General features: G+C 45.0%; 1 protein-coding gene across 12 annotated transcripts; it reads left to right on the forward strand.

Annotated features, from left to right (window-relative positions):
* The first annotated feature begins 7066 nt into the window (after window positions 1-7066).
* BMF (Bcl2 modifying factor) lies at window positions 7067-31127 on the forward strand. Of its 12 annotated transcripts, none has more exons than XM_060175147.1 (8): window positions 7097-7213; window positions 7510-7633; window positions 9690-9986; window positions 11899-12059; window positions 16001-16060; window positions 23612-23695; window positions 27756-27825; window positions 28631-31127. In XM_060175147.1, the coding sequence occupies exons 3-8, from the start codon at window positions 9695-9697 to the stop codon at window positions 28846-28848; spliced, it is 885 nt and encodes a 294-aa protein (XP_060031130.1). In that variant the 5' UTR covers window positions 7097-7213; window positions 7510-7633; window positions 9690-9694; the 3' UTR covers window positions 28849-31127. The 12 variants fall into 12 exon arrangements, with proteins under 12 accessions (XP_060031119.1, XP_060031124.1, XP_060031127.1 ...); XM_060175139.1 differs by lacking the exon at window positions 7097-7213 and adding an exon at window positions 7916-8087 and having other exon boundaries at window positions 7266-7633; window positions 9667-9986; XM_060175138.1 differs by lacking the exon at window positions 7097-7213 and adding an exon at window positions 7916-8087 and having other exon boundaries at window positions 7266-7633.
* Window positions 31128-71258: the final 40131 nt, after the last annotated feature.

Here is a 71258-nt window from a genome sequence, read left to right on the forward strand (position 1 = left end):
TCTTCCTTGGTGCTTATAGTGTCTTCATGGTCCCTAGAGAAAATCCTTGTTTAACCAACTACCTTGCTCTATGGACCCTAGATCACCTTGTGATGGTAAAATTATTGTGGTCCAGGCAGCTCAGCAGCCACAGAAGTCCCCTCCTCATCCCAGAAGACAGATTCTGCTCTGCTTTGCCAATTCCAGGGCTATCACTGAGGTTTGGTGCCTGCACTATGAATACACTGCTCCTGGAGGCCATTTTTTCCCTTTTGTTGCCCTGGTTGTTTATTGTTGTTACTATTGTTGTGGTTGTTATTGCTGTCATTGTTGGATAGGACAAAGAGAAATTGAGAGAGGAGGGAAAGACAGAGAGAGGGAGAGAAAGATAGACACTTACTGACCTGCTTCACGACTGTGAAGCAACCTCCTTGCAGGTTGGGAGCCGGGGTTGGAACCAGTATCCTTATGCTGGTCCTTGCACTTTGCGCCATGTGCGCTTAATCCACTTTTTTTTTCATCAGGATTATTGGTGAGGCTTAGTGCCTTGCATGACTCCACCATTCCAGGGGCTAGTTGATAGAGGATGAGAGAGACAGAGAGAGAAGTGGGGAAGAAAGATTATGATGGGAGATACCTGCAGTACTGATCTACTGCTTGTGAAGCTCCCCTCTGCAGGTGGGAACTGAGGGTTTGAACCTGGGTCATTGTATGTGTGTTAATATGTGCACTCTACCAGGTGCATCACCACCTGGCTCCTAGTTCCACTCTTGATTCCCAGGAACCTCACTGGTTAGCCTGAGACAAAACCCGGTGAGAAGGATGAAAAGAGGGAGGATAAAGAAGTCCATGGAGGGTGGGGGTAGACAGCATAATAGTCATGCAAAGTGACTCTCATGCCTGAGGCTCCAAAGTTCCAAGTTCAATCTCCTGCACCACCATAAGCCAGAGCTGAACCGTGCTCTGGGAAAAAATAAAGTCATGAAAGTCCTATAGTAGAGGGTTCCCTAGTCCCCTGCACAGAGGTTGGCCTTGGTGTCCTTATCTACCTGGAGATGACAAGAGTATAAGGTCACCCTGACCAGCTCTGACCCTTCTTTTTGGCTAAGCTTCCAAGTAAAATTACTTACCTCTTCTTGGCTTTGATACCTCTTTCTGGACATTTGTCAACTCTTAATGGGACTGAGCTGCCAGCTGACCATTTCTTTTTTATTTTTATATATTTATTTATTTATTCCCTTTTGTTGCCCCCTTGTTGTTTTGTTATAGTTATTATTGTTGTTATTGATGTCATCGTTGTTGGTTAGGACAGACAGAAATGGAGAGAGGAGGGAAAGACAGAGAGGGGGAGAGAAAGACAGACACCTGAAGCGACTTCCCTGCAGGTGGGGAGCCGGGGGCTCGAACAGGGATCCTTATGCCGGTCCTTGCCCTTTACACCAAGTGCGCTTAACCACTGCACTACCACTTGACTCCCAGTGCTAATTTTTAAGTTGATAATTTTGCATGACCTTTTGAGCAGTCTTATAAATATCTAAGTGGTCCTTGGCAGAAAAAAAAGCTTTCCCATCCCTGCTGTAGACAGGTGAGAAACAGAAAGAGGTAGTCTAGGGCTACCTGATCCTCACGCATGATAATGCATATGCTTAGTATACCAGATGATCCACCTGCTAACCCCCAGGCTGGGCTGTTTTCTCTAGTTTTTTCTACTAGAAAATGTCCCCATCTTTGTGACCTTGAGGGGGAGGGGGCTAGTGGATAGGACTAGTGGATAGGGTGTTGCACTCTGAATCATGAAGTCCTGAATTCAATTCCTGGCATTGCATGTGACTGGATGATGCTCTAGTTCTCCTTCTCTCTCATTAATAAATAATTTTTTTTAAAAAATCTCCTATCTATCAAAATCCATCTCCTAGAAATTTTCCCTGGTTCCCTGCTCTTAATTTTTCTGCATCTCCCTGCATTCATCACTCCCAAATAAGACGTAACACACTTTATTATTTATTTACCAGTGTACTGTTTATCTTTGGCTAATGGTGGTATGGCAGAATGAACCTGGGACCTGGGAGCCTCAGGCATGAGAATCTGTTTGCATAACTGTATTTATTTATTTTTAATTTAATTTATTTATTTATTTCCTTTTGTTGTCCTTGTTTTTTATTGTTGTAGTTACAGTCATTATTGCTGTCGTCATTGTTGGATAGGACAGAGAGAAATGGAGAGAGGAGGAGAAGACAGAGAGGGGGAGAGAAAGATAAACACCTGGGAGTGGGGTGGTAGTGCAGTGGTTAAGCGCAAGTGGAGCAAAGCACAAGGACCAGCGTAAGGACCCCGGTTCGAGCCCCAGCTCCCCACCTGTAGGAGTCGTTTCACAGGCAGTAAAGCAGGTCTGCAGGTGTCTATGTTTCTCTCCCCCTCTCTGTCTTCCCCTCTTCTCTCCATTTCTCTCTGTCCTATCCAACAACGACATCATCAATAACAACAACAATAACTACAACAATAAAACCAACAAGGGCAACAAAAGGGAATAAATAAATAAATATTTTAAAAAGAAAGATAAACACCTGCAGACCTGCTTCACCGCTTATGAAGTGACTCCCCTACAGATGGGGAGCCTGGGGCTGGAACCAGGATCCTTGCCAGTCCTTACACTTCACGCCATGTGTGCTTAACCCACTGTGCTACTGCCGGACTCTCCTGTTTGCATAACTGTTATGCTATCTCCCCCACCCACTTTCCCTTATTATAAATAGAAGATTCATTCATTAAAGGTAGAGTGAGTGAAAAGAGACCAGAGAGAAAACCACATGCAATGCCAGGGATCAAACTTAGCACTATTTAAGTCCAGAGCTTTAGCCACCATACCACACATCCTGGGTTGTGTTGCTCTCTCTAATTTTCAGGTCTAGCTCTCCAAGCAGATAGTAAAGCCACTGAGGGCAGGCACCAAGTTTGGGACACCTAGTCCTGTCCCTGGCACAACTGAGGTGCCCAATAAGTATTCTTTTTAAAACACCTTCAAAAAATTTTAAATTTATTTTGGAGAGAGAAATTGAGAGGAAAGGTGCCGGGCTGAGCTTCACTGATGGGAGACAGACAACCAGGGACTCATGGTTGAGCTGTATGCAGTATCTCTTTATTCATGCAGGACGCAACACAATCTATACCAAGCTAGACTAAACTAACAACTAACTAAAACGAACAATGTTGTCTTTATATATACTTCCCAAGTAGGGTGTGAACAGGATGTGACGCAGAGAGGGTGGAGAGAAAAGTGACTGGTGAAAATCAGGGTGTGACAAGGAGAGGATCAGGGTGTGACAAGGAGAGGGGGTGGAGCAGGTGAGAATTCCACCACTAAACCACCAATGCCCTGGAGGGAAGGTGGTGCTTTATGTAAATGTAAAAGTGATTTATGTAAATAGAATACAGTGGTTATGTAAATAGAATGCAGTGTTAAGCAGGGGGGATTTAAACCAAATGAAACAGAAGGGGTTTTTAAAAGCAGAATTAGAAGATACCAATAATTCCCCCTTTCTTTTTAACTAATGGCCATAGTATCGGAATTGCGGGGCACTTTGTGAGGCAGGGAGACTGATAAGAGGCACACCTTTTTGGGGTTCTACTGTCCCTCCTTGCTCAATCTCTCCGTGAAGAGAGAGACTATCAGGATTGACACACCCCTCAAGCTCAAGCCCTTCCAAGCTCAACCACATCCTCACAATTCCCCAACATCTCTCTCTTACTTTATGGCCATATATAACAATGTCTGTAAAAGGCTTCATCTCTGTCAGGGGAATAGTAGTGTAGGGGTGAACAGAAACCAATATCATACAGGCATTTTCAAAAGAACTGGCATAAGACATGGAAAACAAAATAGGTGAGCAGCAATAACCAGTATGATGCCAAGGGGAACGTTTCTTGCCTCAAAGGGCAAGGCCTAGCAGGCGAAAGGGCATTTCTTGCCTCTGGGAACGCTTCATGTCTCTGTGGGCATCTCTTGCCTCAAAGGGCGTTTCCTGCCTCTGTGGGCATCTCTTGCCTCTTGGGGCGCTTCATGCCTCTGTGGGCGTAACCTAATAAGAAGGGGGAGTTTTCTGACTCTGGGGACAGAGCCTGCAGGCAAGGGTACATGATTATAAAGTCTCAAGGCAATTGGCTGAAGTTAGTCTTTGAGAAACACAGCAGCGTGTACCAGTAAGTCTGATGGAAGTGTCAGTCCAAAGTAGATGGCCATGGAAGAAAATGCCAAGGGATGAAACGCTGCATGTCTGTCTTGATGGGGAATGTCGGCCACCAGAATTCTGCTTTTCTGTAGAGAGTGATCTTTGGAGTCTGTGAATCTGTTTCTTCAGGTCACATAATTGGTTTCTGGGGGTGTGTTGTAGTCATTCCATCTTGTGGGCGATGTCAGAGAACAGGGGTCCAAATGCATTTCCAGAAATTTTCATTTGAGTAGATGCTTTTTCATGTGAAGACTTGACAGCTGAAATTCACTTACTTGTCAAACAAAACTTGTAGCAGATTAGAAGTTTACTATAATTGATAACTCCATTATAATTGGAAGTCCTTTCTAGTATGATTTTAAGGTTGTTTAAACAGTTTAAACTCAATAAAATGTGGAAAGGTAAACAGAAGAACCACAGTAGAAGCCTTAGGCATGAGAATAATTAACATAATCATTGCACTATCTGCCCCACCCATAACTCATACAGTTTTCAGGATTAAACGTTTCAGATTCATGTCAAGACGTAAAAGAGAAATCAAAGGAGGGAAAAAACAATTTTTTGGATTGTTTCTGGATGTCTCTAGAAATCATGGCTGCGTCCAGCATTTTTTTTTTAAGTCAATGTCAAACAAAGATTCAGAAACAGATCTCACCATGTAGCATCAAGAGTCCCCGGAGGGTGTCCTAGTCCAAAAAGCTCCTCGAAATTCCATTTAGGGTGCTTCTGACTGTTCCTGCTGGATTGTTTCAGGCACCCACTTTTAAAAGTGTCTTCCCATTGAAGATAGAATCCAATCAGGAGAGTAGAACTAACCACGTGTCTCCATTCTTGGGGACTGCCAGGGTACTGGAGAACGCTCCTCAAATTAGAGTAGTCCTTCTCCATGGGAAACATGCAAGAAGAAGTCTGGAAAGTCCCAGTGGAAATCCCCATGCATATCCCAAGGTCTATGATCACGGTCATAAAGAACCAAATTGTGGCCTGGAGCAAAATGTAGTCCTTTTCCTCGGGAAATATGAGAGAGGGAATCCAGAAAGTCCAAGGAGAAATCTCCGTGCATCTCCCAAGCTCTATGATCCCGGTCATAAGAAACCAAAGTTCCCGGTCAGGGAACCGAAGTGTGGCCCAGAGTAAAATGTTCCAGAGACAGAGAAACTGTCTCATAATGAAACATTAGAGGCTTTGGCAAACCTCTTCATAAGTAGAAAGGCAACCCATGGTGGATGGGTAGCCAAGTTTACTTATCTGGGCGATGGGTGGGTTAGGTCCCACGTTGATGCCAGTCCATGTTTCAGAGCTTATTTCAGTCCCTGTTCAGGCGCCATATGTCGGGCTGAGCTTCATTGACGGGAGACAGACGACCAGGGACTCATGGTTGAGCTGTACGCAGTATCTCTTTATTCATGCAGGACGCAGCACAATCTATACCAAGCTAGACTAAACTAACAACTAACTAAAACGAACAATGTTGTCTTTATATATACTTCCCAAGTAGGGTGTGAACAGGATGTGACGCAGAGAGGGTGGAGAGAAAAGTGACTGGTGAAAATCAGGATGTGACAAGGAGAGGATCAGGGTGTGACAAGGAGAGGGGGTGGAGCAGGTGAGAATTCTACCACTAAACCACCAATGCCCTGGAGGGAAGGTGGTGCTTTATGTAAATGTAAAAGTGATTTATGTAAATAGAATACAGTGGTTATATAAATAGAATACAGTGGTTATGTAAATAGAATGCAGTGTTAAGCAGGGGGGATTTAAACCAAATGAAACAGAAGGGGTTTTTAAAAGCAGAATTAGAAGATACCAATAGAAAGGGGGAGGTAGAGAGAGATACCTGTATTTTTTTTTTCCTTCCTTCCTCCCTTCCTTCCTTTGTTTTGTGGTACTATTTCACTATTCATGAAGCTTTTCCCCTGCAGGTGGGGGTTTTGGGGCTTGAACCAGGGTCCTTGTGCATAATAATATGTGAGCTTTACTAGGTGCACCACCACCTGACCCCTCAATAAATGTCTTTAATTGTTTATGAGGTACCCAACAAGTGCCTATGAATCCACTTTCTGAGAATTTGCCATCTGCAGGATGCGATGCTCTGCGGATGTCACCACCTCTGGGTGGTGACACAGGATGCTGTCAATGTGCACAACCTTTATATCTGGCAGCACTGAAGCAGATGTTTATTCTGAGAGTCTCCAGGTCTGGTCAAGAAGAGGATATGGAGCCCGAGAGGTGGGTCTTAAACAGCATGAAGTCCTGAGTTCAATTCCTGGCATAGCATGTGCCAAAGTGATGTTTTAATTTTCTCTCTCATATTAATAGTTAAATAAATATTGGAGGAGGCAGTGGAGGACAGGGGACTTCTGTGCCTGAGGTTCTGAGGTCCCAGATTTTATTCACCTAACATAAGCCAGAGCTGAGCAGTGCTTTGATTTAAAAAAGTAACCAGTCAATAAATAATAAAATAAGGTCATCTATATCTTCATATAAAAAAGAGGAGGATGAGAGGCACGGGGAGGAAGAGGAGGAGGTGTGTGGGAGGAGAGACGACGTTTGGGCATCTTGGATGTCATCACTTAATCACAGCATCAGAGACAGGTGCTCTAAAGTTCCTCAGTTTTCTTCCCACGCGCCCAGGATGCTCCTCTCCTTTCTGAAGGCGCTGTTGGCTACTCCAGAGAAAGAAAAGGGGGAAGTTACTCGGGCGCCCCCTGTCGTTTCTAAGGGAGAGGACTTCGGGCTTCCCTAACCTACTTTGGGAACGCCCCCCGCGCATCCCACTGCGTTTCTGGACGGGGTTGGAATTGCGCTCGGCCCCTGGCCGCGCCTCCCGGGGAAAGCTAGCACATTGGTGACCATCCCTGGAAGCGGCCCAACCCCGGGTTGGCCCCCATTGGCAGCTTGGCGTGACGCGAGGGGCGGGGCCTCGTCAGCTGTTTGCAGGATGCCCCGGCGGGTGTATTTTGGAAACAATACCGCGCGGGCGGCGCTGCGCTCAGGTCCCACTGCTGGTGAGCGCCCGCGGGTGGCGGGCCGGGCAAGGGACGCGCCTTCTGGGGTAGCGGGGGCCCGCAGGGCGAGGGCATTGGGGGAATCTCGAAAACAGGGCGCGAGGGGGGCAGCAGCACCCCTGTCTAGGTGGCTCTCTATGGGTGCCGTCCGGGGTGGAGGCACTGGAGCCCCGGTCGGTCGGGTTCAGAGGGGCAAGGCGCCTGTGGTGCACGTCTGAGTCTGACCCGGGGGTGCGGCAGCAAGATCGGGGTGCGCTTCTCTCCCCGCGGAGATTGAAGGCTCTCTTCCTTCCCAGCTGGGCTGTCCCCTGCGGTCCGGCGGAGCTGGGCGCCAGCCCACTGAGCGCGGCACTCTGGACCCCCGCGCGGAGCCCTGGCGCCCGGACGCGGAGGCCGAGACTCCCTCCTGGCCTCACCCAGGTCTGCGCGGGCGAGGGTGTGAATGCGTCCGCAGGTGTCAGCCCCTTCTGGGGGAGGAGCCTAAATTCAGCATCCTGATGAGCCCCCCAGGAGTTGGGGGGGGGGAATCCAGCGGGCTCTGCTCTCCTAGCTGGGGAAAATAAGCCTAGCAGCGCTCAGAACTTGCTGTCCCCCCCCCCCAAATTGGGGACATCATCTCTTAAATCGGGGGAAGCGGGGGAGGAGGGAAGGGGTCTCTTCTCTGGATCTCAGCTCACACTTGATCTGCCTGCACTTCTCCAGCCGTTTTCCCTGCTGAAGAGCACCCGAAGTTCTTCGGGATGAGAGGGTCCCCAGGACTTGTCCACCCCACCCCCACCCCTGTGGCTGCACCTCCCCCATTACCCAGTAGAGCAAGGGTTGAACTTTGGGGCTGCTGAGAGGGGGAGGGGAGGTGACAGACTTCAAAGCAAAAGTAAGACAATAGCTTCTGCTTCTGAGTGACTTTGGGGGACCCTTCTTGTAGTGGGACTGCCAGCTTGCAGGCAGTGGGGGTGAAGGAAGGAGCCACTGCTGGGCGGTTGGGGATGGGGCTTGGTCCTCTCAGCGGGGCAATTTGTCTCCTGGTGCTGATGAGCTGCACCCCCACTTTGGGACACCATGCACCTGTTTTGCTGTCCCAGCCAGTTCCTTTCACTCCCCAGGGAAGTCAGCTGAGATTAGGCTGCAAGACTGCACGGGCTAGAGAGTGGGCTGAAACAAGCATCTTAGAGCTCGCATTTGGGAAAGCCAGGCCTTCTGAGTGTAACAGAGATGCCTTAAAGGCATTTCCCTAACACCATTCCCTCCCCACCCCAACCTCACCTTCCAAAAATGCCTTTGGCTAATTCTTCAAAGAGTAGGGACTGGGAGAAAGAATTCCCCAGGGGCTCTCTACTTGAATCCTGCAGTGCAGTGAAGTGACATTGTCATAGCCATGCAAGTGGTTACTGTTTTGAGGCTGTCCCAGAACCCCCTAGGAGTGTGTGTGTATGTGTGCGCTTGAGTGCTTACGTGCTTGCATGCCTGCCTGTGTAGGGGACTGCACTGAGTGCTCAGATACTAGGTTCCTCCAAGTTCAGACTCCGGAGCCGTCAGGTGGAGCGAGAGGAACTTCTCTCTTACCAAATGGCTCCCACCAGCAGCCTGAATCTCAAAGACAGTGAGTAAGGTCACAGAGGGCTGAATTTCACTTCCTTCTCCCTGGGCAGGTTGTGCAGAGCTCAGGTCCTGCATATGTAGGCTGAAAGGACAGATCTGAAATCCTGGGGACCCATAAGTAGACTTGGGGCAGGCTGGCCCCTTGGCTGGAAGCTGGCCCCATTTTCCCCCAATCTTCATTGGGCAGGCAGCTCTACACTGCTCAGAGGGCGGCTGCAATGACTAACTTGGACTTTTCTCTTTTATCCTCTCTCTCTCCCTCTCCTCTCTGTCTCGACTGCTCTTACCACATCTCCCAGCCTGTTTGTTGTGTTGAGCAAGCAGGGGGTGGAGACCTGAGTAGATGGGTAGTGAGGAGGGGCTTAGCAGGTTTGGAGGGAACCTGGCCCCAGCTTCCCTGCTGCCTTTTGTTTTTGCTGCTGAGCCTGGAGCTCAGCTCAGACCAAGAGGGGAGCTTAGTGGTGATTCCTCCTGACAGTGAAGGAGAGAGTATATGTTTGTTTGTGTGCATGAGTGTGTGTATGAGAGAGAGAAAAAGAGATTGAGAGAGAGAGACTGTGTTTATGTGTCTTGTTGGCTGGGCATGCCCCTGCCAGGTGATCCCACTCCTGCTGTTGTTCATAGTTGAAATTGAGATATTGACCAGGAAACTCAGATGGACCCAGGAATGAATGAGGACTGGAGAGTCCCTGCACAGTGAGGCAGTCCATACTTGTGTCATTTTGGTGGTGTCATGTCACCCTTGCAATCTGTTCTCATTAGTACCTGGCCTGAGTCCCCCAGATAAGAAGGGGAAGCAGGGCAGGAGTGTGGGGTTGGGGCAAATGGAGGTTATCTATCTAAGTTTGGCATAGGTGTTGTCATTACTTCCTGACAGGGGACATGGAGCTCCCCCAGTGTGTGGATGAGCTAGAGGATGACGTGTTCCAGCCTGAGGATGGGGAGCCAGGGACCACACCAGGGAGCTTGCTCTCCTCTGACCTGTTCGCCCAGAGCCCGATGGACTGCTCCCTCAGCCGGCTGCAGCTCTTCCCACTCACGCACTGCTGCGGCCCTGGGCTTCGACCTGCCAGCCAGGAGGACAAGGCCACCCAGACCCTCAGCCCAGCCTCCCCAAGCCAGGGTGTCATGCTACCCTGTGGGGTGACAGAGGAACCCCAGCGACTCTTCTACGGTGGGTGCTCTTAGCCTTGAGATATCTCCCATAATGGGTGGGTATAAAAAGAGGACGGTCCTCCCAAACTGAACAGAAGGGCACCACTGCACTTGCTCAGCCTGCTCCGTGCTGCTGTCCAGCCTCACCTGCTCTGCTGGGCCCCTAGGGGACTACATTGCCCAGACATCATTCCTTTATCCTTGGGGGGGATAATGCATGGGCACTTGGTGTCATCAAGCACTGGAGAGAAGGTCCCTAGGCCCAGACTTCATTATCCTGTGCCCTGTGTCCTGTGTCCTGGTAGTGAAACGTCTTCTGGAAGTTAACCTCTTGGCCTTGGAGTTTGTGGGGGAATTTGTGACTTGCTGCTGACATAAAAGGGAATAACCCAGCTTCTGCTGGGAGGGGAGGTTCCCAAGGGTAGGAGGTAGCCCCCTGTTGTCATTTGGGACTTTTTTTTTCTATTCTCAGAAGAGGAACTGGAAAAAAGGTCAGTGTCAGCCAAGGGGTTGTTTGCAAGGCTGAGTCTGGCAGGTCCCCCTTCATGAATGCGTTTGAATGGTTTGTCTTATGAGCATAATTCCTTCCTCTGGTGAAAGGGTAAGATCAGACACTGAGTCAGATGTTTTGATTTGTTTTGTTTTTTAAGACTTATTTATGAAAGTGAGGGAGAGGGAGTCAGGTGGTAGCATAGTGGGTTAAGTGCATGTGGTGCAAAGCGCAAGGACCTGCATAAGGATCCTGGTTCAAGCCCCCAACTCCCCACCTGCAGGGAGTCACTTCATAGGCGGTGAAACAGGTCTGCAGGTGTCTGTCTTTCTCTCCCCCTCTCTGTCTTACCCTCCTCTCTCCATTTCTCTCTGTCCTAACGATGACAACATCAATAACACTAATAACTACAACAACAATAAAAAAAAAGAAAAAAACAAGGGCAACAAAAGGGAAAAATAAATAAATATAAAAATTTTTTTAAAGTGAGGGAGAGAAGGGATGAAATAGAGCATCTCTCTGATACATAAGATGCCCAGGAGCAAACTCAGGGCCCTATGCTTGAAAGTCTAATGCCTTATCTACTGCAATACCTCTTGGGTTGCAAGTTTGGTTTCTTTTAACTGTGGGAAGTGACTCGGTGGCTGACTGGAGCAGACAGAGGGGAGCAACCCGTGGGTAGTACTGGTGGGAGTCTGGGATGATTAGGCTGGGGGCAGAGAGTACCTGGGAACAGGCAACAGCATCACTTATGGCCACCTTGCATGTGTGGCTCTCCAATGGGCAGCTCTTGGATGAATGGGGCTCTTGTATGGGTTAGAGATGTCCTCTAGGCTGAGTGTTTGTGCCGTTGTTCAGAGCTTCAGGACCCAGGACCAGCCATCCTCTGCTACACAAAGAAATGAAGATGCTTTTTGGTTTTCTCCTTTGTTGTCCCTTTCTGCCCTGAGCACAGTGGTGCAGCTTGGTGGTTTCAGTGCCTTTCCAGAGAAAAGCTTCTGCTTGCTTCAACAGGCAGAATGAACTGTAGTCAAGCACAGCCTGCTCAGTAAGGAAAGGGCTTGCCAGGTTGATCCACACAGATCATGTTTGCCATGGCCCCATTGATCAACAGAAATGGGAAAAACCAGCCACTGCTTTTGTAAAAACAAATAAAAATAAAATAAATATTTATTAATGAGAGAGGGCACACTCAATGCTAGGGATTAAACTCAGTACCTCACACTTGCTAGTGTAGTGCTCTCACCACTTCATATACTCCCGGCAACACCCCAGCACCTACTTTTCAGCCAAGATCAAGTCAAGCTTTCCATCTTTGACCTGGGAGAGGCCTGGGACTCAACTCTGCTCCCTTCCAATCGTGCAGTCTAGGCCAGGAATGACAGTGGGGGCAAGGGGGCATGGAGAATGCCGAGACTCACTGACTTCTCTGTCTTTGCAGGCAATGCAGGCTACCGGCTGCCGCTCCCCAACAGCTTCCCTGCAGGCTCTCCCTTTGCAGAGCAGCGCCGTGAAGGGCAGTGGCAGCAGCGAGTAGAAGTGCAGATCGCTCGCAAGCTTCAGTGCATTGCAGACCAGTTCCACCACCTGCACATGCAGCAAGTAGGCATGGGAGCTCGGGACAAGGGGGGAGATGTGCTCCCAGAGTGTGGACCAGGGCTTTTGGGATTCCCAGGAGCTGGGTGGGCTCTCTGAGGTGGAGTAGGGCATCCTAGAGGGAATGTTTGCAGGATACCTGAAAGGGCACCTGGCAGAGGCATTGCTGAGGGAACCAGGAATGGGTCCAGGCTGGGGAAAGTGGTACAACCGGTTGTAATCCGACTCCCTTCAGCTGGGGAAGCTGCTCCTCTTTGTCTCTGGCCTGGGAGTCCATCAGAGGCTATGGGGTACTTGGCTGGCAGCCTGACACCAGCCCTGCCAGAGAGGAGCATCGCATGTTAGCAGAGCATGTGCCAGGGCCTGGCGACAAAGGGGGCCACCAGCAGGCTTGTGCTGGGGGAGCCCTCTGTGCTGTAGTCTGGAGGCTGTCCGTGGACTGACTTCACTGGCCCCAGGCACTTACACTCCCCTCTTGAAGGCTGGCTTTCTGGATGGCTGCCCGGGCAGCCAGCAAGAGCAGCCCCAGGCTGGGTCTGCGCCCAGGCAGAGGCGCACCTCCCGGAATGGAGCACGCGTCCTGCTTCTGTGTGTGTGTGTGTGTGTGTGTGTGTGTGTGTGTGTGTGTGTGTGTGTTGATTTCTGGAAATCAAGAGAATAAATAGCAGCCTGAGAGGAGGCACAGAACTCTCAGGGATGAGGCCCCTAGCTCAGTCACTGGGATCACATATACCAGAGTGATGTTCTGGTTCTTTTTTATTAGTGAGTAGATAAATCTAAGAGAGAGAGAGAGGGAGAGAGAGACATAACTTGCCATGACTGGAATAAGCTTGAGGCCAGATGGATAACTTCAGGGGATAAGAAGTGAGCAGCTAGTTGATAGATCTGACTGAAAGGCTAAATAGTTAAGGGCACCAGGGGTGAGATAAATTGATTCAGGGGACTGGGTGGTGGTGCAATCAGTTGGGTGCACAAGTCATCATGTGTAAGGATTCAGTTTTCAATCATGCCCCCAGTCCCCATCTGTGGGGGGGGTTCATGAGCTGTAGAACAGAGCTGCAAGTGTCTCTCTTCCACTTTTCCTGTCTCCCTTTCTCCTCTCAATTTCTCTCTGTCCTATCAAATTAAAAAGAAAAGGAGAGGGAGTCAGGTGGTAGTACAGCGGGTTAAGTGCACATGGTGTGAAGTGGGTTAAGTGCACATGGCAGGAAGCGCAAGTACTGGCTAAGGATCCTGGTTCAAGCCCCTGGCTCCCCACCTGCAGGGGAGTCGCTTCATAGGGGGTGAAACAGGTCTACAGGTTTCTTTCTCTCACCCTCTGTCTTCCCCTCCTCTCTCCATTTCTCTCTATCCTATCTAACAACGACGACATCAATAACAGCAACAATAACTATGACAACAATAAAAAGGGCAATAAAAGGGAAATAAATAAATACATATAAAAATTAAAAGAAAAGAAAAGGAGAGAGAGAGAAACAAACAAACAAAGAAATGCTACCAGGAGCATGGCTTTATCATATAGGTAGGCACTGAGCTCCAGTGACAACCCTGGCAGGGAAAGGAAGGAAGAAAGGAAAGGGAATGGGAGGGGAAGGGGAGGACAGGAGGGGGAAAGGGAGGAAAGGAGAGGGGAAGCACTGGGGTGACCTGAGGGCAGGCTGTATGGGTGAGTGATGGCTCATGCCCCTGCCTGGAGTCCTCAGGGAAATGTGAGCCATCCGTGGCCCTGGTGGCTCTTGCAGTCAGTCCCTCCTCAGTGATCAGGAAGGGAGCTTTTGCAGCCTGGCCTGGCCCCAGTCCTCCTCTGATTGTTTTGTGGAAACTTGGCTGAGAGTTCCCTTTCAGCCTGTGTACAACTCAGTCTGATTCTTGCCTTTAGCCTCTTGGCCTCCTTCCTGCCCATTCACTCACTGCCTTTCCCCTGGCCCTGCAGGCTGGCGACCAAGTGCAGCTCACTGCTCCCAGTCTGGGTGTCAAGGCTGATGGAGGACACAGTGACTGCGGATGCTAGACTTGTGTAGAGAACTTTCTGGAAAGCTGTGCTCTTCATTCTTGATCGTCCTCTTGGCTGTTACCCAGAATCTGTTCCCATCCCCTGGGGGCCTTGGAGCAGCTGGGAGGCCTCCTTGCCCAGAGGTGCCTTGGGCCCAGGGCTTGAACAGGACCTGGTCCTTCCTTCTTGACTTGGCTCTGAGGAGGGAGCCCTAGGCCCACAGTATGGCTCTGCTTTTTTTTTTTTTTTTTTTTTTTTTTGGTGGCTTCATTCCCAGTCTAGACACAGTTCTGCTTGCGAAGGAGCATTGTCTTCTCTCCACAGCCCCTGACTGTCTGGACACTAGGGGGTAGAGCAGAAGAGCCTGGAGAAGAACTGCAGGAGGGGGCCCTGCTCTGAGCTTGACTCCATCTGGGCTCCTTACGTCCTTCATCCTCCTGCCAGCTGCCTACTTCTCTCAGCTTGCTGTGTCAGGAGCTGTGACGCTGAGCACTTTTTAGTTTACAGTTGTTTTCCTCTCATTTTCTATAATGAAGAGGCAGACTCTTTTAAATATTATATTTATTTAGACTACTTCACTTTTTTTCCCCCCACTAGGGTTATCACTGTGGCTTGGTGCCAACACTACAAATCCACTATTCCTGGCATCCAGGCAGCCATTTTTTCCTTTTTTTTTTTTTTTCTTTTTCTTTCTATTTTACTTGACAAGACAGAAAAATTGAGAGGGAAGGACCAGATAGATAAGGAGAAAGACACCTATAGACCTGCTTTACTGCTTGTGAAGCATTCCCCCTGCAGGTGGGAAGTAGGGGCTCGAACCTAGGGGTAGAGCAGTGGCATCTCCTCTCTGTTTCTCTCTTTCTAGAGGGGAAAAAAAAGTAGGGCTGGGAAGATAGCATAATGGTTATGCAGAACACTTTCATGCCTGAGGCTCTAGGTTCCCAGGTTCAATCCCCCTCACCACCATAAACCAGAGCTGAGCAGTGCTCTGCATCTTTCTCTCTGTATCTTTTTTTCATTAAAAGTAAATAAATACAATATTTTTAACAACAACTATAACTGTAATAACAATAACAACAAGGGCAACAAAATGGGAAAAATGGCCTTCAGGAGCAATGGATTCATAGTGTAGGTACCAAGCCCCAATGATAACCCTGCCTGGAGGCAAAAAAAAATAACAAAAAAAGTCTGTTGCCTAACCATTATGTTGTCTTACCCCCACACACACACAGTAGGTCCTTACTGCTACTTTCCTTCTGTTGATCTTTATAACTGATCAGCCCTCACATTGACGCTTGTCAGTGTACAAGACAACCCCCCATCAGACTGAGCTTTGTTCCATTGTCTCTGGCCAGAGCAACCATGGTCCAAGCTGCTCAGTTGTAGGGATGGTCTTAGATAGGGCTCTCAGGAGCATACTGTCCATTCTCTGCCATCATGGGCTGAACCTAGAGCCAAGAAAGACAGCCCAGTAAGGTTGAGGTGTGTGTGTGTGGGGGGGGGGGGGGGGGCTGGCCCTTATCTGCCAGGGACGGCATCATGTGACCATGTATTCCTAAGTCTTATAGGATGCACCCCTGATTCCTGTTATTCTTTGTATTATGGGGAGACCTTCCTAGGTGATGTAGAGCAGAGGGATGGGGTGGCATGACTGGATAGTATTGTAGGATGTAAGCAGATAGAGTGCCTTCACTTGACACCAGCTATGTGGTTCTCCAGATTCTGTTTGGTGCTGGTGTATGTGGACCACAGTTTTCCTGGCATAGTTTTCAGTGAGTATGCCAAGAGTGGAATGGGCTTGCTGCTCACCCTGGTGATCTGCTCAGCTTTATCAAGAGAGGAATTGGAGGAAGGAAATCAGCACTGTGTGCTCCCATGGCTTTACGCTCCAAGGCAGGAAGGCAGTTGTTGTGGTTGTTATTTTTTATTTTATTTATTTTTTTCTTTAAATCAGAGCACCACTCAGCTCTGGCTTATGGAAATGCGGAGGATTGAACCCAAGGATCTGCCTCAGGTATGAAAGTCTGTTACATAACAACTGTACTGTCTCCCTGGCCAAAGCAGAAAGAGGCAAAGGGAGTGAAGATCAAAGCCTTTCCAACCCTGCTCATGCATACTGTCTGCAGCCTGCTGGGTCAGGTCTGCAAGGCTGACTTCTTTGTCCCTCAGTGAGCTGAGCAGGTGACCTCCAGTGGTCTGCTGACCCTGGCACCTCACAGCTTGGGTTCTGTGACCATGCCTGGTGCTTCTATACCCGGTCTACTTCTACATAGGATGTGAAAGAGTAGGTTGGCTGCTTCCCTAACTCCATCTCCACCTGCTCCATTGAGGGCCTGCTGTTCCTCCTTCAAGAAAGGCTCCTGTGCCAGTGATATGACCTTGAAAATTTTAAGGGTACTTGTGGGCGGTGTTTAGCCAAGGCTGCTAAATATCAGTAAGTAGATACTGAATAGTGATAGACTGTTAGATGAGTAGAGCTCCAGGGAGGTTGGAATTCTTCCTGTTAAAAATGGTCTTTGTTGTGGTCCGGGAGGTGGCGCAGTGAGTGGATAAAGCATCATACTCTCAAATATTAGGTCCTGAGTTCAATTCCCAGCAGCACATGTACCAGAGTGATGTCTGGCTTTTTCTCTCTCCTCCTATGTTTCTCATTAATAAATAAATATTTAAAAAAGAAGAAGGAGAAGGAGAAGAAGGAGAAGAAAGAAAGGAAATGGTCTTTGCACTCAGGCTAGGAGTGGCTCCTTTTAGGACAGCAGATCTGGAAACTCCATGGATAGTCATTACCCTGCCCCCTTCCTATCACATTGTTCAGCTCTGGCTTAGGGTGGTGCCTCAAAGCCTCAGGCATACAAATTGTTTGCATGACCATTATATTATCTCCTTGGCCTGCCATTAGACTTTCTGGGGAAAAAGAAAACTGAGAAAGTTTCTAGCATCTTAGGTTAAGTCATTCATTACAATATCCTAGAGAGAGTACTAGACTCTGGGGCAGATTCAGGTTCAAATCCTTCCTCTGCCCTTTCTGAGCTTTGACTTCAGAGGCAATTCATTGAACTTCTCCAACTTTCAATGTATTTATTTAATAATGATTGACAAGATTATAGGATAAGAGGGGGTACAGTTCCACACAATTCCCACCACCAGAGTTCCATATCCCATCCCCCCTATTGGGAGTTTCCTTCTTTACTCCTCTGGGAGTATGGACCCAGGGTCATTGTGGGATGCAGAAGGTGGAAGATCTGGCTTCTGTAATTGCTTCTCTGCTGGACATGGGCATTGGCAAGTCAATCCATACTCCCATCCTGTTTCTATCTTTCCCTAGTGGGGCAGGGCTCTGGAGAGGTGGGGTTCCAGAACACAATGGTGAGGTTATCTGCCCAGGGAAGTCATGTTGGCGGCATGGTAGCAACTGCAACTTCGTGGCTGAAAGCACTAAGAGATAAAGCAGAACAAATTGTTTAATAATCAGGAACCTAAACATAAGAACATAGCAGATTAGAACTTTTTTGTTAACTGTTTTTTCTTTGTTGGGGGATTAATGGTTTACAGTCGATAGTAAAATACAATAGTTTGTACATGTATAACATTTCCACATAACAATACAACCCCCACTAGGTCCTCCCCTGCCATCATGTTCCAGGACCTGAACCTTCTCCTTACCCCAGAGTCTTTTTACTTTGGTGAAATACACCAACTCCAGTCCAAGTTCTGCTTAGTGTTTTCCCTTCTGTTTTTGTTTTTCTTTTTTTAATTTACTTTATTTATTCCCTTTTGTTGCCCTTATTTTTTTATTGTTACAGTTATTATTGTTGTTGTTATTGATGTTGTTGTTGGATAGGACAGAGAGAAATGGAGAGAGGAGGGGAAGACAGAGAGGGGGAGAGAAAGATAGATACCTGCGGACCTGCTTCACCGCCTGTGAAGTGACTCCCTGCAGGTGGGGAGCTGGGGGCTGGAACCGGGATTCTTAACTGGGTCCTTGCGCTTTGAGCCACATGCGCTTAACCTGCTGTGCTACCGCCCAACTCCCCTGTTTTTGTTTTTCAACTTCTCAATCTTATATTCATCCTTCTGTTTCTGACTTCTCTCATTTAGCATGATATCTTCAAGCTCCCTCCAAGATGGGGCAAAGGTGAATTCACCACTTTTAATAGCTGAGTAGTATCCCATTGTGTATATATACTTACTCAGTCAGTAGATGAGAACTTTCTAACACTTTACTGCCTTCCTGCTTTGGAGAGCAGAGCCATATATAGCTGCATTGAGTGCTATCTGGAAATTGTTGATGTATATGATTATTAAGGTATACTGATTGAAAAGTTTTGGAAATGTGCTAAAAATGGTGGGGTTTTTTTTTGGGGGGGGTATTCTTGGGCCTGGCTTTCTAGTTCTTAGAGAGTTCTTTTGTTTATTTCTTCTCCACCAGGGTTATGGCTGGGGCTTGGTGCCTATATGATTTCACTGTTCTTAACAGTCATTTTTTTTTTCTTTCCTCTAGATAATGAGAGGAAGAGAATTATAGAGAAAGAAAGAGAGACAGAAGGAGCAGCACCACAGCACTGCTCCACTGCTTGTGAAGCTTCCCCTTGCAGGTGCCCCCATGTGGTGACTGGGGGATAAAACCCAGGTCCTCTCACAGGGTAACACTCTACTGGTTGAGCCCCTCTTGGAGAAAGTTTTTGAAAATTGTACCCAGAGTGATGTTTTAGAGGTTCTCCAGCAGAGTCCCCTAACCCATGGAAGACTTTTGTTGGTGAATGTTTCTGGAACTCACCCTGTGACTTGCTGAGGTCCTGTAGACTGGAGAAGGGGCAGTGGAGTGAGCCCCAGAGCCTCACCCTGGAGTGAGGAAGGCCCTCACTCCCAGTCCCAGGAGGGGGAGGGAGGCCCCCTAGGTCAGGCCTGGGGAGGAGGGGCCATGCATGAGGGCCCAGCAGGCCTGGGGCCCTGTGTTTGCTTGGTGGCTGGCTCTGTTTATATCACTGGCTATATTTAGCTTCTGAGTCATCAGCCTGGCGGACTGGAGGCAGAGTTCCCCACACAGCTCTGCACCTGACTGCCCTCTCTTCCAGAAGGGCCTCAAAGTTCTGAACAGTCCATTCTTCCCTCCCCACTTAGACTGGGGGGCAGGTTGGGGGTGATGGCAGTTGACTTTGGTTTTCACTCTGTGATGGGGGGAGGTAGTGGGAAGTCTGGGGAGGCATTTAAAAATGGGTAAAGGAAAATGTCTGGTTTCCTTTTTGATATTTTTTAAAGATTTATTTTTTAATTATCTTTATTTACATATTAGATAAGACAGCCAGAAATTGAGAAGAGAAGGGGAGCTAGAGAAGGAGAGGGACAGAGAGACACCTGTAGCCCTGCTTCATCACTTGTGAAGCTTTCCCCCTGCAGGCAGGGACTGGGGGCTTGAACCCCATCCTTGTACATTGTAGCATATTTGCTCAACCAGGTACATCAATCACTCAGCCCTACTATTATTGAGAGAGACAGAGACAGACAGAGAGAGAGAGAGAGAGAAACTGAATCTCCAGAGTATCAATCTGGCATATGCAGTGCCTGGGATTGACCTCAGTACTTCATGCTTGAGGGTCTGATTCTTTCTCCATCTCTCTGGTTTGCTTCTTGAGCCATGTCTGGCAACCCAGAGGATAGAGTCCATGGCTGGAGTGAAAAGAGTTGGGTATGTGGTAAGGACAGGGACTTGTCTCTTCCTCTCTCACCTTCCCTTGCCATGACTGGGAGCCTAGACTCGAGCAGCTAGCTGCACAGGCCCCAGGTGGGAATCAGCAGCTCAGGATGCCATCCATAGCCCTGTGCCTTCTGTCCCCTCTTTTCTTCACCTTTCACCAGAGATGTGCCACTCTGCTTGCTGAGCTCTTCACATGTTGCTGAAGGTTCAGGGGAGACAGTCTGATGTTGCAGGTCTCAGAGCTCCCTACCTTCTGGTCAGCAGCTTGCAGAGCAGAGTTTTAGGACCCATGTTGGTATGGCTTGGCTCTGTCCACTGCCCACAATACTAAGGCCCAAGCCACTTACTATAAGCCCTTTTATTCTTAAATATTTTTTATTAATGATACAGAGATGAGAGAGGTGAGAGGAGATAGGAGAGAGGGAGACAGAGACAGAGAGGACATGAACCAGAACATTACTTTGTCACATGCAATACTGGAGATCATACTCAGGTTCTCATGCTTGAGAGTTCAGTGCTTTATCCATTATGCCACCTTCTGGACTTCTTGAGATTTATTTTTTAAAGATTTATTTGTGTGTGTGTGTGTCGGGGGTGGGGGGCAGAGTCAGATAATCAGAGTATTGCATAGCTCTGGCATATGATGGAATTGAACCTGTAACCTCTGGGACCTTCAGCATGCAAGCCCTATGCTCTAACATTGAACTATCAGCCAACTTTGGATTTTGTTGGAGGAAGCCCTTTTGTCTGTTCCTGATAGCTGGCTGGTGCCTGGGAGTGCTGTCTTCCTTTGATTGCTGCCACTATTGCTTTCACCACCTGTTAGCACTGTTGGCTACGCTAAAGAAGCTCTTGACATAGAATTTTTTTTCTTGTTCTGTTTTGCTATGTTGCCAGGTCAGAAATATTCTGGGGCAGTAAATACACCGGGCCCAAGAACTGCCCAAGGGTTCAACTGGGCAACCTGGAATTTGGAGCCTGGTTGCATCTGGCTGCTCAGGGCCCATAAAGATTAGATTTCCCTAATCACACAGAATTGTTTTTAAAGATGTATTTATTTATTTATTAATGAGGAAAAGGGAGAGGGAGAAAACCAGAGCATAACTCTAGCATATGTAATGGTGGGGATCAAACTTTACACTTCATGTTTGAAAGTAATACTTTATCCACTGTGCCACCTCCAGGAGCCACATAAATAGATTTAAGAAAAAAAAACACATTATGGGCTGTTAAAATAGCTCAATTGGATAGTGTGCTGCTTTGCCATGTAAACGACCCAGGTTTGAGCCCAGCCTACACTTCACTGAAGGAAGCTTCACTGCTGTGGTCACTCTCTTTGCCTGTCCATTTCTATAAAAATTTTTAAAAATTAAAAATATTTATTTATTAATGATAAAGAGGAAGAGAAGAGAGTGAACCAGAACATCATCCTGGCACATCCCTCGATAGAACTCAGGACCTCATTTAGAGTCCAGTGCTTTTACCCATTGTGCCACTTCCTGGGCTTTGCCACAGGCCATTCAGATTTGACTGATTCTACAACCATGCCCTTTTCTCTATTTAGGCAAGTACAGCCCTGGAAAGGGGATACCTACCATGGAGCCCTACTCAGCCCCTCTCCTGGCTCTCCCTCCTGTGGCACTTGGTCATGTGTTCTAGCTCTGACCCCCTTCAAGCTGTAGGAAGTTTGAGGACAGTGTTGACATCTAGTTCCCCTTTGTATCTTTCAGAGCATCAGCCTTCCTCACTCAGTTGGGGGCTTTGATAAGAGCTTGCTGAATCAAGCAAAAACATCTCCTCAACTTCCTTCAAGTGGAATTTTCTTAGAGGCTCTCTTGTCTCCATGTTCGTGCTGTCAGAGACAAGCCTCTTGCCTTCACCTTCCACTGGATTTAGTGTGTTATTGGGGGGAGGGAAGGATTTTTTGGAGATCTCACTTTACAGAGCTAATTTCTCCAAAAAGCAGGCCCTGCACTGTGCTGCATTTTTAAAGAAATCCAGCATGGCTCCAGAACAGGGTCTGGAGATGTCATTTCAAACCCCTCTTACCTTCCCTCCTGTTTGATCTTCAGTTTACCTCTACCTCAGGGGTGGGGGGGGAATATTTTTTTGTCTGATTCACAACATCCTTACTAAAAACTTAATGATCTGGAAATAATGCCACTAAACATGCTCAGGGGGCTGGCCCAGTGCCAGTTTGCTTTGAAAAGTTAATACCATTTTACAGTGTGACACTCATATGTATTTTTAATTTTAAAAATTCTACTTTAGCTAGAGCCTTGCTCAACTTTGAATTATGATGGTGCCAGGGATTAAACCTAGGACCTCAGAACCTCTAATATGGACGTCTTTTGCAGAACCACTGTGATATCTCTGTGGCCAAACACATTAATATTTTACTGAAACAAATAGCCCTGGAGCCAGAAGTCAGGAGTCTGAATAGCCTCCCACCTCCCAGCTAACTTACTTGGGGTGATTATTCTGAGTCTTTGCTTCCCTGTTTGGAAGATGGGGCTGACCTTCTGACATCCCAGGTTTCTGGGGGTAGGTAGTCCAGTGAGAAGGTGAAAGGGTACTCTGCTCTCTGTGTACTAGTCTTCATTGTCCCTGGCTGGGTGATAGAAACAGAGATACTGAGACAGAGATTGAGAGAGACCACAGCACTGCAGCTTCCACCAGTACCATGGGAGCTGGGCTCAAATCTGGGTTGGACACATGGCAAAGCAGTGCACTACTATCTGAGCAGGATATTGGCCCTCCCCAACCCTCCTCTTCTGCATCCAGGTGCCTGACTTACAGAAGAGTTGACCTGAACACTTGTCAGCTGGTCTTTAACTCCTTCCTGGCCATAGTACAGCAGCCAGACAGAGTTACTAAAGACCCTAAATCCTTGAAAGCCTGGCTGTGCTCTCTCAACAGAAGGGGATCTTAATTGCTAGGGGAGATAACATGGTTATGCAAAAGACTTTCATATTGAGGCACCAGAAGTCCCAGGTTCAATTCCTCCACATCACCATAAGCCAGAGCTGAGCAGTGCTTTGGTTTAAAAAAAAAATGTTTACAACTTAATTTATCTATTTATTTAGTTATATAAGAAAAAGGGAGAGAGAACCAAAGAATCACTCTGGCACATATGATGTTGGGGATCAAACTCAGGACCTCATACTTTTGAGTTCAACATTATATCCTCTGTTTTACCTCCCTGGCTGGCAAGAATATTCTTATCCACCTTATTGGTATCCCTCCCCTTGGGCTCTTCCCCTCTGTGCCTCACACTTACTTACCTACCCACTAGATACTGAGCTTTAAAAAAGTTACTATTTACTGCTTTTTAAACTTTTTGGATAGAAGTTGAGATAGAGATAGAGTGGGAGAAAAAGAAGGAAGGACATCTGAGGCACTGCTCCACTGCTCATGAAGCTTCCCCACTGAAGGTGGGGGCTGGGGATTGAACCTGGGTCCTTCAGCATGGTAATGTGTGTGCTCTACCAGGTGAGCAACCATCTGGCCTCCAAAATTTTGCTTGGCTTTGTTGCTATTGTTCCTATTCTTAGACTTGAAGACTCTGATAGAAGCTTAAATGCTGCACAGTTTCCAAGTCCCTCACCCCAGCTGTACATTCTGGGCATTCCCACTCTTTGCAGGCCCCCAAACTGAGGGATGCTGAAGTTCATTTTGGAAGATCTGGGTCTTGCTCTGGGGGTTTGTACTTCTTAGTCTTAATAATATGCTGGTGGTGAGCCAGGTACCTCTCTAGGGTCTCTGCTTGTATACTTCATCCTGTTTGGGTGAGTGTTGGTGTCCCTCCTGTATAGCTCCTCAGACTAACTTCCCATCCTTCTCTTCCTCCTCCTTTTTCTTATTTGATAGAGACAGAAAGAGAGAAGAAGGGGAAAACAAGGCCTGCAACATTGCAGATGGGGACTGGGACTTGAACCCAGGTCCTCGAATATGGTAATATGTGCACTCTACTCTGTATGCCACCACCCAGCCCCCACCTCTTTCTTTCCTTTCTAGTCAGACCCTTCTCTTTAGGTGTGTGTGTGTGTGTTGGCAAAGCTAGGCCCTTACACGTGTAATTTTTTGCTTGCTCCAGGCCACTTCTACATTCAGGTAAAAAGTGGAAAAGAGAGGGAGAGGCACCATAGCATGGTACCTCATGTGGTGCAAGGTTTTGTGAAAACCTGAGCTGCACACATAGCAAGACTCATGTTCTGTTCAGTGAGCTATCTCTCATGTCCCACTTCTATTTAATTAAAAAATGTGTAATTTTAAATTTGTGACCTTAGATGTGACACAATTGCCCTGGCAATACATGTGCCACATTGCACGTGGTTCTCTCTGTCTTATGAAAGAGCTCCTTAAAAATATTTCATCTAGGCCAGGTGGTGGCGCACCTGGTTGAGCGCATGTATTATAATGTGCAAGGACCCAGGTTCAAGCCCCTGGTCCCTACCTGCAGGGGGAATGCTTTGAGTGATAAAGCAGAGCTGCAGGTCTCTTTTTGTCTCTCTTCTTCTCTCTCACCCCCTTCTTGATTTCTGGCTGTCCCTATCCAATAAATAAAGATAATAAAAAATTAAAAAAAATTTTAATCTAGGGGGCAGGACAACAGCGCAACAGGTTGAGCACTCATGGCGCAAAGTGCAAGGACCAGCATAAGGATCCCAGTTCGAGCCTCCGGCTCCCCACCTGCAAGTGGATCACTTCACAAGCAGTGGAGCGGGTCTGCAGGTGTCTGTCTTTCTCTCCCCCTCTCTGTTTCCCCTCCTCTTGATTTCTCTCTGTCATATCCAAGAACAGCAGCAATGGCAACAATAACAACAAGGGCAACAAAATGGAGAAAATGGCCTCTAGGAGCATGCACCAAGCCCCAGCAATAACCCCGAATGCAAAATGATCATCATATCATCATCATCTAGCAGCCTAGGAGGTGGTACAGTGGCTAGAATGTTGGATTCTCAAGCATGGGGTTCCAAGTTCCATCCCCAGCATCATGTGTGCCAGTCTCTCTCTCTCTCTCTCTCTCTCTCTCTCTATCTATCTATCTCTCTCTCTTGCTAATAAATATATAATAATAGTAATAACAACAATAATGTATTGGTGTTCTTCATAATTGGGGCATTCTTCGATTCTTTTAGTTTGTTGCTTAGTTGTTTCCATTTCATTTATTTATTTTTTAAAATTAATTTATTTACTTGTTAGAGAACCAAAGCACCACTGGCACATAGTTCCAGGGACCAAACTCAGGCCCTCATGCTTTATCCACTGAATCACCTCTTGAGCCACAGTTTGTTTTCCCTTTGGAAAAGAGCCTTTGTGAGGCTGTCTGGTGGCAGGAGACATCACTAGAATATTATGTGACACCAGCTCATACCCAGGCAAAGGACCTGCTTTTCTGGTCTTGTGGCTTCTGTGGCAACCAGCTTAATTCTCCAAGAGCCTGTCTGTTCTTTACCCAAGCCCACACTAGGCTGAGGAGTTCTACTCCTAAAGGGAATTGTGGATGGTGAGCCCCAAGTCCCCAAACATACAGATTGGGAAGCTCCTCAGTGGTTTCCAAAGGCCTGTCTGTGACTTGGCTATCAGGGAGGACTTAGCCGACTCAGCCAAGTCATCATTCTGGTGGGAACAAATTGAAGAAAAGGCTAAATCCCAGAGCATCTTATTGTGGGTGATTTCATTTTTTCCATCCTTCCTTCCTTCCCTCCTTCCTTCCTTCCTTCCTTCCAAGAGTTATCTATTTATCAGTGAAAGGGGAGTGTGTGTGTGTGTGGGGGGGAATTCCAGAGCATCACTCCGGCACATTCGATACTAAGGATCAAACTAAGGAGACCTCATGCTTGAGGGTTCAATGTCTTGTCTACTATACTACCTCCTAGGCTACTGCCTCCTCTTTCTCTTTTCTTCCCCTCCCCCCTTCTCCTCTTCCTTCTTCTCCCCTTCTTCTTCTCCTTCTCCTCTTCCTCTTACTCCTCCTCCTACCAGGGCTATCACTGGAGGCTTGATGTTTGCACAGCTCTTCCTAGAGACTTTTTTTTTTTTTTTTTGGAGAGGAGGGTTGGGGGGAGAAAAAGGAGTGAGAGACAGGAGGACAGAGAAGAAGACATACCTGTAATACTGCTGGAATTTGTGGTGAAGATTCATGGCAAAGCAGTACACTATCCAGGTGAGCTATTTTGGTGGCCTCTAGCCACATTCTAGTGAGCTCCTAGATGCTGCTGTGGGTGCTGGTCCAGAGACCACACTTGAAGAAGCCAGGGTGTCAAGCACACTCAGAGTTCTTGTTGTGATCATGGTTGCTGTTTCTACCTTACAGAAACCTAGGGAGACCCAGGATTCCAGCAGCCTGGCCTGGGGTGGGGGGGTTTGGTGGCAGACAGATTTCTCTAGCATACTCTGCCTGCCTGCCTCACCACCAGTCCGTGTGGATGGCAGCTGGGGTGGGACCCCAGGAAGAGGGGTGCTTGCCCAGCTGCTGAGGCAGCCCTAAGTCTGACTTTCCAAGTTTGCAGCAGAGCCCATTTTCACACTGCTTTCCTCTAACCAGATCTGGTTAAGTTGGGTGTGCTTCCTTTTTTTTTTTTTTTTTTACATTCATCTTTGTTTACAAAGTGCTAGGAGGCCATGCAGTCCACCAGATCTCCTCTAGGGCACACTGCAACTTCCCTTCTTTCCAGGACATTGCTGTACCTCCGCCAACTTTGCATATGGTTTTTTTTCAGTTTCCTCCTGTCACCAGCCAAGGGAATCTCTTCACCTGAGTTGGCAGGACCCTGAAGTCAGCCACACTTGTCTTTCTGGCCTAAGGCAAAGTGCAAGAAAGCCATAGAGGACAGATCTAGGAGGCCAGGGGGCATATATACCTGAGGAACCCTGGATGTTTGAGAGACCTGAGCTCATGTTCCAGTTCTGCACTAACTAACACCAGCCTCTTGCCTCTGACTGGAAGTGGCCAGGTGGGGGCCAGACCCTTGGACACATCCTTCTGGGCCACTGTGGCCTGGGATCCCAGCCTAGCAAAGAACAAAGACTGCTTTTCCAGCAACCCTCCTTGGTCCCCTCCAATACCTGATGGGGGTAAGGGGGGGGACTGGGAACCACTACCTATGACAGCAGCCACCATCCCCGAGCCTGAGTTGCTGACCCTTAATCTTTGCCCCCAGCTGCCTTGCTTGACTGTTGGACCTGGGCTAACCTCCAGAGAATAATGTGCATTCTCTGTTTTGTGTTTTGTTTTCAAGTATGTTCTTGCTTAACGTGGACTTGGCTGTAGCCGGTAGGAAAGTGCTCCAAGAGGGATTATTTATGGCTTACTGTCAAGAGCAACTATAAAAAGGGCAGCACAGCCTGGAGATGCTGGTGTGTGTGTGTGTGTGTGTGTGTGTGTGTGTGTGTGTGTGTGTGTGTGTGTGTCTGTGTCAGAGCGAGTTTGCACTGGATGAAATCAGATTTTTGCTGCCTCAGCAGTGTGGTTTAAATTGAAGATTAACCCTTTGACCTTCACAGTGTCAAATCACTTGCAGATGGAGGCCCCTCCTCCTCCCTCTTACCCTGGTCTCTGTGTTCCTTTGGAGTTGATGGTGGGAGGGGGAGGAAGGGAGGGAGGCCCTTCTCTTTCTTTCTGAAAAAAGTTTGTTGTTCGTGCAGCTGAAGCTTGAGGGGCTCAGGAGCCAATTTGATTAAAAGCAGCACTTGGCTAAACTCTGGAAAATGCTGAAAGCAGGGGAGAATGTTTAATCCCCTTGTGCTCACTACAGAAAGAAAGAGACTGAGCTTTTCTTTTTCACCCTAAAGTTGTTGGAGGACTCCACTATCTCTCCCAACCAGCTGTCCCCCACAATACTGTACTAATAGGATTGACGTGTGTGTGTGTGTGTGTGTGTGTGCGCGCGCGCGCATACACGTACACACACACACCACCAGACACAAGATCCAAACTTTTATTGGAAGTGAGTCTTGCTTCAAGACTATGTTTAGGGGTTATGCTAAAATTCTTTTTATTTTCTTTCAGCACCAGCAGAACCGAAATCCAGTGTGGTGGCCGTTCCTGCTCTTCCTACACAACCTGGCTTTGAATGAGGGTGAGAATAGAAACAGGGAAGCGCCCAGGTGAGGCTGGGCCTCTCCTCTATGCAGGGAACCACAGGGAGGACATTCATGAGGACCAAAGACTAGTTGTCTTTTCCTAGTTGTTTTGTGGGCTTATTATTATTTTTTAATTTTTTTCTCTGTGTGTACATAAGATGGACCCAAGCAGAACCTAATTCCCTGTACAGTGGACCTCAACCAGGAGGAGGGGGGGCCTTTGTCAAACACTGTTGAGGCAGAGGCTGACCTGTCTATGGTGATGGGACAACCCCCCACCTCCCCACCCCCCATGACCACCACCAAGGGCTCTGGAGAGTCTGCCATGGGCTGTTGTCAGAGCTCCCCGGGCAGTCATATTTTCCCACAGGAATTTAGTCAGGAGCTAGGAGACATATCTGGCCTTGTACCATGGAAGGGGCTGAAATCCTGGCAGTTACCTGTTGTCACCTCCAGCCAAATATGGCCTCTGCACCAGGCCTGACTACCAGCTCTGTGTCTGGGTTTTCAGTTAGCCAGGTCAGTGCCCACCCAAGGGCTCAGGGATTCTTATCTAACCCCTGTCATCTGCAGCAGACCTCAGGGAAGGTTGGGTTTCTCCAAGGACTCCTCAGCCATGACACAAAATGAACCACACTTCCACATAGGCTTCAGAGCCTGCTCAGTCCCACTTGAGGCCCAGGCTGAGATCTGGGCCACAGAACCACTACCACCTCTGGCTGCCTGGGGTGAGTATGGTGTCAGCTGGGATGCTATCACAGTAGCTTGTGCCTTTGTCTGCTTTCCTTTGAAAATAACCAGGAAAGGACAGGACTGCTGATAAGAGCCAGCCCCAGAGGAACCCAGACTCTCTGGATTCCTTGGAAACAACATACCTCCTCCTCCTTGCCCCCCATCCCTTTTTCACACCTAATGGGGCCACAAGAAACAGCCCCCACAGTGGCTTTGCTGGAATAACAGACATGAGGGTGAGTGTCCAGCTGGGCTCACACTTCCTGTCTACTGCCTTTTCCAGCTGAAACAAGAGTGTGCTCTGGAACTCAGCAAACTCCCAGTTGCCTCTGAGCTACTTCCTTCCTCTTCCTGCTGTGGTGCTGAGGAGAGGCTTGGAAGCAACCAGTCTGGCAACAGATGCTAAGGCTATGATAACCAGACACCTAGAAAATAAATTACTTTTGTGCATATGTAGAAAAAAAAAAAGATGACTATGGTGCTAAAGGTGATGCAATGCCCAAAGAAAAGATGGCTTCTCCTGTGCCAGGGGCCAAAGAAAAGATGACTTCCCCTAGGGCAATGAAGACCCCAAGCGACTGGAAAAAATTGGAGGCATCTGCAGTGGGCTCTGAGATTCAACCAAGCCTAAGTTCCTCCAGTTCTGTTGAAGGAAGCATTGCTCTCCTGATGCACAGTTGGGCAGGTTGTTCACTGCACAATAGCACCTGCAGAGGAAGATAATGGGAGCTGAGGTCCAGCCTTTGCTCTTGGGACTCTCATGCACAGCTGTCTGCCTGGATGATGGGGGCCTTTCCTGATTGGCATGAAGGTGCTGTGTAGGCTCTAAGTGACCCCTAGAAGGACTTTGAATTGTGTCTTAGCCATTGCTTTGTTCTGCTTGGATAACCTGGAGGTAGTATTACCTCTTCTTGGCCAGAATTAAATTCTCAGGGTGTGTACCATGGTTCGTCTGCTGAAATGATGGGTTCTGCTTAGGAGAAGCAGCCCAGGGGGTAGGGACAGACACAATGACTGGCCCTGGGAGACTCTGGCCATATGTACATGGGGCCTGTGCTGTTCCCCACCTTCTGGTCCCTAAGGGTGATGGTACATGCCGCAGCTTACACACTTGAGGACCAGGGTCATTTTCAGCAGCTGTGTTGAATTGCCCTGGGCTGACCTTCCACCTGAGCTGGGTGCGAGAGCAAATACTTGATCTAGGTCTTGGTGCTGCAACCAAACCATGGGCTTTGGAGACCTAGCCTGGCCCAGGCAGAGGCTGCCCTAAGACCTGTCCTCAGACCCCAGAGCCCAGAGGGCCACAATCTGGAGCCAGGGGAAGGGTGTCTGGTTGCACTATGTCCACCTTCTGTTAAGCAAGTCACTGCCCCCTCCAAAAACAAAACAAAAACAAAAGAGAGCAAGGGACTTGTGGAAGAGCCCTCAGGAGGAGAGCGCTCCCTGGGGCTAGCTGTCTTTAATTGGCCTAGCGACCTAGACTGGCCCCGCCCCCTCTCTGGGGAGACTTGGCTGAACATTCAGCCAGTCTGGCCTCAGGAGACTGCCCCATCCCCGCCCCCCCCCCCATCCGCTTGTCTCCTCCCCCCACTCCAGGAGCCTGGCTGCAAAGATAGGGTGGAGAAGCAGATTGGGAGGGAAGGAGGGTCTGTCCCAGATCTTGACCTGTAACCCACTGGAGCCTTGCCTAGCCTTTAGGGTTTGCAGAGACAGAGGGGCTAGAAACAGCTCTCTAATGAGGAGAGAATGCCTGGTATTAGGGGTCAGAAGGGTCTTTCTAATTAGAACCCCAGAATAGCAGTTTCTGGAAGCTGCTGGAAAGAGGACCCCTCCTCTCCTTCGCTGGACATCTGACTCCCCCAGAAAGAAGGGAAGCCCAGTCTTCCAGCCTTTGCTTGATAGTTTGGGTTGCTGAGAAGCTGTATCCCCTTTACTGAATCCTGGGTAGAAAAAGATGGCTTCCTAGTTGTCCCCCTACCTGCCCCAAAGAGACTGGGTCTGTGTCCGAAGCTTACGTGGGACACAATTTCCAGGTGCTCAGAGGACGCAGTAACTTTGTTTCACCATTGTCCCCAGCAGCCCAGGGGCAGACAGGGAGCTCTCTGCCGTGGCTGGCCTGGTCAGGAACAAGGAACACCTACCTCCTGTCACTTTGGGAGAACAGGAAGGGCTAAGGGAGAGTAGGGGACAATAGAAGCAGAGGACTTGGGTTGCCCTCAGAGACAATTAGGGAGAACTGTGAGCCTCAAGGAACAGCAGAGAAAGCAAAGTTCTTCCATAGATGCCTTGCAGCCAAAGGTGCTTGGAGCTATCTAGGCTGTCTGCTCTATGAGCAGCTTGGCACCCCAACCCTGGCTTCCAGGGGCTCTAGGGGGAGACCCAGTAACAATGTAGCATTTTGTTCACTGGGGGGAGGGGTTCATGCCTCTGCAGGGTAATGGGGAAGAATAGACCTAATTTTTAAAAATCTGTACAGAATATTTGACTTTTTCCTCTTCACATGCCTATGTGTGTATTTATCTTTCCTCCTGTTGGTACAATTTTTAATAAAAACTGTTTAAGGCAAGCTGGTCTGTTTTATTTAAGGTGTGGAAAAAATACAAAGGCATTCTTTTCTTTTAAAGATTTTTAAAATTATTTAAATTTTTTTATTATCTTTATTTGATAGAGAGTCAGAAATCGAGAGAAAGGGGGCATATAGAGAGGGAAGGAGACAGAGAGACACCTGCAGCACTGTTTCATTACTTGTAAAGCTTTCCCTCTGTAAGTGGGGCCCGGAGGCCTGAACCTGGGTCCTTGCACACTGTAATGTGTGCACTCTACCAGATGTGCCACCACCTGGCCCCCACAATGGCATTCTTAAAGGAAATCAAAGAGCTCCTAACTACGACCCCACCCCCTGCCCCTAATCCAGGTGAAACATCCTTTCCTCTCTCTGAGCTAAGAAGAGCCTGTCTGACCACACAGTAGAGAGCCAGGGAGATAGACACTCTTGGATTCTAGGTCCATACCTGGACATGGACCTGATTCCTGCATCCAGGAGATGGATGACCTTGGGCAGGATTTACATGACCTCCCTGAGAGCCTGCAGCTCCTTGTGTGAAGTGCAGCTGTGAGGGACTTGCAGGATTAGAGGGGATGTGTATAAAGGGGCTGCCCACAGCCAGTGCCCAACAAGGGCAGCCTCACCCCACCCCATGTCAAGCTGGTCTTCTGGCTCCTGTTATCAGGACAGCATTTTGTCTGAGGGAAACTTTCTTTGTGGATGAGCAATGTATTGACTCAGAAGAGTGACTGAAAGCTCTTGACAGGGTTTTGGAGATCCTTGGGGAAAACTACTCTCGTGCCTCTCAGCAGTCAGCATTGGCTGACTGGCCAGCCTGCTCTGCGCATGGGGGCCACCATGATGGAAGAAGCTGCCAGCTCTCTGAGGACCAGCCTCAGGCTCCTCCAGTGCTGCTGAGAGTTTTAAGTGATGTCAGGCTGCCTTTCTCACCTCTGCGTTTGACAGATGAGTGGACTGAGGTGCAGCAAGGGGCTGTACTTTCTACTTGTAAATTTTAAGAGGGGCTTACCCTACCCCTGTGTCACCATTGGAAAATGGCAGTGTACTTGCCTGGATCTGTGGAGAATTCAAAATGTGTCCATTTTTAATGTCAAATAACTGCCTGCAAAGCATGGCATTAGTGACCACTTTCTACCCGGACAGAAAGGCTCATTTTCACTGGAGTGTGGTGGTAGAGATGTGTGGCCTGGTGCCATGACTGCATTTGTCTTTTCTCTGTCCTATACAACAACAACAATAATAACAACAGCAACAACAACAAAATGGGGAAAATGGCCTCCAGGAGCAGTGGATTTGTAGTGAGGCACTGAGCCCTAGCAATAGCGTGTGCATGTGCGCGCGCACACACACACACACACACACACACACACACACACACACACATTTATATCTCCCCTCCTTACTGAGGTGAGAGCTCTGAAGGACACAGTGAATTTACATATAGTCATTTTATGGGCTCAGAATGGATGGGAAAGAGATACTCATGGTGACAGATCACTGAGTGATATCTGTCCTTCTCTTAGTGAATGTGCAGAGGGTGGAGTGAATATGACTTAGGGAGTGTTGATACTTCCTTTTTTCTTTTCTTCTTCTTCTTCCTCTTCTTTTTATTTTTGATAGAGACAGAGAGAGGGAGACAGAGATCAAATACCAAAGCTTCCTGGGAGATGGGCTGTAGTTGCAGTGGGTTAAGCACAGGTGGCACAAAGCACAAGGACCGGTGTAAGGATCCTGGTTCAAGCCTCTGGCTCCCTACCTACAGGTGAGTCGCTTCACAGGCGATGAAGCAGGTCTGTAGAATGTCCTGTAGAATGCTTTCTTACCCTTTTTCTTACTCTGGCAAGCCAATAATCTGTCTATTCTTTTTTTCTTTATTGGGGAATTAATGTTTTACATTCAACAGTAAATACAACAGTTTGTACATGCATAACATTTCCCAGTTTTCCATATAACAATACAACCCCCACTAGGTCCTCTGCCATCCTTTATGAATCTGTATTTTACTTTTACTTTGGTGCAATACACCAATTCCAGTTCAAGTTCTACTTGTGTTTTCTTTTCTGATCTTGTTTTTCAACTTCTGCCTGAGAGTGAGATCATCCCATATTCATCCTTCTGTTTCTGACTTATTTCACTTAACATGAATTTTTCAGGGTCCATCCAAGATCGGCTGAAAATGGTGAAGTCACCATTTTTTATAGCTGAGTAGTATTCCATTGTGTATATATACCACAACTTGGTCAGCCACTCATCTGTTGTTGGACACCTGGGTTGCTTCCAGGTTTTAGCTATTACAAATTGTGCTGCTAAGAACATATGTGCACACAGATCTTTTTTGATGGGGGTGTTGTGTTCCTTAGAATATGTCTCCAGGAAAGGAATTGCAGGATCATAGGGTAGGTCCAATTCTAGCCATCTGAGAGTTCTCCAGACTGTTCTCCACAGAGGTTGGACCAATTGACATTCCCACCAGCAGTGCAGGAGGGTTCCTTTGACCAAACAACCTCTCCAGCATTTGCTGCTGTTACCTTTTCTGATGTATGATATTCTCACAGGAGTGAAGTGATATCTCATTGTTGTCTTGATTTGCATTTCTCTGATAATCAGAGACTTGGAGCATTTTTTCATGTGTTTCTCGGCCTTTTGTATCTCTTCTGTGGTGAATATTCTGTCCAAGTCCTCCCCCCATTTTTGGATGGGGTTATTGACTTGTTGTTGAGATTTGCAAGTTCTTTATATATTCTGGTTATTAGCCTCTTGTCTGATGTATAGCATGTAAAGATCTTCTCCCATTCTGTGAGGGGTCTCTTGTTTTGGGTAATGGTTTCTTTTGCTGTGCAGAAGATTTTTAATTTGATGTAGTCCCATAGGTTTATGCTTGTCTTAGTCTTCTTTGTAATTGGATTCATTTCTTTGAAGATGTCTTTAAAATTTATGTGGAAAAGAGTTTTGCTAATATTTTCCTCTAAGTATCTGATAGTTTGTAGTGTAACATCCAAGTCCTTGATCCACTTGGAATTTATTTTGTATTTGGTGAAATATAGTGGTTCAGTTTCATTCTTCTGCATGTTTCAACTCATTTTTTCCAACACTATTTGTTGAAGAGACTCTGTTTTTCCCATTTAATATCTGGGCACCTTTGTCAAAGATTAGATGTCCATAGGTGTCGGGGCTTATATTACTTCTTTTGAAGTCATCCCATATGTCTCTGTTGTTGTTTTCCATATCCCTTAATCTCTTTTTGAGATCTCTTACTTCTTTCTTAGCTTTCTCTAATTCATCTTCAATCTTTCTAATTCTGTTTTCTGCCTCATTTATTCTATTCTCTCTCCTCTCTGGTTGTTTTCTGTAGTTCATCTATTTTGTTGCCCTGTTCTGATACTGTATTTGTTTGTTCAGCTAGTTGTGCTCTTAACTCAGCTTTTTCAGCTTTCAGCTCTCTAATCACCTTGAGATAGTGTTTTCTTTCGGAGTCTCATTTGCTGTTTCCTCATTTCTTTATTTCTTTCAAAATCTTTCCTCACTCCTGTGACTAATGCCTCAATTAGTGTTTGGATGTTGTCCTCATTTTTATGTGTTTCTACCTTTTTTGGGGGGTAGGGTGAGGTGTGGGCTTTATCTGTGATTTTATCCTAGTTCTTTTATCCAGTGTTTCTTCTTGGTTTAACCATTGTATATGGTGTGTGATGAGGTCCCTCTACAGGATTTTTTTTTTATAATATTTATTTATTTATTCCCTTTTGTTGCCCTTATTGTTTTATTGTTGTAGTTATTATTATTGTTGTTGTCGTTGTTGGATAGGACAGAGAGAAATGGAGAGAGGAGGGGAAGACAGAGAGGAGGAGAGAAAGATAGACACCTGCAGACCTGCTTCACCGCCTATGAAGCAACTCCCCTGCAGGTGGGGAGCCGGGGTTCGAACCGGGATCCTTATGTCGGTCCTTGTGCTTTGCGCCACCTGCGCTTAACCCGCTGCGCTACAGCCCGACTCCCTCCTCTACAGGATTTTTAAAAAAATAATTTATTTTATTTTATTAATTCCCTTTTGTTGCCCTTGTTGGTTTTTTTTTTATTGTTGTAGTTATTATTGTTGTTGTTATTGATGTCATTGTTGTTGGATAGGACAGAGAGAAATGGAGAGAGGAGGGGAAGACTGAGAGGGGGAGAGAAAGACACCTGCAGACCTGCTTCACCACCTGTGAAGCGATCCCCCTGCCGGTGGAGAGCCGGGGGCTCGAACCAGGATCCTTCCACTTTGCGCCACATGCGCTTAACCCTCTGAGCTACCACTGGACTCCCTCTCTCAGTATTTTTAATCCACTAATCACACTTGCCTGGATTGATTTGTGTCTAAGTACAGTACTTAAAGAGTTCACAGTTGTTTCAATGTTGTCTCAATCCCTGAGGTGAAGCAGGGTGACTGTTAAACTCTCTTTTGTTCTTTATCTTCCCTGTAGGCTATGGGAGCCTGCAGGTATTTTTAACTATAATAGATCTTTTAGCTTAATAACTCACTCCTAACCTAGAGATAAAACAGGGTGGGGGAGCAATAGCACAGTGGTTATGCAAAGAAACTCCCATGCCCCAAAGGTCCAAAGCCCAGGCCCAATTCAGCTTCTCTGACAGCAGTCAGAGCCAATAAGGACAGCAGTCCTTGGCCCTGTGATTTTCTGAGGCTCATGTATCCAAATTCAACATGTCTACGAATTCATTAGGAGAACAGTATGGAAAGGCTGCCACTATACAGGCCCACTTCCAGACCATTGGGAGTGTGTGTCTTCTCCTGAGTTTTCCTATCAGGTCTCTGCCCCTGATGTCAGCATAAGGCCTTCCCCCTGCTGCTCATCTTCAAGGGACAGTAGCAGTGGAGACTCACAGTTGCATCTGATGAGCCTTAGGGGATCCTCTCCTCCTGTCAGCAGTTTATTTGCTAATAAAACTGAGACTGGCAAACTGTGGGACTGTTACCAGTCACTTCCGAGTAGGTATGGGCTTTCAGCCCCAGGATCTCTCCTTAGGCCCCTCTCTGTCCATGAGCCACACATGTTTCATTCACCCGTGACTTGGTAGGTTCCCAAAGTATTCTGAGTCTTGTCTTGTGTTCTCAGGTGATCTTCTTTGTTATTCTTAGTTGACCTGGAGAGGAGAGAGACGCAGCTGCTGCTACTCTGCAGCCCCATATGCAGAATTCCCCCAAGTCATTTTATTAAGGAAATAATGGTTTATAGGACAGTTGTTATCACATAGACATAACTCCTCATCTCTCTGTGATAAGTATCTGCCTACAACTACCATCAACTAAATCATTCGTTTAAAGATTTATTTATTGCATATTAGAGATAGAGACAGAGAGAAAACCAGAGCACCATTCAGATACATGCGGTACCAGGGATTGAACCAGAAACCTCAGGTGTGAAAATCTAATGCTCTCTTTACTAGTTGATGTATTTCCCTAGCTGCAAACAGCTAAATCTAAGAAGGACTACATAAACAAAAAACCAAAGCCAGCTCTTTGCTCTGTCCACTACCCCTTCCCTCCTCCCAAACAAAGTTACCTTGACCTCTGTACATGTCACCCAGTATCTGCTGTGAAGGAGGACAGTGCAGGCTCTGGAGCCACATCTGTTTATGGACTACATTCTCAAGTTCAGAGTCATCCATTCATCCATCAGTCCACTTGGTGACTGATGCTGTGTTAACAGTCTGATCCTTTTGCCAGTCATGTCCCCAGCCCAGACAGGGTATTTGTGATCCAAGTTGTCCTATCTAACTTGAGGAGGACAAGAAACCAAGAGTGTGCCATGGGAGGTGATGCAATGGATAGAGTTTCTCTCTCAAATATGAAGCCCTGAAGTCAATTATTGCTGTCATATGTGTCTGAGTGATGATCTGGTTCATTCTCCCTCAATCTCCTTCTCATTAATAAATACTCAATCTTAAAAAAAAAAAAAAAGATCCTGGGGTGCCTTTCTATAAACTCAGGGAAGAAGGGGATTCTGCCTATAGTGGAGGGACTACTGGGAGTAATCAAACATCAAAGGCCTAAGAGAACATGACCTGGGGCCTGGCAGATAGCATAATGGTTATGCAAAGGACTTTTGTGCCTGAGATTCCAAGATCCCAGGTTTAATCCCCAGAACCACTGCAAGCCAGAGCTGAGCAGTTCAGGGGATGGGGAAGGGAGAAGAAGTGTGGGGAAGAGAGAGAGAGAGAGAGAGAGAGAGAGAGACCTGTGGTTGTGGGAGACCTAGTAGATCTGGGGTGTCCACAATTCCCAAGCCTTTGCCTGTGACCATGGGCAAAGACCTGGGAGCTGGGGACACTCCAATAAAAGGTTCTTTTCAGAGAAGCAATTACAGAGGCCAGACCCTTCACTTTCTGCACCCATAAAGAATTTTGGTCCATACTCCCAGAGGGGAAAATGTTAGGGGAGGATGACTAGAGGGCTCTGAACTCCAATTCCATCAGGAACCGGAGAGAGAAGAGGAAAAAAGAAAAAAAAGGAAGGACACTCAAAAGTAGTTGGTGTGACTTAGAAAGGAAGGGAAGGCAGGACCATAGAAATAAATGGGCAGGGAGGCGGAGCTACGAGCAGCAGATCGCTTTCTCTCCTCTCCTCTCCTCTCCTCTCCCGGATCAACTAGGAATACCAAAGGAGACCACCCGGACCGAAACAAGACAGGACTAGAATGACCACAGAAACCCAGTAAATCACCCGTGAGTACAAACACGCGTGGCTGGTGACAGAGAGGAGAGAGGGGCCTAAGGAGAGATTAAGTGACTGCTAACAGTTCGACAGTTTGTCATTGGAGACACCACCTTCAGTCTGCTCCACCAACAAGGGGACAGCTGAAGGGAGGAAAGGACTCCCCAGAGACTCACCAAGTGCAACTCTGAATCTCCATTGCTACTACCCTCAGAATCTGGAGCAGCAACAGGAAGGGACACCAGGGTACAGAGATCTAACCGGGAAACTCAGAAGACCTATACCTCGGTGGCATAGCTGAGGGGCTGTGAAAGTCTCTTTGCATAACCACTGGATTATCTCTGCCACACCCTGCTTTATCTCTTGGTCAGGAGTCAGTGATTAAGCTAAGAAGCCTATTGATAGTTTAAAAGCCCTCAGGCTCCCATAGCCTACAGGGGAAAAAAAAAAGGCTTTTACACCACTGAACTCCAACTCAGGGATTGAAAAAACTGTTAACTTATTTAAAATGGTTAAAACAACAAGAAAAAATATTGGAGACTCGAACCAGGACAAGAGTCCAGCTAAAAGTCCTCCAGAGGGTGAAGCACAAAACAACGAGTTCAACATCCAAACATTAGCTAAGGAAATAATAACAGGAGTGAGTAAAGAATTTGAAAAAATTGTAATCAGAAATGCAGGAACAACAAATGAGAATATGGAAGAAAATTCTAATTATCTCATGGTTATTAGAGAGCTGAAAGCTGAAATCGCTGAACTAAGAAGGCAACTAGCTGAACAAGCTAAAACAGTATCAGAGCAGGACAACAAAATAGATGAACTCCAGAAAGCAGTAGAGGGCAGAGAGAATAGAATCAATGAGGCTGAAGACAGAATTAGCAAGATTGAGGATGAATTAGAGACAACTAAAAAAGAAGTAAGAGATCTCAAAAAGAGATTAAGAGATGCTGAAAACAACAACAGAGTCCTATGGGATGACTTCAAAAGAAACAATATACGCATTATTGGCTTACCAGAGGAAGAAAGAGAAGGGGAGGAAGAAAGCATTCTCCAGGCCATAATAGCTGAAAATTTCTCTAGTCTAGACAACACCAAAGACATAAAGACTCAAGAAGCCCAGAGGGTCCCAAAGAGAATTAACCCAGACCTAAAGACACCAAGACATGTCATACTTAGATTGGAAAGGAATAAGGATAAAGAAAGGATCCTCAAGGCTGCAAGAGAAAAACAAAGAGTCACCTACAAAGGAAAACCCATAAGATTAGCAGCAGACTTCTTCATACAAACACTACAGGCCAGAAGAGAATGGCAAGATATCTATCGAGTGCTCAATGAGAAAGGCTTTCAGCCAAGAATACTATATCCTGCTAGATTGTCATTCAGACTAGATGGAAGCATCAAAACCTTCTCAGACAAGCAACAGTTGAAGGAAGCAACCATCACCAAGCCTGCCCTGAAAGAACTTCTGAAAGGTCTCCTATAAACAGTCAGACCACCACAAATAGGACATATATCAAAACACTCTAAAACGCTACAAGAATGGCGTTAAAATATCTTCAATCTTTGATATCAATAAATGTCAATGGCCTGAATTCACCTATTAAAAGACACAGAGTAGGAAGATGGATCAGAAAACACAACCCAACAATATGTTGTCTACAGGAAACTCACCTAACTCAACAAGACAAACACAGACTTAAAGTGAAAGGATGGAAAACTATCATTCAAGCCAATGGCCCACAAAAAAAGGGCAGGAACAGCTATTCTCATATCTGACATAATAGACTTTAAAATAGATAAGATTAAAAAAGATAGGAATGGACACTACTTAATGCTCAGAGGATCAGTCAATCAAGAGGACTTAACAATTATTAATATCTATACACCCAATGAGAAGCCATCTAAATACATCAAACTTCTACTGAAAGAGCTACAGCAATATATTAAATGGACCTACCCTATGACCCTGCAATTCCCCTCCTGGGGATATATCCTAAGGAACCCAACACATCCATCCAAAAAGATCTGTATACACATATGTTCTTGGCAGCACAATTTGTAATAGCCAAAACTTGGAAGCAACCCAGGTGTCCAACAACAGATGAGTGGCTGAGCAAGTTGTGGTATATATACACAATGGAATACTACTCAGCTGTAAAAAATGGTGACTTCACCGTTTTCAGCCCATCTTGGATGGACCTTGAAAAAATCATGTTGAGTGAAATAAGTCAGAAAGTGAAGGATGAATATGGGATGATCTCACTCTCAGGCCGAAGTTGAAAACAAGATTAGAAAATAAAACACAAGTCGAACCTGAAATGGAATTGGAGTATTACACCAAAGTAAAAGACTCTGGGGTGGGTGGGTAGGTGGGTGGGGAGAATACAGGTCCATGAAAAATGATGTATGAAATAGTGGGGGTTGTATTGTTAAATGGGAATCTGGGGAATGTTATGCATGTACAAACCATTGTATTTACTGTTGAATGTAAAGCATTAATTCCCCAATAAAGAAATAAATTATTTTAAAAAAAAAAGAAATAAATGGGCAAATATATGTAAATATAGATGTATTGTTATAGAAATAATAGTCAACCCATATCTGTGATCTTGGGAGAACTAATGCAGTTTACAGTGGAGGGAATGGGGACACAGAACTCTGGTCATGGGAAAGGTGTGTAATTATACCCCTGTTATCTTATAATTTTGTAAATCAATATTAAATCATCAATAATTTTTTTAAGTTTCTTGCATTCCATCTGAGCAAATTCTGAGCTCTGGTGACTGACTCAGTCTCTGAAGTGGAGCAGATTCAGTGACTGGGGGAAACTTCCTTTCTAATACATGAGCCCTTCCAAGGTTTGTGGGGACTGGATGTGTATACACATACACACACACACACACACACACACACACACACACACACACACACTTGGGTGGGCTAGGGTCTGTGTTAAATAGCAACCATGAAACAACTTGTCAACTCTTGACTATTTTCTGCTGGAAGAGACTTTGTGGTTATCAGTGTCAGGGAAGAAATCATTATGCTTCAAGTGAGGACTTAAAGAAGTCCTAGGAAGCAACTCCCTGGATTGGTGCAGTGGATAAAACATTAGAGTTGAGTTCTATGAGTTCCTGAGTTCTATTCTCAACATTGCATGTGCCAGAGACCTGGTTCTCTCTCCTATCAATAAATAAATAAGGGATTCCAGATGACGCACTGGGTTAAGCATACAAAGCCCAAGAACCTGTGCAAGGATCCAGATTTGAGCCACTGGATCCCCACCTGTAGGGGGGGTTGATTCACAAGTGGTGAAGCAGGTTTGTAGGTCTTTCTCTCCTCCTCTTTGTCTTCCCTAGCTCTATCCCATACAACAACAACAATGGAAAAAAGATGGCTGCCAGGTACAGTGGATTCATAGTGCAGGCAAGGAGCCCCAGTGATAACCCTGGAGGCAAAAAAAAAAAAGAAGAAGAAGAAGAAGAAGAAGAAGAAGAAGAAGAAGAAGAAGAAGAAGAAGAAGAAGAAGAAGAAGAAGAAGAAGAAGAAGAAGAAGAAGGAGAGTTTCCAGGGGACTACACATGTTACAATGTGCAAGGACCCAGGTTTTGGCCCTTGGTCCCCACCTGCAGTGGGAAAGCTTTGTGGGTAGTGAAGAGATGCTGCAGGTGTCTCTGTCTCTCTCCCTCCCTATGATCCCCTTCCCTCTGGATTTCTGGCTGTCTTCATCCAATAGATAAAAATAATAAAAATGAATAATTTTAAAAAGATTCCAGGAAATGACAAATCCAATAAATCAAGCCTAAGTGAGGGAGCCTCTGAGCTGACTCTGGGACATGGTATCTACTGCCACTCACTGCCATTCCAGGTAAAGAATCCAGAAATCCCTCTCTGTAAGCTACAGTAGGGCTGGTAATACTCCATCAACAGGGAGGCAGAACCCCACATATAAACTGTATTTCCTGCCACCACTACTATTGGTCATCATTTTTTGGAGAGAGAGAGACCGGGTAGTGGCACACCTGGTTGAGTACACATGTTACAATGCTCAAGGACCCAAGTTTGAGCCCCTGGTCCTCACCTGCAGGGGGAAAGCTTTGCAAGTGGTGAAACAGGTCTGCAGGTGTCTATCTTTCTCTCCCCCTCTCTATCTTTCCCTCCTTTCAATTTCTGGTATCTATCCAATAAATAAATGATGATAATAAAAAAATTTAAAAAGAGACAGATAGAGAGGCAGGCAGAGAGAAAAATAGAATGTCACTCATGTGATGCCAGTAATCAAATTTGGGATTTCATGCTTGAGTGACCCATTTTCTTTTGTTTTGTTTTTTGTTTGTTTTTATTTGTTCATATATTTTTATTTTCCTCCTATCATTTCTCCTCAACTGGAGTATAAATCAAAATGCCTTTTGGGGGGGGGGCATGTGGTGCACCAGGTTAAGCAAACATAATATGAAGCACAAGGAATGTGCAAGGATTCCAGTTCGAGACCCACACTCTCTACCTGCAGGGAGGTCACTTCACAAGAGGTGAAGCAGGTCTGCAGGTGTCTGTCTTTCTCTCCCCCTCTCTATTTTCCCCTACCCTTTCAATTTCTCTCTGTCTTATCCAATAAAAAAATGAAAAAAAATAGTCTGCCAGAAGCTTACAGAGAGGGATTTAGAGTGCAGGTACCGAGCCCCAGCAATAATCCTGGAGGCCAAAAAAATGCTTTTGTGGTACAGAAGGTGGGAGGTCTGACTTCTACAATTGCTTCTCCACTGGATATGGACTGGATATTTGTACATGTTAGGCATGTATAAACTATTGTATTTATTGTTGATTGTAAAACATTAATCCCCCAATAAAGAAAAAACAATAATGTGAGTGCTTGGATAGATTAGACTCCTGGTGATATGAACTGAGCTGTTTCATTCAGCACTACCTCTTCACTATTTAGCAAAGAACTCAACACTTGCAAATTGCTCTGAAATCTTTGTGGAAGGAAGGAGTGATGAATAATAATTGGTCTCATGAGATGTGATCATCATCAGTGTATATCATTTACCACCATGTACCTCGTTTTCTTCCTTCCCTCCTTGCTTTCTTCCTTTCTTTTTCTTTTTCTTTTTTGCCACCAGGATTATTTCTGGGGTTCAGTGATTGTATGGCTTCACTATTCCCAGTCATCATTTTTTCTTTTTGATAGTGAGAGACAGTGAGGGTGGGGGGAGGAGAACAGCAGCTGTGCTCTACCACTCATGAAGTTTCCACTCAGCAGGGGTGACCAGGACCTTGCACCCATCCATGTCTTTGTGCGTGGAAGCATGTGTACTCTATTGGGTGAGTCACCATCCAGCTCCTCAAATTTATTTCTGAACTTCCAAGGAGTCCCATAGGGTCAGGCTTCCAGGGGCAAAACGAGCCCCATTCTCTCTTTTCCCTCTGACAGAGTCTGGCAGTGTGATTTTGCAGCCCTTTGGGAAACTTGCCTTGCTTTCTCCAGTAAGTAAGATTCAATGCAACTATATGTTTGTGCCAGCATGGGGGCTGCAGCCTCTGCTCACTACTGTTGGCCATTTCTCTCCCAGTGTTCTTGGGTCCCCAGCTCCTTGGTGTATTACACTGCCACAGAGCTGCTGGTGTCCAAGGATGCAACTGGGGTGGGCTGAGCCCTCAGCCTGCTAGCTTCCCTGGGCAGGGTCCCTCTCTGGAGATGTGGACCAGGCTGTCCTGATCTCCAGTTCATCCCACAATGAAAGGTGTGTGAGGAAGCATTGGCCTGGGGACAATCTGCAGTGTTTAGATGTCACACTAGGTGCAATTTCTATCATATAATCAATCAACCACCACCCCTCCCCCCATAAACACAAACAACACACACACACACACACACACACACACACACACACACACACTTCGCTTTTTTTTTTTCCAATTTCCTTGGCCAGTGTCAGCCAAGACTGGCTATTTCAGTATGTGTGTCCAATGCAACTGTCTTCATTTTGGGAGTTCTTTACCCCAAGCTACAAACAGCCACTCTGCTCCACCCTTCCTCCTCCTCCTGCCTCCTCCTCTCTATCTCCTCCTTCCCCTCCTCCCCTCTCCTCCCCCCCTTCCCTCCTCCTCCCTAGGAAGCCTGAGGGTCTGGCACAAAGAGTTAACCTGGCCAGTGGTGGTAACCTATCCGCCCCTTGAAGCCTGTGTCAGCCTCTCTGCCCGCTCACCCTGCCTTTAGCTTAGCCTCAGAACTGCCAGTCGCCAGCTCACGGCACACAAAGGCTGCTCTGTTCCCGGCCAGCCCAAGTCACATGCTTTCACTCTTCACCCCAGCTCTGTACAACAAAACCCCCACCCACTTTGGCCCCAGATGACCCTGTTTACATCTGCTGAGCCAATTCTGAACAGCAATAGTAGTGAAAACCCTGTCGGGAGAAACTGTTTGACTCCTGCTGCAAGGGAACAAGAGATTTGCTTTGCAGAATGTGAGAACCTTAAGAAGTTTTAGGCAACAGTTGAAAAACACCAGGAAGCCAGAGACAGCCAGCCCCCAACTTCCCTATTTTCTAGTGTCTCTTTCTGGGCGAACCCTAGAGCTCAGAGTAAAGTTTCCAAGAAGCAGAAAATGGTGAGCAGAGCTTTGATGGCTCAAGGCAGGGATTTTCTTACGGAGATACTACTTTTAATTCATTGACTTTTACCAGACCATTGGCTTATTGTGCTGCCAGGGATTGAACCTGGGACCTTGGAACCTCAGACTTTTGCATAACCACTATGCTACCTTCCCTTTTTAAAGTCTAAGGAAAGGGATATTTTCCTTTTAAATTTTTCTTTTTAAAATATATTTATTTATTATTGGATAGAGACAGAGAGAAATTGAGAGGGAATGGGGAGATAGAGAGGGAGAGAGACAAAGAGATACCTGCAGCCCTGCTTCACCACTCATGAAGCTTTCCTCCTGCAGGTGGCCAGGGACTTGAACCCGGGTCCTTGCGCACCACGTGAGTGCTTAACCAGGTGCGTCACCACTTGGCCCCTTAAAAATTACTTATTTCAAGTAATTAATTTATTTATTTGTCATGAGGTTTATCACTGAGACTAAGTGCCAGCACTACAAATCCACTGCTCCTGGTGGTCCTTTTATTTATTTTTTTCTATCTTTATTTGATAAAACAGAGAGAAATTGAGAGGGGAGTGGGGGATAAAGAGGGAGAGAGAGAGGGAGTTGGGTGGTAGTGCAGCGGGTTAAGGGCACGTGGTGCGAAGTGCACAGTCTGGCATAAGGATCCTGGTTTGAGCTCCCGGCTCCCCACCTGCAGGGGAGTAGCTTCACAGATGGTGAAGCAGGTCTGCAGGTATCTGTCTTTCACTCACCCTCTGTGTCTTCTCTTCCTTTCTTCATTTCTCTCTGTCCTATCTAATGATGTTAATAACATCTAACAACAACAACAATAAATAAACAACAAAGGCAACAAAAAGGAAAATAAATATTTTTAAAAATTTTTTAAAAAGAGGGAGAGAGAGAGACACCTGTAGACCTGCTTCTTTCTGAGGTATACCCCCTGCAGAGACCTAAATCTCAGTCCTTGTGCATGGTCATGTGTATGCTCAGCCAGGTGCACCACTGCCTGGCCCCCTAATTTATTATTTCTTTAATTATTAATGAAAGAGAGAGAGCCAAAGCATCACTCTGGTACATGCAATGTTGCGGGTTGAACTCAGGACCTTATGTCTGCACTACCTTCTGGGCTAATATTTACTTACTTTTAAATTGAAAGATATTCCCTTTGCTCCTGGCCATTGACAGTAGGAAAACCAGCACCAAATTCTTGGTGTGGGGGAGTATCTTATAAAATTCTGAGGCTTCTGGACTGACCCATATCAAAGCTAGGGTCAGAAGGAAGGACTTAAGATTTCTGATTTCTCCCTAAAGATTCCTTTTCTTTTAGTCTTGTGCTAGGTCATGTTAGCCATAAAGGAAATTCAGTTTCCTTTGATTGTTCTTACTCTGATCAAAGTGGTAGAAGCTGAAGGGGAAATGCCAAAGCCTGAGAGTTCTGGTGGCATTTGAGACCCCTGCTGATGTATCTATAGGCAGGACACATAGTAGAGGTGACATTTAGGTGCCTGTTGGGCTCATGTTCACCTCAGTGAAAATCACAGAGACAAGCTAGCCAGTTGTATGTCCCAGGTGCCACTGAAATTCTTAAGATAAGTGTTTTGTCTGGTTATGATGCTGAGAAATTGTGAAGGATTTGATGCCTTCACATTTTGATGCCAGTGTGGCTTAGAGAAAAGAGTGCCTTCTTTGGGCACAGAAGGGGAAATGACCATATGTGTCTGCTATCCTCAGTAAAAAGGATGAGAGAAAATGGAGTAATTAAGCAGCGACAGTGATGCTCCCTAAATGTTGTTGTCAGCCTTTAAATTAGGTGGGCCAGGCCACAAGTTCTGAGCAGTGACAGATAATAAGAGAAGAGATAAGAGAAGAAATAAGGGGGGCCGGGTGGTGACACAGCGGGTTGAACGCAAGTGGCACACAGTGCACGGACCGGCATATGGACCCCGGTTCAGGTCCCAGCTCCCCACCTGCAGGGGAGTTGCTTCACAGGCAGTGAAGCAGGTCTGCAGGTGTCTGTCTTTCTCTCCCCCTCTCTGTCTTCCCCTCCTCTCTCGATTTCTCTCTGTCCTGTGCAACAACAACGACAATGATAATATTAACAACAACAGCGATAGACAGCAAGGGCAACAGAAGGGAAAAAAATGTCCTCCAGGAGCAGTGGATTCACAGTGCAGGCACCGAGCCCCAGCAATAACCCTGGAGGCAAAAAAAAAAAGAGAGAGAGAGAGAAGAAATAAGAAGAAAAGAGCTGTGTGTGTGTGTATATGTGTCCCTGAGTGCATACATGTACATATATGCTTGCTGACTCTGGATTGCCAGAGTTACTTTTTTGGCCTCCAAGGTTATCGCTGGTGCTCGGTGTCTGCACTATGAATCCACTACTCTTGGAGGCCATTTTTCCCATTTTGTTGCCCTTGTTGTTATTGTTATTGTTGCATTGCTGTTGTTGGATAGGAGAGAAATCGAGAGAGGAGGGGAAGGCAGAGGGGGAGAAAAAGATAGACACTTGCAGACCTGTTTCACTTGCAGACCGTTTCACTGCCCGTGAAGCGCCCCTCCTGCAGGTGGGGAGCCGAGCGCTCGAACCTGGATCTCTAAGCTGGTTCTTGTGCTTTGTGCCATGTGCGCTTAACCCGCTGCGATACTGCCCGGCCCTCCAGGTACTTATTATAGCAGCATTCCCTTGCCTATCCTGACTAACATAATCACCAAAGAAAAACATTTTTTCCCTTTTTATTTTCTTCTTTGTTCATTTTCTCCTCTGATTTAAAATCATTGTCTTAACATGGGAAGGAAAGAAAGGAAGGAAGGAAGAAGGAAAGAAAGGAAAGAAGGAAGGAAGGGAGAGAGAAAGGGGACATATAGTGGTACACCTAGTAGAACATGCATGTTACAGTGTTCAGGAACCTGGGTGCAAGCCTCAGCTCCCCACCTGCAAGGGGAAGCTTCATTACTGGTGAAGTAGTGCTGCAGGTGCCTCTCATTCTCTCTGCCTCTCTATCTCCCCCTTACCTCTCTTTATTTCTGTCTCTATCCAATAAATAAATAAACTATAAATAAGGAGAAATGGACAATAAAGAAATCTACTTATTTAAAAATATTAAAGAAAAAAGGAAGGAAAGAAAAAATGAGGAGAGAAGAGAGAGAATCAACTCCGGCATGCATGAGATAAGCAGTACAGAAGATATTTACATAATAGTAAAAATGTATAGAAAGTATTTAGAAGCATAAACAATTAAAAAGTATACATAGCAGGAGTCTGGTAGTAGCGCAGAGGGTTAAGTGCATGTGGCACAAAGTGCAAGGACTGGCTTAAGGATCCCAGTTTGAGCCCCTGGCTCCCCACCTGCAGGAGAGTCGCTTCACAAACGGTGAAGCAGGTTGTCTATCTTTCTCTCCCTCTCTGTCTTCCCCTCCTCTCTCCATTTCTCTCTGTCCTATCTAACAACAACATCAACAACAACAATAACTACAACAATAAAAAAAAAGGGCAACAAGGGAAAAATAAATATAAATAAATTTACAAAAAGATATAGTGCAATTAAAAAAAAAAGTATATATAGCAGGATCAAGCCCAGAGTCTCATACATGAAGAATATGCACTCTACTGCTGAACTACATCCTTGGTCTATAGAATATTTTATTTCATTATTTGTTGTTCTTTTGCTAGAAGGTGAGACAGAGAGAAATAAAGGAGAAAAAACAGAGAGAAGATGAGACACTGGCAGCACTGCCCCACTGCTCATGAAGCTTCCTCTCCCTTACCAGCAGGGACTGTGGGCTTGAACTTGGGTCCTCACATAGGTGCACTCCACTGGGTGGGCCACCACCCAATTCAAATATAGAATATTTTAAACATCTTCTACTAGTAGTTACCCTACAAAAACTACAGTCACCTCTTGGAACTAGAAAGGATAATAAAAAGAATCATTTAATGAAGAAGAGAAAAAAAAAAGGCTTCTAAGTTATGATGACACTAATGTTGTACTTGGGCTGGAGAGGTGTAGATATTAAGATTAGAGACAATTTAATCATAGGTCAAAGACATTCTTGTGGGGAGGGGATGCTATTTCTCCCATGGCAATTAACATAGTGTTTCCATGTCAGCATCTAGTCACCAACATCTTCCAAAAGTTTGTAAAAGGCTGAGAAGAAAGCTCAGAGTGTTAGAGCTTAAAATTTGCATGCTTGAGGCCTTTGGTTCAATTCCCCAGCATTTTCATAAGCCACAGCTGAGCAATGCTAGTAAAAATAAACAAATAGCTGCCTGGGAGGTGACACAGTGACTAAAGAACTGGAGGTAAAGGCACAAGGGAGACTGATTCTCGGCATTGCACATGCCAATGATGCTCTGGTTCTCTCTCTTGCTCTCTGTCTAAATAAATAAACCTTTAAAAATAATAAAAAGTACTTTTAAAAATGTCTGTATAGGCAGTTCAATTTACAGATGTGCTAAACCCTGAGGTTGTTGATCTGTTTTCTTATTTTCTCCCTAGCTGCTGTTCTTCCTTATTCCCATCACAACGATTAGTATTTGTACCGCTGTGCAATTGCCCAATCTATTTTCTCCCCTCTGCTGACCACTTCCCATTACCATGTTTTAGAGCCCTGTGCACACAATGTTTACTGTGATTCTAATCACTGCAGGGCTGGCTCACTGCTCTCAGGCACTCTAAGCCTTTGTCTCTCTGTTTCTAGAGGAAGCATTCCTGTAAAAGCAGTTTCTAGGTCAGAGGTGTAAGGCACACTAACTGCTATATTTGATCACTCCCTTAAGCTCTCTGAAGCTTAGCACCCTTCTTTCTAGCTTGTCACGGGGCCAACTTCAGCATATACTTTTGGAAACCATGATAGCTGGGGAGAGAGAGGGTGGAGAAGGGATATCTGTTTCTTAGTCATGTCAGCTTGAAAATGACACATCTCACCTCCATTCTTTTTCCTTTTTTTTTTTTTTTTTAATTTTTACCCCTTTTGTTGTTTATTGTCGTTGTTATTATTGGTGTTGTTATTGCTGTCGTTGTTGTTGGGTAGGACAGAGAGACATTGAGAGAGGAGGGGAAGACAGAGAGGGGGAGAGAAAGACAGACACGTGCAGACCTGCTTCACCACCTGTGAAGTGACCCCCCTGTACGTGGGGAGCCGCAGGGGAGCCAGGGGTCAAACTAGGATCCTTGTGCCGGTCCACGCTTTCTGCCATGTGCGCTTAACCCACCGCACCATCGCCCAGCTCCCACATTCATTTCCAATCACATGTCACTGCACTTACTGTAGGGGGAAATGGCAGGGGGATGTGGTTCCTGGCTGGGTAGTACTTAGCACTATCACCTATACAGCACACATCGCACATCTTGAGAAGGCATTTGATGGCTACATGAGTAGTCCCTCTGGTCACAAAAGGGACAGCCTTCTCAAAAGACCACATTGCTTTCCGGAAAGTTTGCATCATTTTCCCCTTTTATGTGTAGTGTATGAATGTCCTAACACAAGATCAGTGAAAACAGAGTACAGGGTTCATTTAAGATTTTTTTAATTCTGCTAATTTTCTGGGTGAAAGGGGACATCATGTTGTTTGGCTAATCTCTTCTTCTCCTCCTCCTTCTTCTCTCCCTCCTCACACTTCCCCTTCCCTTTCTCCTTCCTATTCTTCTCCTCCTCCTCCTTCTCTTTCTCCTTCCTCTTCTCCTTCTCATTTCTCCCTTCTCCCTCCTCTCTCCTCCACCTCCATGCTGCTGCTTCTCCTCTCCCTCCACATTCTCTTTCTTTTCTTCCTCCCCCTCTCCTCTCCTCCCCTCCTTCTCTCTCTTTCATCAGCAAGGTTATCAATGGAACTCAGTGCTCACATGATAATTTCCCTATTCTTGGAGGCCTCTTTTTTTCCCTTCTTTCTTCTTTTCTTTTCACTTTTTTCATTTTTTGTATTGATTTAATAATGATTGACAAGACTATAGGATAAGAGGGGGTACAATTCCACACAATTCCCACCATCAGAGTTCCATATCCTATTTCCTGCACTGGAAGCTTTCTTATTCTTTATCCCTCTGGGAGCATGGATCCAGATCATTATGGGGTGCAGAAGGTGGAAGGTCAGCTTCTGTAATTGCTTCTCCACTGGACATGGGCACTGGCAGGTTGATCCACACTCTCAGCCTGTTTTTATCTTTCCCTAGTGGGGTAGGACTCAGAGAGGTGGGGTTCCAGGACACATTGGTGAGGTTGTCTGACCAGGGAAGTCAGGTTGGCATCATGGTAGCAACTGCAACTTGCTGGCTGAAAAGCCTTAAAAGATAAAACAGAATAAATTGTCTAATAATCAGGAACTTAAAGGTAAGAATATAACAGATGAGATTTTGGTTCTCCATTATAGAAAAAGCTCATAAGTCTATTTCAGGTATATTCCAAGGGGCCCATGACTTTAGTAATTTTTGCCTGAGCCCAACAACTAACATGCAGATGGACCAAAGGTATTGGCTGGGGAGATGGTGTCAGAGTTGGGAAGACAGTAGCTCCCAAATATGGGGAAAGTATATACAAATACCATTAATTGTAAACCCTCTCAAACTGACGTGGGGCCCATATTCAGCACAGGAGTCTGTGTAACCTCTGCAGCCCTGTAGGTCTGAGCTCAAATTCCATGGTTAGGAACATTCTAAGCTGCATTCATTTTAGAACCAGTCTTCCTCAAGTGGCAGAGTATGTTGATCTAGCCTCCCTTTGGAAAGTGGGGGGAGTCCTCCTCCCCCACTTTCTTTCCCTTCAATGAGAGAAAGAGAGACATAGAGAGAACTGCAGCATTGTTCCACTGCTTATGAAGTTTCCCCCCTGCAGGTAGGGGCTGAGGGCTTAAACCAGGTGATCAGGCATGATGATATGCATTCTACCTGGTATGCCACTTCAGGCTCCTCTACCTTCTTATTTTTTAAAGAGTTGGAAAGAGCAGAGTATATGCTTTGTATATATGAGGCCCCAGATTCAGCCTCTCTAAAAGTTGAACATACTGGGCTGGGGAGACAACATAGTGGTTATGCATCATACTTTCATGCCTGAGGCTCTGAGGACCCAGGTTCTATCCTTAAATCTTCACAAGACAGAATTGTGCACTGCTCTGTTCCTTCCCACTTTCTCTTTGTATTTGTCTCTCATTAAAGTAAAATAATTTTTTAACAAGGTAGTCTAGGAGGTGGTGCAATGGATAAAGCATTGGACTCTCAAGCATGAGATCTTGAGTTTAACCCCCAGCAGCACATGTACCAGAGTGATATCTGGTTCTTTATCTTTCTCATTAATAAATAAATAAAATCTTTTAAAAAACATTTTTAACAATTTGAACATATTTATAAATTTAGTTGCCCTAATTTCTTCTGTGGACTGCCATGTTATTTAATTTAATTGCTCTTTTAATTTGCGAGGATAGTATTTTAATGTTGATCTATGAGAGTTCTTTGTAAATTATTTGTCTTACAATTCCCCTTGAATCACAAAATATTTTTTAACATTGTCAAGTCAGTCAAGCTTTTCTCTTTTCTTTTTTCTTTTAAATATATATATATTAACTTTTAAAATATTTATTTATTTATTTATTCCCTTTTGTTGCCCTTGTTATTTTACTGTTGTAGTTATTATTGTCGTTGTTATTGATGTCGTCATTGTTGGCTAGGACAGCTAGAAATGGAGAGAGGAGGAGAAGACAGAAAGGGGAAGAGAAAGATAGACACCTGAAGATCTGCTTCACTGCTTGTGAAGCGACTCCCTTGCAGGTGGGGAGCCGGGGGCTCAAACCAGGATCCTTACACCAGTCCTTGCACTTTGCACCACCTGCGCTTAACCTGCTGGGCTACCGCCCAACTCTCAAAAAGATATATTTTAATGTGAGAGAATCAGAGTATCACCTCAGTATATTGGGGAATCAAACTTTGGGCCTTACATCCAAGTGTGACCACACTACTGAGCAACCTCTCTATCCTAAATTATTTACCTTTAGTAATAATAGTAATTTAATCTAAATGGTATTTATTCTGGATATCTGTGTAATAAGATGCTACCTTGAATTTACTTTTTTTTCCTCCTAAAGGCAGTCAGTTTCATATGAGTGCCACTCTCATATTCCATTTCTATATACCATACACTTCCATGTCCCTTATATCATTTCCACATACTATGCCACTTTGACTGTGACACTTCCTTGAAAACATAAAGTATAGGTGTGAAACAGGTCAAGATTTAGATCCTGTTCCAGGAACCCCTTGTCGAGTGAATGTAGGCTTTGCTACACCTTTCCTTCCACTTGTCCATTTCTTCCTCAGCACTACTCCTCTCAGTAACAGTAGTTACTCCATTTGTGTCACTTCTGCAAGGAAAGTCCCAGACACTGCTGACTCACATGATTCCTAAAGATGGATGAAATGTTACCATCAGCTGGCTTCTCCCTCTTCCATTATTACTTGAAGCAAATTCCTTTGATTCCTACTGTATGTTTCTCCTGCTGAGGCAGCCCTGGGCCACTCCACTTTCACATAGCATCTTGAAAGTCTAGCTTGGTGGAGATTTCTAACTTTATTTTTCTTTTGTAAGGGGTAGTATTTTTTAAATTTATTTTTATCAGCACACTGCTTAGCTCTGGCTTATTGTAGTGCTGGGGATTGAATCTGGGACCTGGGAGCCTCAGGCATGAAAGTATTTTGTATAACCACTATATTATCTTCCCAGCTCATGGGGGGTATTTTATTTATTTATTTATTTTGATGACCACTTTATTTTTTTTTCATTTTTCATTTTTGTTGTCCTTGCTGTTATTATTATTTTTATTGCTGTTGGATAGGACAGAGAGAAATGGAGAGAGGAGGAGAAGACAGAGAGGGGGAGAGAAAGACACCTGAAGACTTGCTTAACCAATTGTGAGACAACTCCCTTGCAGGTGGGGATCCTGGGGCTTGAACCAGGATCCTTATGCTGGTCCTTGTGCTTTGCACCATGTGCACTTAACCCACTGCTACTGCCCGGTCCCCCTGACAACTTTCTTTGACTCTTCTGCTCTTGTTCCACACAAGGATGCCTTCCCCCTTTCTCTAGAGCCCTGATAAATTTTACTGTGCCTTCTGAGTCTTTTCCACTGGGATTCCTCTGGAGACCAGCATCCACAATAGAAAACCTTTTGGGATTTAGATGTTCAGAGTTATTTATGCTGCTCTGGGCTCACAGCCCCCCTTGCCTTCTGGCCTGTTGCCTTATGTAGTCTTTTATTTATTTATTTATTTATTTTGTTTCCAGGGTTATTGCTGGGGCTCGGTGCCTGCATTATGTATGAATCCACTGCTCCTGGAGGCTACTTTTCCCCCTTCTGTTGCTCTTGTTGTTTATCATTATTATTGTTGTTGTTGTTATTGCTGTCGTTGTTGGGTGGGACAGAAAGAAATTGAGAGAGGAGGGGAAGACAGAGAGGGGGAGAGATAGACACCTGCAGACTTGCTTCACGGCTTGTAAAGTGATTCCCCTGCAGGTGAGGAGCCAGGGGCTCGAACTAGGATCCTTATGCTGGTCCTTGTACTTTGCACCAGGTGTGCTTAACCCACTGCGCTACCGTCCCCCTATGTAATGTTTTCTACACATCCTGGGGTGGCACATTGCTGTCTCTGTCTTTAGAGTGGTCTGAAAGGATAGACTAAAGTCCTCCATGTGTCTTTGCCCTAGCAATCTCCCATGCAAGGAACAGTAATTGCCAACATGGGACCAGCTGTTAAGGTGCTCCCACCATCAGGCTCTGTTGACTACTAATAGAAGAGTAAAGAGAGAATAAGGACTAGGGGAGCAATTCACTTGTGCATATACACTTCCCTGAGCACTGTCTCAGGTTTTCTGGAGTAGTTGAAATTGATCAAACAATAACCTGGGGGATGATGCCATAGTAGAGAAATCACCAGTCTCTCATGCATGAGGCCCCAAGTGTGAGCTCCGTATTGCATGTGCCATAGTGATGCTCTGGTATGTGTTCTTTCTTTCTCATAAATAAATAAATCTTTAAAAAATAAAATAAGGGAGGTCAAGCAGTGGGGTAGATAGCATAATGCTTATGCAAAGAGAGTCTCATGCCTGAGGCTCCAGAGTCCTAGGTTCAATCCCCCACACCACCATAAACTAGAGCTGAGCAGTGCTCTGGTTGAAAATAAATAAAATAAAATTACCAACACAGCACTGAGCAGCACCAGTGCCTTGGAGAATGGGAAAACTCTCAATTTGGGAGAATGATGACCTTGACTGGGAGTGACAACCACACAACCTGAGCTCAGAGGCCCCTTCCCAGATACTCTTCAGAATTCAAGGCTCAGTCCAGTGACTAGTCTCAGTCACTTAAACTTCCTCAGGAGAGAGGCAGCAGGTGGGGGAAGGTCCCCTTGAAATTGACATCTAGGAACCATCATAGGTGATCCATCACCTTTGCTCAGACTTCACTGTAACCGGTCCTCTAATGAGATGCTGGTGTTGAATGTTGAGATCCCCCCCCCAAGCCTAAGGTAGTCTAATTCTGCAGAGGGTGTGGACACAGAGGTAGAGCAGGTGGCTAACTTCTGACTAGCCTTGTATTTCAGGATAACTCTCAGAAATGGACTTTTGTCATTGTGTGATTGTTTTGGTGGGGCAGGGAGGAGGAAAGGTACTGATTTCCTTGAAAGAGTGAGGTGGGGCTGGGGAACAGCTGAGAGAAAATCTACTCTGTTTGGAAAGGAAGCCAGCATCATCTTTGAACTTCTCTTACCCAGCTGATAGGAAAACACCATCAGGTTGGGACAGGCTGCTGAGGCAGTAGCAGGGAAGGTCTGGCTCCTTCAAAGGTGACCGGCTTTGGGTGATGTGTGGCTGCTGCAGGGGACACCAGCAGACTGAGGAACAGGCCTGGGTGCTCAAAGCAAGATAAGGCCACCCCTGCCTCAGAGAGACTAAGCTGGTAAGGCCCAGTGACCACCTAGAGGGACAGAGAAGGGCAGCGCTGACCTCAGGCAGGGCCACTTAGCGGGGTGTGAATACCTCTTGTCACATACTCTGTGGGAGTCTTAAAGGATTCTGAAGAAGGGACTAGGTGGTAGTACACCCAGTTGAGTGCACACATCATCATACACACATGGATTCAGGTTTAAGCCCCCCTGCGCCCACCTGCAGGAGTGAAGCTTTATGAGCAGTGAAGCAGTGCTGCAGATGTCTCTATCTCTCTCCTCCTCACCTCTCAACCCCACTCTTGTCAAATAAAAACAGAGGGAAAAAATGCGTGCAGGAAGCAGTGGATTCATCGTACAGGCACCAAGCCCCAGCAAAATCCCTGATGGCAATAAAAATGTAATAATAAAATTATGAAGAATAGGGATGGCAAGACAGCTTATGTGGCAAGTATGCTACTTAACCATATATGCAACCCAGGTTCAACCCTGGCCACCAATGCAATAGAGAAGTTTTGAGGTCTCTTTCTCGCTCGCTCTCACTCTGTCTCTCACCTTCTATTTAAAAAAGTCAGCCCAGAACAGTGAAGCCCTAGTAATGATAAAAATAAAATTATGAATAATTCTAAGACAGCACCAGCAAAATTCCAAGCCCATTCAGACCCCTGAGCACCTGACCTGTCCAGCTGCTCCAATCACTGCTTGTGCCTAGCATAGTGTGTGAGGGAAGCCAGCAAGGAAGTGATGCTATGTACATGGCTCTGAAAGGGTGATCCAGACTGTAGACACAAAGCCCACAGGGAAACAAAACAAAACAAAATAAAACAACTCTTGGGGCCAGGCACTGATTCACCTGGTAGAGTGCACATGCTACCATTTGCGAAGACTTGGGTTCAAACCCCTGGTCTCTACCTGCAAGGGAGATGCTTCACAAGCAGTGGATCAGTACTGCAGGTCTCTCTCTCTTCTCCTTCTTTATAATTCTCTGTCCCTCACCTGTTATCAAGAAGAAAAAAAGAAAGAAAGAGAAAAAGAAAAAATGGCCACTAAGAACAGTGAGTTTATACAGAAACTGATTCTCAGTAATAAGCCTGATGGGAAAAAAGGAAAAGCAAGAAAGAAATATCAAATATCAAAAATATCAAAATATCAGTCTCAAAAAACATTGAGAGAAAATGTCTTCCATTAACAACATATTTTTTTTTTACTTTTTACCAGGCCTTCCTTCACATCCCTCAAACCATATAGCAAAGGTGACAGTTTTATAAGTCAAGTTATGCACAGCACATTTTATGTTCCTAAATGACCTCAATCATTTTTTGTAGGGCCTTAAAAGACACTAAAAAAAAGTAAGTGCAGTGAGCTAAAGTCAAGCTTATGTATTTCCATTTCTTCATCATGTGTCAATTTTTTTTTTTCTTTTAACCAGAGCACTACTCAGCTCTGGCTTATGGTGGTGTGGGGGATTGAACCTGGGACTTCAGAACCTCAGGCATGAGAGTCTTTTTGCATAACCATTATGTTATCTCCCCTATCAGATTTATTTATTTTAAAAATTTATTTGTTTGTTAACGGGGAGGGGGACCAGAGCATCACTTTGGCACATAGATGCTGGGGGGGTGGGCGTCAAACTCAGGAATTCATACTTCAGAGTTCAATGGTATATCCACTGCACCACTTCCTGGGCTTATTCAGGAAAAAGGAGTATCAGAGTATCACTCTGACACATGCAATGCCAGGGATTGAACTTGGGATCTCATGCTTGGGAGTCTAAAATTTTATCTACTGCATCATCTCCCAGGCCATAATGCTGTGGTGTCTCTATCTGGAAAAAAAGAAAATAAGTGGTCCAGAAGGTGGCGCAGTGGATAAAGCATTGGACTCTCAAGCATGAGTTCAATCCCTGGCAGCACATGTACCAGAGTGATGTCTGGCTCTTTCTCTTTCTCTTCCTTTCTCGTTAATAAATAAATTCTTTAAAAAGAAAGAAGGAAAAAGAAAAGAAAAGAAAAGAAAACCTCAGCCAGTGAAGAACTGGAGCTGATGAGATAATTCTCATGAGAGTGCTTGCTTTGCTGCTCTCCACCCAGGTTTCAGCCTCTAGTTCACCACATGAGAGGACTTTGCACTGAGTGGGAGCTTTGGTGCTGTTGTCTCTCTTTCTCTGAAAAAAAAATCTGCCTGCAGTGATGAAAGTCTGGTAAGGACAAAAGAAGAAGAAGGAGAAGGAGTGGGAGAGGGAGAGAAAGGGATAGAAAGGGAGAAGGAGAAGAAGGAGGAGGAGAAGGAGAAGGAGAAGAAGGAGCAGGAGGAGGAGGAGGAGGGGAAGGGGAAGGGGAAGGGGAAGGGGAAGGGGAAGGGGAAGGGGAAGGGGAAGGGGAAGGAGAAGGAGAAGGAGAAGGAGAAGGAGAAGGAGAAGGAGAAGGAGAAGGAGAAGGAGAAGGAGAAGGAGAAGGAGAAGGAGAAGGAGAAGGAGAAGGAGAAGGAGAAGGAGAAGGAGAAGGAGAAGGAGAAGAACTTTCTTTCAAAGACTGCCTTGTGAACTGCGACAACCTAGAGGTCAACTCCATGGAGAGCCCTCTCCTACCTCCTCTTCATGGGTTAGCAGGGGCTTTCTGGAGGCCAGAAGGAGGTCTGACTCACCTGTCCCGCCTAGCTCGCCACCTTCCTGGCCTTCCCTGTCTTCCTCCCCCTTCTACCCACAGAGGATGCTTGGAGCCAGCCTGAGACAGTCCCCTAAGGTACATGTAAGGTCAGGGCAGGGGAGCCTCCTCACCCCCCTCTTCCCACTGGCAGGGAAGCAGCGGGCAGCGGCAGCGGGAGCACGGCCAGAGGGTGACAGCGGGTCGGGCACCCCTGCCCTCCCGTCCAGAGCCTGTGGACATGCCAGCTGCGGGCTGCGCAGCCAAGTCTGCCCTGGCTCCGTCTGGGCGGAGTGATGCTGGCACTGTGCCAGGCCCCCTGCCAGCTCAGGTCACACTTGGCTAGTGCCAGCCCAGGCCATTAACTCTGCGCCAAGGCCATTGTCTGGGGCTCCCCCGGCCCCCTGCAGACTGGGGCTGGGTTCCAGGGCGGGGCGTAGAGTTTGTTTTGGTATTTGGGGACTTTCTTTTTTAATCTGAGATTTTCTTTTGCTACTTATTTAATTAAATATTTATTTATTTATGAGGGAGAGAGGAAAGAGAGAAGACACAGAAGAGCATCACTGTGGCACACGGGATGCTGGGAATTGAACTCAGGTCCTTATGCTTGAGAGTTCAAACACTATCCATTATACCATCTCCTGGGTGCTATCTTTAAAAAAAAATTTTTTTTTATTATCTGTATTTATTTATTGGCTAGAGACAGCCAGAAACTGAGAGGGAAGGGGGAGATAAAGAGGGAGAAAGACAGATACCTGCAGGATTGTTTCACCACTTGGAAAGTTTTCCCCTGCAGGTGGGGACCAGAGGCTTGAACCCAGGTCCTTGCGCATTATAACGTGCCACCACCCACCTCCCCCTTTTTAAGCCACAGCAATGAGCCCCTATAAAGTCTGAACTAAAGGATACTCCCCACAGAGACCTATCCCAGTACCTTAAGGTGGGAATAGGTGATGTAGGCACTGAGGTTATAGGCCTCCACAAGAACTTAAAAAATAATGTATGGATGGATGTATCGATTGATTATGAGGGGAGAGAGAACCAGAGTATACCACTCTGGCATGTGCAATGCTGGGGATGGAACTCAGAACCCCATACTTGAGAGTCCAACACTAACAGTTTACTTAGCCCTCCTCTCTACCCCTTGGCAGTAAGAACCTTCTACATTATATGCCCTCTTGTATACATCCTTCATCAAAATTTAAATCATCCCCAAGGATATCCTTTCCAGCATTTTAGGAATATTCATGTGTTTCTCCCATGTGCCCTATATATATTTTACTAGATGGTCTCAGAAGTATGAAAATGCCAGGAAATGTTTTGAAATGTAAACATCAATATTCTTTTAAATGTCCAAGGGGGTTCTATATTTGATGTGGTAGTTTTCATTATCTGTTTTAAAATATGGAGAAATTAATTTTTCTTTTGATAGAGACAGAGGGAGAAGGAGAGACAGAGGGAGAAGGAAGATGAGATAGAGAGATGCCTGTAGCACGGCTCCACTGCAGGAGAGGACCAGGAGCTTGAACCTGTGTCCTTGTGCTTGGTAATATGTGTACTCAACCGGGTTAGTCATTATACAGCCCTGAATTTAATTCTCTCTCTCTTTCTTTCTTTTAAAAAAATATGTTTATTGGGGGTTGTGCGGTAGCGCAGAGGGTTAAGCACACATGGCACCAAGCGCTAGGACAAGCATAAGGATCCCAGTTCCAGCCCCCGGCTCCCCACCTACAGGGGAGTCACTTCACAGTAGTGAAGCAGGTCTGCAGGTGTCTATCTTTCTCTTCCCCTCTTGGTCTCCCCCTCCTCTCTCCATTTCTCTCTGTCCTATCCAACAACGACAACATCAATAACAACAACAATAACTACGACAACAATAAAAAAAAACAAGGGAAAAATTTTTGATGTTTATTTAATGGGAAAGAGATAGTTGAGTATTGCTTCTACATATGATGGTGGTCTTGGATGAAACTCAGGACCTCAGGTATACAAATTGTGGCTTTTCCACTGAGCCACCTCCAGGAATGAGAAGGTAGATCTTTATTGGTTGGAAATGTACATTGCTCCTTTCCTTCTGTGAGGCCATATTTTCACACCACTACTGTTAAACATTTTATTCACATGCAATGTATGCTTTTGTTTTTATTATCGAAACTGTAGCCAATCATTTATCAATGAGATTTTTTAAGTTAAAGTGTTGCGTTTCTGGAAGTGTATTTTTTTTAAATAATTTATTTCTTTATTGGGGAATTAATGTTTTACATTCAACAGTAAATACAATAGTTTGTACATGCATAACATTCCCCAGATTCCCATTTAACAATACAACCCCCACTATGTCATTCATCATCTTTCATGGACCTGTATTCTCCCCACCCATCCACCCACCCCAGAGTCTTTTACTTTGGTGTAATACTCCAATTCCATTTCAGGTTCGACTTGTGTTTTCTTTTCTAATCTTGTTTTTCAACTTCAGCCTGAGAGTGAGATCATCCCATATTTATCCTTCTGTTTCTGACTTATTTCACTCAACATGATTTTTTCAAGGTCCATCCAAGATCGGCTGAAAACGGTGAAGTCACCATTTTTTACAGCTGAGTAGTATTCCATTGTGTATATAGACCACAACTTGCTCAGCCACTCATCTGTTGTTGAACACCTGGGTTGCTTCCAGGTTTTGGCTATTACAAATTGTGCTGCCAAGAACATATGTGTACACAGATCTTTTTGGATGGATGTGTTGGGTTCCTTAGGATATATCCCCAGGAGAGGAATTGCAGGGTCATAGGGTAGTTCCATTGCTAGCCTTCTGAGAGTTTTCCAGACTGTTCTCCACAGAGGTTGGACCAATTGACATTCCCACCAGCAGTGCAGGAGGGTTCCTTTGACCCCACACCCTCTCCAGCATTTGCTGCTGTTACTTTTTCTGATGTATGACATTCTCACAGGAGTGAAGTGATATCTCATTGTTGTCTTGATTTGCATTTCTCTGACAATCAGAGACTTGGAGCATTTTTTCATGTGTTTCTCGGACTTTTGAATCTCTTCTGTGGTGAATATTCTGTCCAAGTCCTCCCCCCCATTTTTGGATGGGGTTATTTGTTGTCTTGTTGTTGAGTCTGGCAAGCTCTTTATATATGTTGGTTATTAAACTCTTATCTGATGTATGGCATGTAAAGATCTTCTCCCATTCTGTGAGGGGTCTCTTGGTTTGGGTAGTGGTTTCTTTTGCTGTGAAGAAGCTTTTTAATTTGATGTAGTCCCATAGGTTTATACTTGCCTTAGTCTCCCTTGTAATTGGATTCGTTTCATTGAAAATGTCTTTAAAATTTATGCGGAAAAAAGTTCTGCCAATATTTTCCTCTAAGTATCTGATAGTTTCTGGTCTAACATCCAAGTCCTTGATCCACTTGGAATTGACTTTTGTATTTGGTGAAATACAGTGATTCAGTTTCATTCTTCTGCATGTTTCAACCCATTGTTTCCAACACCATTTGTTGAAGAGACTCTGCTTTCCCCATGTAATAGTCTGGGCCCCTTTGTCAAAGATTAGATGTCCATAGGTATGGGGCCTCATTTCTGGGCTCTCAAATCTATTCCACTGGTCAGTGTGTCTGTTCATGTTCCAGTACCAAGAAGTTTTGATGACAATGGCCCTATAATACAGTTTGAGATCTGGGAGTGTGATGCCTCCAATTCTGTTCTTTTTTCTCAAGATTGTTTTGGCAATTCTAGGTCTTTTCTGGTTCCAGATAAACATTTGTAGCATTTGTTCTATTCTCCTAAAAAATGTGCTTGGGATCTTGATGGGGATAGCATTAAATTTATAGATGGCTCTGGGTAATATATTCATTTTGATGATGTTAATTCTACCAACCCATGAACATGGAATATCTTTCCACTTCTTTGTGTCTTTTTCAATTTCTTTGAGTATTGACTCATAATTTTCAGTATACAAGTCTTTCACTTCTTTGGTTAGGTTTACTCCTAGATATTTTATAGTTTTTGTTGCTATAGAAAAAGGAACTGATTTCTGGATTTCGATTTCTTCTAACTTAGTGCTTGCATAGAGGAATGCCACTGACTTTTGAATGTTAATTTTATAGCCTGACACATTACTGTATTGCCTGATGATTTCCAAAAGCTTCTTGCTGGATTTCTTAGGTTTTTCCATGTATACTATCATGTCATCTGCAAATAAGGAGAGTTTGACTTCTTCTCTTCCAATCTGTATGCCTTTAATTCCTTGCTCCTGCCTGATTGCTATGGCAAGAACTTCCAACACTATGTTGAATAGTAATGGTGATAGTGGGCAGCCCTCTCTAGTACCTGATCTGAGGGGAAATGCTTCCAGTTTTTCACCATTGTGTATGATGTTGGCTGTAGGTTTGCTATATATAGACTCCACTATCTTCAGGAATTTTCCATCTATTCCCATTTTTTGTAGTGTTTTGATCATAAAGGGATGTTGTATTTTGTCAAAGGCTTTCTCTGCATCTATTGATATGACCATGTGGTTTTTGGTCTTGCTTTTGTTGATGTGGTAGATCACATTGATTGATTTACGTATATTAAACCAACCTTGCATGTCTGGGATAAACCCCACTTGGTCATGATGAACAATCTTTTTGATATACTGCTGTATCCGGTTGGCTCGATTTTTGTTCAATATTTTCGCTTCTATGTTCATCAGAGATATTGGTCTGTAGTTTTCTTTTTTGGTTGTGCCCCTGACTGCTTTTGGTATCAGGGTGATGTTGGCTTCATAGAAGCTTGCAGGGAGTATTCCAGTGTCTTCAATCTTCTGGAAGACTTTTAAAAGTAGAGGTATTATTTCTTCTTTGAAAGTTTTGTAGAATTCATTTGTAAAACCATCTGGTCCAGGACTTTTATTTTTGGGAAGATTTTTGATAACTGTTTCAATTTCATTAGCTGTGATGGGCCTGTTCATGTTATCCACTTCCTCTTGACTTAGTTTTGGAAGTTGGTAGGTATCTAGGAAATCATTCATTTCTTCCAGGTTCTCTAGCTTGGTGGCATATAGTTGTTCATAGAAGCCTCGCATGATATGTTGAATTTCTGCAATGTCTGTTGTGATATCTCCTCTTTCATTTACTATCAGATTTATTTGGGTCTTCTCCCTTTTTTGTTTTGTGAGTCTGGCTAAAAGTTTGTCGATTTTGTTTACTCTTTCGAAGAACCAACATTTACTTTCATTGATCTTTTGTATGGTTTTCCTATTCTCAATGTTATTTATTTCTGCCCTAACTTTAGTAATTTCTGTCCTTCTGGTTGCTTTAGGATTCCTTTGTTGTTCTTCTTCTAGGTCTTTAAGATGTGCAATCAGGCTGTTTATTTGTGCCTTTTCTTGTTTCCTAATGTGTGCTTGTATAGCTATGAACTTCCCTCTTAGGACTGCTTTAGCTGTGTCCCAAATATTTTGATAGCTTGTGTCTTCATTTTCATTGAACTCTCGAAACATTTTGATTTCTTCCTTGATTTCCTCTTTGACCCAGAAGTTGTTAAGAAGTGTACTGTTGAGCTTCCACATTTTGGGACTGTTACTAATCTTTTGTTGATTGTTAAGTGTTAGTTTAATTCCACTGTGGTCTGAGAAGATGCTTGGGATGATTTCAGTGCTCTTGAATTGGCTGATGCTGTCTTTGTGGCCTAACATATGGTCTATCCTTGAGAATGATCCATGTGGATTTGAGTAAAATGTGTATTCCAGTTTCTTGGGATGAATGACTCTGAAAATGTCCAATAGTTCTAGTTTATCTATCTCTTCATTTAGCTCCCTTATGTCTTTACTGATTTTCTTCCTGGATGATCTGTCAAGTTGAGATAGTGGGGTGTTGAAGTCCCCTACTATGATTGTGTTACTGTTAATATATTGCTGTAGCTCTTTCAGTAGAAGTTTGATGTATGTAGATGGCTTCTCATTGGGTGCATAGATATTAATAATTGTTAAGTCCTCTTGATTGACTGATCCTCTGAGCATTAAGTAGTGTCCATTCCTATCTTTTTTAATCTTATCTATTTTAAAGTCTATCATGTCAGATATGAGAATAGCTGTTCCTGCCCTTTTTTGTGGGCCATTGGCTCGTATGATAGTTTTCCATCCTTTCACTTTAAGTCTGTGTTTGTCTTGTTGAGTTAGGTGAGTTTCCTGTAGACAACATATTGTTGGGTTGTGTTTTCTGATCCATCTTCCTACTCTGTGTCTTTTAATAGGTGAATTCAGGCCATTGACATTTATTGATATCAAAGATTGAAGATATTTTAATGCCATTCTTGTAGAGTTTTAGAGTGTTTTGATATATGTCCTATTTGTGGTGGTCTGGTTGTTTATAGGAGACCTTTCAGAAGTTCTTTCAGGGCAGGCTTGGTGATGGTTGCTTCCTTCAACTGTTGCTTGTCTGAGAAGGTTTTGATGCTTCCATCTAGTCTGAATGACAGTCTAGCAGGATATAGTATTCTTGGCTGAAAGCCTTTTTCATTGAGCACTCGATAGATATCTTGCCATTCTCTTCTGGCCTGTAGTGTTTGTATGGAGAAGTCTGCTGCTAATCTTATGGGTTTTCCTTTGTAGGTGACTCTTTGTTTTTCTCTTGCAGCCTTCAGGATCCTTTCTTTATCCTTATTCCTTTCCATTCTAAGTATGACATGTCTTGGTGTCTTTAGGTCTGGGTTAATTCTGTTTGGGACTCTCTGGGCTTCTTGAATCTTTATGTCTTTGGTGTTGTCTAGACCAGAGAAATTTTCAGCTATTATGGCCTGGAGAATGCTTTCTTCCTCTCCTTCTCTTTCTTCCTCTGGTAAGCCAATAATGCGTATATTGTTTCTTTTGAAGTCATCCCAGAGGACTCTGTTGTTGTTTTCAGCATCTCTTAATCTCTTTTTGAGATCTCTTACTTCTTTTTTAGTTGTCTCTAATTCATCCTCAATCTTGCTAATTCTGTCTTCAGCCTCATAGATTCTATTCTCTCTGCCCTCTACTGCTTTCTGGAGTTCATCTATTTTGTTGCCCTGCTCTGATACTGTTTTAGCTTGTTCAGCTAGCTGCCTTCTTAGCTCAGCGATTTCAGCTCTCTAATAACCATGAGATAATTAGAATTTTCTTCCATATTCTCATTTGTTGTTCCTGCATTTCTGATTACAATTTTTTCAAATTCTTTACTCACTCCTGTTATTATTTCCTTAGCTAATGTTTGGATGTTGAACTCGTTGTTTTGTGCTTCACCCTCTGGAGGACTTTTAGCTGGACTCTTGTCCTGGTTCGAGTCTCCAATTTTTTTTCTTGTTGTTTTAACCATTTTATATATTATGTTATGAGTTCCCTTTATCAGTACCTTTCAAATTATTTATCACTATTGCCTGGATTGACTTGTGTCTAAGTAATTTAATTAAAGGGTTTACCGTGGTGGAAGTTAACAGTTTTTTCAATCCCTGAGTTGGAGCTCAGTGGTGTAAAAGCCTCTTTTTTTTTTTCTTCCCTGTAGGCTATGGGAGCCTGAGGGCTTTTAAACTGTCAATAGGCTTCTTAGCTTAATCACTGACTCCTGACCAAGAGATAAAGCAGGGTGTGGCAGAGATAATCCAGTGGTTATGCAAAGAGACTTTCACAGCCCCTCAGCTATGCCACTGAGGTATAGGTCTTCTCCTGAGTTTCCTGGTTAGATCTCTGTCCCCTGGTGTCCCTCCCTGTTGCTGCTCCAGATTCTGAGGGTAGTAGCAACGGAGACTCAGAGTTGCACTTGGTGAGTCTCTGGGGAATCCTCTCCTCCCTTCAGCTGTCCCCTTGTTGTGGAGCAACTGGAGGTGGTGTCTCCACTGATAAACTGTTGAACTGTTAGCAGTCACTTAATCTCTCCTTAGGCCCCTCTCTCCTCTCTGTCACCAGCCATGCGTGTTTGTACTCACGGGTGATTTACTGGGTACCTGTGGTCATTCTAGTCCTGTCTTGTTTCGGTCCGGGTGGTCTCCTTTGGTATTCCTAGTTGATCCAGGAGAGGAGAGGAGAGGAGAGGAGAGGAGAGAAAGCGATCTGCTGCTCGTAGCTCCGCCTCCGGAACAGGAAGTATAAGTATTTTTGTGATGATTTTAGTTGCTCTAGTGATTTGTACCTGACCAGGAAAACCTAAACACTTTTAAATTTTGCTAAGCAACCATTAGTGTAAAAATGCTTATAGGAAAATCAATTTTTAGTGAGACTTTATTCCCAGAGAATTATGATTCCTTATTGCTAGATTAAATGTTCAGCATCTACTTCATTGCCATGTTTTGTTTTTGTGGATTTAAACATTAGGAAGTATAGTTCACACTACTGGAAATGCAAACTGACACAGTCACTATGAAAAAGTGTATAAAGAGTCCTGAGATGGGGCCAGGTGGTGACGCATCTGGCTAAGAGCACACATTATAGTGCACAAGGATCTGGGTTCAAGTCCCTGGTCCCCACCTGCAGGGGAAAACTTCATGAGTGGTGAAGAAGTGCTGCCAGTATCTCTCTACTTTTCCATCTTTCTCTCCCCTCTCAGTTCCTCTCTTTATCCAACAATAAATAAAAATATTAAAAATGGTTTAAAAAATGAAAAGAAAGAGTCCCGAGACAAATAAGAGTGGAATTACCTATGATCCAGCAATACCATTTCTTGGCATTTATCCAAAGAACATAAAAGCATTAATTTCAGAGTTCATATGCACCTCTATGTTCATAGCTGTATTAGTCACAATAGCTAAGGAGTGAAAGCTGCCTAAATGCCCATTGACAGATGTACTTATGGGATGGGGGCTGGATAGTGGTACAGCACATGTTACCATGCTCAAGGATCTGAGTTCAAGCCCCCAGACACCACCTGTAGCAGGGAAGTTTCATGAGCAGTGCTGATGGTCTCTCTCTCTCTCTCTCTCTCTGTCTCCTTCTCAACCTCCCACTCTGCTCTCTCTCTCTCTCTCTCTCTCTCTCTCTCTTTTGCCTCCATGGTTATGGCTGGGGCTCAGTGCCAGCACTACGAATCCATTACTCCTAGCAGGCATTTTCCACCCTGTTTTATTGGATAGGACAGAGAGAAATTGAGAGGGGAGGGGAAGATAGACACCTGCAGACCTGCTTTACCACTCATGAAGCGACCTAGGGAGCCAGAGGCTTGAGCCAGGATCATTGCATGGGTCCTTGCCTCACCCTCCCACTCTAAACATACACACACATACACACACACACACACACACACACACACACACACACACACACACACACACGCCTTGAGAACAATCTAGAGGAAAGCTCTAGAGCAATAATATCACATAGTGTCACAATACAATCCACTGAGGGTAGGAAATAAAGTTAACTTTATTTTTTAAAATCTAAAATAAAGCTTAATCATTGTTCTTCATAGGTGAATAGCCATGTATATATTTAATGAATAAATATACAAATATTTGGGGTGCTCCCTCTAATAGTTTTTCAACTGACTGGAACTTCTCTAAGACCTTGAGATAGACTGATATTTCTTTTTTTACGATGTATTTATTTATTTATTTGAAAGAGAGAGGACAATGAGAGACAGATCATCACTCTGACACACATGATGCTGGGGATCAAATTCAGAACCTCATACTAGAGTGTCCAATGTTTTATCTACTGCCCTACTTCCCACCACCAAAGTTCTGTGACCTATCCCCACACCCATGATAATCACCATGGTTTTCTTAAAGTCTTGGAAACAGGTTGATTAAGGTTGATTACTTTTTTTTTTTTTTGCTTTTTGCAAATTCCTGTGTATCAGTCCTCTAGATTCCACATATGAGTGAAACCATCTGGTAATTGTCTTCACCTCTTTGCGTATTTTGCTAAGCATAATCACCTCCAGCTCCCTTCTAATCACAATATCATCTTTTTTTTTTTTTTTTTGATTGCAGAGTAGTATGCCATGGAGTATATGTATCCCATAACCTCTTTCTTTTTATTTTTACTTGATAAGAAAGAGACAAGTTGAGAGAGGAGTGGGGGAGGGGGTTGGGCCATGGTGCACAGGGTTAAACACACATAGTATAATTAACACTATTGAGCTGAACACTTCAGAAAGTGAAGGTGAGGTTCCAGGGGTCTAGCTCAGTGGTAGAATGCATCCTTCATGTATATGAGGCTCTGGGTACCAGCCTGGTACTAGAGAGAGAGAGAGAGAGAAAGAGAGAAATGACAGACATATAGGGCTAAGATGAAATTGTTTTCTTTTTTTATTAGTAATTTAACAAAAGTGTTATAAAAGTATAAGATTTTGTGGTCCAGAAGTGGCGCAGTGGATAAAGGGTTGGACTCTCAAGCATGGAGTCCTGAGTTCAATCCCCGGCAGCACATGTACCAGAGTGATGTCTGGTCCTTTCTCTCTTCCTAACCCTCTCATAAATAAATAAATAAATAAATATTTTTAAGAAGTATAAGATTTTAGAGATATAATTTTATAGCCATACATGGTCAACACATCCTCCACCAAAGTTCTGTGCCCCACTTAAGACAGAAACATTTTTAAAATGTTCTTATTTATCTATTTATGAAGAACGATAGCAGGAGAGAGAAAGAACCAGACATCATTTTGGTACATGTACTGCCAGAGTTTGAACCCAGGACCTTATGCTTGAGAGTTCAGTGCTTTGCCCACTGTGCCATCTCCCGGACCACGACAGAAACATTTTTTAAAACATTTATTTATTTACCTATTTACATGAGAGAGGAAAGGGAGAAAACCAGAGCATCACTCTGGCGTTTACAATGCCAGAGATTGAACTTGGGACCTCATGACTCCTAAGTCCCAACTTCAGCTACTGTGCCACTTCCTGGCTCATAAGATGATGAATTTTATGTTATGTACTCTTTATTATCATTATTATTTTCTACAGTACTGTTCAGCTATGGCTTTTAGACTACTATAATGGAGAGTGAACCTGGGATTTCTTAGCCTTAGACATGCATGAGAGTTTTTTGCATAATGGTCACACTATCTCCTCAGCTCTGTTATATATTTTTTACCACACAAACACTGAAAAAGGAGAGATGGAAGGGGAAGGGGAGGAAAAAGTTTTCTGCTCTTAAGAAACTTAAAGAAGGGACCAGGTGGTGGCACACCTGGTTGATCACATATGTTACAGTGCGTAAGGACCCAGGTTCAAGCCCCTGGTCTCCACCTGCGGGTGGAAGCTTCACAAGTGGTGAAACGGTGTTTCAGGTGTCACTCAGTCTCTCAGCCTATCACTCCCTTCCCTCTTAATTTCTGACTATCTCTATCAATCTTAAATAAAGATAATAAAAAATTAAAAAAGAAACTTAAAGAATAGTGAAGAAAACAAAATATAACTTTAAAGTTTTTATTAGTAATTTAATATTGATTTACAAAATTACAAGATAACAGGGATACAACTCCACATCATTCCCACCATCAGAGTTCTGACTCCCCAGTTCCTCCATTGTAAGCTACAGTAGTTCTCTTAAGGTTGCAGATATGAGTTAACTATTATTTCTCTTTTAAAAATTTTTTTTAAAATATTAATTTTCCCTTTTGTTGCCCTTGTTGTTTAACATTGTTGTGGTTATTGATGTCGTTGTTGTTGGATAGGACAGAGAGAAATGGAGAGAGGAGGGGAAGACAGAAAGGGAGAGCAAGATAGACACCTGCAGACCTGCTTCACCGCTTGTGAAGCAACTCCCCTGCAGGTGGGGAGGCGGGGGCTGGAACCGGGATCCTTAAGCCGGTCCTTGCGTTTAGCGCCAGTGCGCTTAATCCGCTGTGCCACCACCCAACTCCCAACTATTGTTTCTATTATTTCTACTGTATTTGTGTATATCACCCCATCCCCCCCCCCTTGTGGCCCCATCTTCTCTTCCTTTCCAAGTCACACATACACCTATTACTATATTCAAATGTCAAGATACCACAGCACAGAAGCTCCCTCCAGAGGGGTGGAGGCTGGATTTGAATCTGGGTTGTACACATGACAAAATAGGTGCATTATCCACGTGAGCTATCTTGCTGGCCCCCCACTTCCCCTTTCCTCTCCTCTCTTCTTTTTTTTCTCTCTTTTCTCTTCTTTCCCTTTCTTCTCTTTTTAAATTAATATTTCAGATATTAAGAGGGAAGGATAAAGATTGGGGGAATAAAGAGGATTCGCCTCTTGAATAGGTGGCATTTGGGAAGATTTCTAAGGCTTGTGGAGTGAGCCACGGCCAGGGAGCAAGGGTCAAATCCTTAGAGCAAAAGAGCTGGGTTGGGGCTGCAGAATATGGGGGTGTGGGAAAAGCAGCAAGCTGGGGACCCTCAGCTGGGCACAGATCCCCAGGGGTCTAAAAGGCCATAGCTAGGGGGTTGAATGTTTCAGAAGAATAGAAAAAACAAAGACACTGCCTAATTCTGTTTAAGCAAAATATCCACAAGAGACAAACCCATAGTAATAGAAAGTGTATTGATTTTTGGAGTAGACTAGTCCAAGGCTTTTAGTGTTAGAAGGAAACAGGCAGTGAGTCTAAGAAATCCTATTAATGTTCTTTTTAAAAAACGAATTGGGGAGTCAGGCAGAAGCACAGCGGGTTAAGCGCAGGTGGTGCAAAGAGCAAGGTTCAGCGTAAGGATCCCAGTTCAAGCCCCCGGCTCCCCACCTACAGGGGAGTCACTTCACAAGCAGTGGAGCAGATCTGCAGATGTCTATCTTTCTCTCTGCCTCTCTGTCTTGCCCTCCTCTCTCCATTTCACTCTGTCCTATCCAACAATGACGACATCAATAATAACAATAATAATAACTATGACAATAAAACAAGGGCAACGAAAGGGAATAAATAAATAAGTATTCAAAAAAATGAATTGTACATTACACCAAAACAAAACACTCGGGGGAGGGAGGAGAGGAAGAAAACTTTGGGGGCCTGGTACATAATGAAATTGTATGCATATGTCAATGGCTGTGCTGCAAAGCATTAACCTCAGTTAAAGAAAGAAAGAAAGGAAGAAAGAAAGAAAGAAAGAAAGAAAGAAAGAAAGAAAGAAAGAAAGAATATGTAAACAAATGCATATATTTCCCAAGGGAATGATCATTTGTAGATGCATAGTAAAAAGATTGGAGGGATATTGTAGATATAAACAAAGACCACCAAATGAGGTAGGGGGAAGTGCACTGTGGGGCTGGTAGTGCACACATTACAATGTGCAAGGACTTGGGTTCATGCCCCTGGCTCCCACCTGCAGGAGAGAAGCATTTATGAATGTTGAAACA

The sequence above is a fragment of the Erinaceus europaeus genome, chromosome 16, assembly GCF_950295315.1.
Source record: "Erinaceus europaeus chromosome 16, mEriEur2.1, whole genome shotgun sequence".
NCBI lineage: Eukaryota > Metazoa > Chordata > Mammalia > Eulipotyphla > Erinaceidae > Erinaceus > Erinaceus europaeus.

Excerpts from the sequence above, each read along its gene's own strand:
- BMF (XM_060175136.1), top strand. The coding sequence starts at position 7,147 with ATGCCCCGGCGGGTGTATTTTGGAAACAATACCGCGCGGGCGGCGCTG. Across the intron at positions 9,987-11,898 it reads ACCCCAGCGACTCTTCTACG|GCAATGCAGGCTACCGGCTG; the intron begins GTGGGTGCTCTT and ends CTGTCTTTGCAG. Across the intron at positions 16,061-23,611 it reads AACCCAAGGATCTGCCTCAG|AGACAGAAAGAGAGAAGAAG; the intron begins GTATGAAAGTCT and ends CTTATTTGATAG.